This window comes from Phragmites australis, chromosome 20 (assembly GCF_958298935.1).
Source record: "Phragmites australis chromosome 20, lpPhrAust1.1, whole genome shotgun sequence".
NCBI classification, from domain to species: domain Eukaryota; kingdom Viridiplantae; phylum Streptophyta; class Magnoliopsida; order Poales; family Poaceae; genus Phragmites; species Phragmites australis.
Genome location: NC_084940.1, coordinates 7,890,949 through 7,963,037, shown reverse-complemented (window position 1 = coordinate 7,963,037; position 72,089 = coordinate 7,890,949). Strand labels below are relative to the sequence as shown.

General features: G+C 42.4%; 2 protein-coding genes across 2 annotated transcripts; both read right to left on the bottom strand.

The window, feature by feature from the left end:
• Nucleotides 1-13,641: 13,641 nt before the first annotated feature.
• LOC133901875 (zinc finger protein 2-like) lies at nt 13,642-14,649 on the bottom strand. The gene has a single exon (XM_062343411.1). It carries the CDS (start codon nt 14,479-14,481, stop codon nt 14,089-14,091), a length of 393 nt encoding a protein of 130 aa, XP_062199395.1. The 5' UTR covers nt 14,482-14,649; the 3' UTR covers nt 13,642-14,088.
• A 37,158-nt stretch (nt 14,650-51,807) lies between these two features.
• Nucleotides 51,808-53,942, bottom strand: LOC133902271 (AAA-ATPase At4g25835-like). Its single transcript, XM_062343882.1, has one exon. It carries the CDS (start codon nt 53,663-53,665, stop codon nt 52,097-52,099), a length of 1,569 nt encoding a protein of 522 aa, XP_062199866.1. The 5' UTR covers nt 53,666-53,942; the 3' UTR covers nt 51,808-52,096.
• Nucleotides 53,943-72,089: the final 18,147 nt, after the last annotated feature.

Here is a 72,089-nt window from a genome sequence, read left to right as displayed (position 1 = left end):
GTGGCTAAATGATAGCTCAAACGACTCAGCCAAGGGCACCTAAAGCACCAGTGTAGGCATACAGACTCGACAGTGTGCAAAAAGGTTGATGGGCCTGGCCGAAGCACGGCTAACAGTGTGCGAGATGGCACAACGAACAAGGGGAATCGCGTCGGCTTTAGGCCGAGGGGAAAAAGGCAAGCGTGAAAGGAAGAGGGCGACCCCACGAAGTTCACTGTGTGCTCAGTTGGCGCAAAGAAACGATGGTGAGGCAGCTCGACGGAGAGGGGTGGAAAAGGATGGTTGGCATCGAGGAAGCTTGGGGAAGAGGAAGGTGCCTTCTACAGACTCCAGACTTATTAGTGTTGACCTGTAATATGAACTGGCACTGATACTCATTGTTAGTACTGGCTCATGGTTACCAGCCGACATTGAAGTATTTCTGTCGGTTTGTTCCAAGAGCCGACACTAATGCTGAGTATTAGTGCCAATTCAACCTAGCTCAATCGTTGGTCGAGCGTGGAAAATTATGAATTGGCATTGATACTTCATCAGTGTTGGTTCTATCATAACCGGCACTGATGGGGCGGTACAGATGATTTTTTCTATTATAGTGTTAGATGGTTGCTAAGACAGACATGTCTATAACAAAACTATTGTCTGGGTGTGCTTGAACTCATGGTCAGCTTTTACAAATCCATCTATTTCTATCATACAGACACAAAAAACATTTAGAAAATATGTTTCTGATATTGTAATAGATGATTTGTTGTAAGATTCATCTATGTCTGTATGATAGACACAAACAGATTTTCTGAAAACCCATATGTATTTAAATATCCGAATACTATTTTAAATTTGACTACTCGTCTCCCCTCACTCTATGGCTTCCCACACACACAACCCACTTGTCTCCCTGCTCTTTGGCTTCTCACATACACAACTGCTCATCTCCCCTCGCTCACTGAATATAAAGCGATGAGGAGTTCATCTTCCTCGCTCTCCTCATTGACATCGGAGAGCCCATTCTGCAAGCTAGGATTTTTTTCCACATTCAAGGAGCGAGAGCTGGGCGTCGAATCCCATTCCCTGCACTAAAGTGAGTAACATAGGGTTTCTATCATGGTTTTGTTAGGGCTTGCTAGGATTTGTGTAAGCAAGGGTAATCGCAAATCTTCAATGTCTCTATTTACTGCTATCAATCGCTGGCAGGATGGGGTTATCCCTATGCTTGCTTTCACAGTGCAGATGCTTAGCATTGATTTCGGTCATGTGGACTTTGTGTTCTTCGCTGCTATGAAGGGTCCCTTCGTGGGCCGCATAGTGTATGTCGTCAGAAATCAAACCAAGCAAAGCCTCGAATCGAGAGGGGGCAGTGAAGTTTTGGAGCTTACGCAGTTCTAGTTGCCACTAACAAAGAACTTCCGAGAAGCCATGGTTCATCATGTTGCAAATTGAATCGAGACAACTAGACACAGGAGCGTGGTCCCCTAATCCCCCGAGGCCGGAAAAGCCGTTGGAGGCGAGGGGGCCGGCGGCCTTACCGGTCGAAGCACTTGGAACTCTCTCCGCCTCCTTTTCGCCTCCCTCTCAACTGTAGCAGAGAATAAGGTTCAAGCGGCTAGGGTTGCAGAAGGTTCTAGACACATTGCATGTAAAGTGCAGGGCGCGGGGGTGTGAACGCGTGGGGGCATGAACGCATGCAAAGCAAGACACTCACATTGAGATTGGAACCATCTGTAATGCATGTAAAGTGCAGTGCAAAGCGGGATGCTCCCATTGAGATTGGATTCCGTCTATACTATGTCATTTTTATAGACGATCATATTTGGGGACCATCTATATTAATATTACATATGGTTCCTAAATGGGAACCATCTATACTAAAGTGTTCTACTTCATAGGAACTACTCATCATTTTTTCATATGGTTCTATTTTGGAACCATCTGTGATATCCTTTGCACAGACGGCTTCAAATAGCCGTCTGTACAGAGGTGCCCCACTAAATCATTTCTGTTGTAGTGTAAGAGAATAACTCTGACTAGTATGTCAAGCCTTACTCATATCAGCCTCATGGATGGTACGTCATTTCTTTGGTTGTCGCTCCATGAACCAGTCCTTACTTAGGTTACTTAAGCAAATACTAACCCACAACATAACCATGATCGCTATCACCAGCATCACTATGCTCAAGACCTAAGGTTCCATGTTGCTAACCATTAACAAATTAACCATCATCGTTGCTTATGTTCATGAATTTGGTATAAGACACTTCCCAACATCCTTAAAGCATGGCTAAGCACTTCTACCCACAAAAGACACCTAACCATAAACAACCTAGGTTCCAAAGGATGATAAGGGAAAAACTAGGGTGAATACTAACATAGGTGACTACCCAGCAGATTAACAGACGTTACATGAAATTTGTAAAATAAAAGCATTAAAAAACATAGGTTCAAGATGATCAAGAAGTACACTTGCCTTTTATCCAACGCTGCTTAGTGTTGTCAAAATCCTAGTTTTGAAGTCTCTCGAACTGTACCAGAACGCTATCGACTAATCGCCAGAACTACCGACAAACAACACAAAGGAAACACTAAGAACAACATACCAAACATCATCAAAACACTTTAAAACACTATGGTTCGATATCTATGATTTTAGAAAAATTTAGATGCAAGAATCGCCTGAATTGGAGTTAAAGTGAAAGAGAACGTACGGGCTTTCGGAAGATGGATTAGGCTGAAAAGTAAAGACTGGTTTACTGGAGTTATCTTCCTACAGGAAAAGACTTTATTGTGCAATCATTGTGTCAAGCTTTAAAATATTATTATGCAAGGTTCAAGAAGTATAGGGCATACCGGACTTCGCTGACTAGGCTAAGGAGGATGATGTAGTGCTGACTTAGCTTAGCATGCAATGCAAGCATCGATTTGGATTAAATAAGAGGTACACTGAAGTCTAGTCTCGACCACCAATGATAAAATGGCTAGGAGTTGTGCTTCTAGGTTACGGATACTACTGGTAAGTCTGCATAGTGGCGGTGGCTCTGGTTTCATGGCAGATAGCGATCAGACGCATGGCCACTGACATCGATGTTGGGCTTTGGTGGCATTTTAGCGAAATGAGGGAAGCATGGTGTAGAACGTGGAAAGGCTAACTAAAAGGTACGGTCGATTTTGGAAGGGTTCATTCGAGGTAGCGGCAAAATAGCTACAATTGCTGCTAGGTTTGGTGGTGACCGCGATCAGATGCAGCAAAGGAGACGCTCGCATTCCCAGAGATTTGCTATGAAATTTGAGAAGTCATCTGAATATAAATGTTCATTATTCCCGGAAACGCAATGCTAGGGCACGGGTTTGGGTAGATCAACCCCTGAGAGGAAGATTGATCAGCAGAGAAGAGATGGGTGACAGCTGCGACATGCTGTGATTGGCAACTACGTTCTAGTTGTGTCACTGCACAAATAGTGAAGGAATCCTAGGTTCACGTAGAAGACTCCATGGGACACTCCGTGACATAGTTGGAACATCCATACAGCTTCTGAATTAACGAGAAACGCAAATGCAAATTCAGAGTGCGTGCAGAAAGCGTCCAGACTGGAGCAGCAGACACGATGATTGTGTTCTCGGGGTTGTACGTGCTCTAATAGCCTATCTGGTTGGTGAGGGCGTGTAAGCCATCCTAGGGCACATGTTGGACAAAGGCTACGGTGATTTGACATCTGGTCGGTTGGGACCATCGATGCCAATCAGTGATGGCGCGATTGTTTGCGACGACGATGACCGTGGCGGCGTAGATCAGGATTTGGCCGAGGCTAGGGACTTAGTATGATGGTAAAACAGGAGTAAGGGAAGATAAGAAGGGGTTCACACCTTGCTTCGATGGTCGAGGAAGGAGGATTCACGAAGACGTCGACGTAGCGCATCACGGGTGGCGGCGGCGGTGGCACTAGTGAGCAGCGGCGCATGGGTAGGGCATCAATGGTGGCTAGGGATTGGGAGTGGAAATAGGGAGAGGGGAGGGCATGCAACTCCTATTTATAGGGCTAGGGGCAGCTGATTTAGGTGGAATCCAAGCCGGACATGACTCGGGTTCGAGTTCGAGTCGGTTACGGTTTCCTTTTTCATAGCCCTCTTTCCCAATAACGATATCTACACTATTTGGACTTCAAATTGAATATTTCTATACTCTATCTTGTAGTTCTCGAAAAGATCTACAGGTTTAGCATTCATTGGAACTTCTAAAAACTTCATCTTGATTTTCAAAAATGTGTCACAAGATAAACTGTTTAAACTCATATTTATCTATGCAGCACTGATTTCAAGGGCTATAACTCCTAACTCTATTATCAAATAGGGGACTTCCAGAGGTTCAAATCTAAGCCCTCGATGAGACCTACAACTTTGGTATTGTCAAGATTTGTATTTGAGGCTGTCTCAAACTCTGAAAGTGCATGAGAAAAAGAGACCGACAAGGACTCTTCGAATATTTACAGGTTTTGTGAATCCTTTTTGTTGGGGCTTCTAGAACACTTCTATGCCAGCAAAGGGCTAGTCACATCTAGAGTTTTATTGAAGAAACTTTTGTAGAGAAATTTGAATAAATTTAAATTTGAATTGAGCTTGGAGTGAATTTGAGAGAAAAGAAAGATGAGGTTAAATAAGAATGTGAGTCAATAAGGAATTTGAATTTGGATTCAGATAGGATTTGAGGAAAAGAAAAGATTGACTTTGAACAAGGATTTGGATAAGATTTGAATTGAACTAGAGAAGGATCAGCTATGATCAAGAATTGAATATATGACGAATTCAAGCATTTGAATTCCAACCATTAAGATCCTTAACTTATTCACTATTGAGTTTTGTAAAAAACCTTTTCAAAACCTTTTTCACTGAAAACACAAAAGAGAGAAAAAAAAAGAAAATGAACTCTAATGCATTTACCTAGCTCCTAACAAAACTCAGCATGCAATAAATACAAAATAATAACTTATATTGATTGATTGTTCATGAAAATAGATTTTAAACCTATTCTACTGGTGAAGCTATTCAATAATCTTGAAATTTTTTAAAAAGTTGCAAATTCTGAAAACTAGGGTGTTACAAATCTACCCCGCTTAAATAAATCTCTCCCTCGAGATTTGGAAGGCTAGTAAAGAGGTGAGGGAAACTCCCTCCTTTGTCTTCCAAGTAGCTTCATCTTCTGAATGCTGACTTCAATGCACCTTGTACATAGGGATCACCTTGCTTCCATTAACTGTTTCAACTATCTTGGAAATCTTGACTATCAATTAGGCTCATTCAACATTTTCACTGAACTTTTGTCATTCAGTCCATCCCACGGATAACATCTTCATCCTTAGCTTTCAAAGCCATAAGTGTGGTTGAAAAGTCTACCCCCTTAAAAGTGTTGGTGCTAGAGCAGACACAGCATGATCTCATTTCTTCTAGAGAGGATCCTATTATCAGGAACTTTATCATTGACATCAAGCACTTCGTCTGGGTGTTGAAATTGAACTTATCCTAAGTGAGGTATTTCTTTGGTCATTAGCTGATCAAATATGTTAGTTCTCCACAGTAGAAACTTGTTCTCTCAGCATCAGCAACAAGAGACCTCTTCGAACACTTGCTGGTGCAATGACCTTCTTCTATGCAGTGAAACCACACCATTGTTGTAGAGGCACTTTGAGAGTTGCTCTTGATCTGAAGGATTTCCTGGTTGATAGGACGCAATGCTTGTTCTAGAGGGGAACATAGTTGTGATCTGCTATCTGCTTGCTGGTATTGGAGGGCTCTCTTCCTATTCTTGTTCCTACGCTGCTGGCTATGCTTATCTTCTGCACGTAGGGCTTTTGTAATCTATAGCTGACTTTCCATATTCTGAGCCATGCATTGAAGGATCTGAGTCTGTGCTACCAAAATTTGTTCCTTGTTGAATTGAAGCAGCATACGCTTGTTGTTGTTGTTGTTGTTGGCACCTTTGTCAAGTTGACTTTTTTGTGTTCACCATCTGATCGGGATTGAGGAGGAAGGTTGACTCAAGAAGAGAAATGACTAGAAGCAAAAATCCCAGCTATACTATTAGCTATAGAGATATATAAGGAATATCGCTGGTACCAGATGCTAAAGCATCCCACAACGCATTCTAGCACTCAAACAGAAAAACCAAATCACACAAGGCATACAACACAAAGACACACTACCAACAGTGCTCTAGAACAGGGGAAAAATCTCTTATGACTCGAAAAACTAAAACTAGGGGTAACATGGAGGTAGATTTTCTTGTCATCAATGTTGTGGTAGATAATCCTTCCTTGTAGCGAGGGATTTTATCTCCATCATCAGAATCTTCATTCAAGGTAGAAGCATCAAGCGAGATCTTCATATGCATCTTTCTCGATTAGAGAAACCGAGATTGTTCAACAACTAAAAGTTTGAAGGGAGAGTGTTGAAAATTAATTTTTCTCAATAGATTGAAGTAGATAAGTAAAGAGATAAACTAAGAGTTCAGAAAAGTATGGGGATGAGTTTTTCAAAATATGCTTTTAAAATATGACCTTATGGCATGGCCATTCTATCTAGTCTTGCATCTTATGGTCAGTATGGTTTTGATACCACCTCTGTCACATCCGGTTTTAACAGACAAAACCAGATGCGACTTATGTGTGCCCATGATGTTTAACACACATAAGTACATCACAAATGAAGTAACAAAAGCAATACTTTTATAGAATAAATGTTTAACTCTTACAAAAATTGACATATATTGTCTTTTATGTAGATATCTGCAGCAGAATAGAAGCACTGGTGCCCAACAACATTGCATGAAACCGACAGAGAGACACATGTCTAGAACATCATAACCTCGTCTTGATAGTCTTCAACATCTTCATTCAGTGAGCAGCACCACATATGTCGTATGACATAGAGAAAATAGCAAGTGTGACCACATGACGTGCTCAACAAGTGTAAATCAAGAATACGCTAAAACATGATATATTTGCGTACAAGTAAAGAAAACATTTGAATTTGAAAGCATTGAGCAATTATTAAGTGAAATGTAACTCAATTAATACACCCTTCATCCAAAACCCAAGGCTACCCACCTTGTTTTAGCTATACTAACTTATACCTCTAATACTACCAAACCATAACCAGAACTATAACCAAAACCAAACCATCTAATCATGTGAGGATCCAAGTCTCTCATGATCATGAGCATGGTTGATATATCAGATTTTACTCTCTTTAGAGGTTGTCCAGCTTTACACACGAGTTAGTGAATTCCATGTTTCCGTGTTCGCGAAACACTTAACACACGCTAGTGATGTACCACCAAGAAATCATTGTATGACATTTTTCACAAACCAGAGCCTAATCCAGTATGCATCTGCCCACTAGGTTTCACCGCCAGGGATTACAGAATTTCCTTCCAACCCAGAAGCCCCCTTTTGTGCTAACCCGACACACACTGGAAATAATTATTGACAAGTATGACAAGCCTTACCCATTTCAGTCTCATGATTGGTACGTCACTTCTTGGGTTGTCGCTCCACGAACCGGTCCTTACTTAGGTTACTTAAGCAAATACTAACCCACAACATAATCATTATCACTATAACCAACATCACTATGCTCAAGATCTAAGGTTCCATGTTGCTAACCATTAACAAATTAACCATCATCGTTGCTTATGTTCATGAATCTGGTATAAGACACTTCCCAACATCCTGAAAGCATGGCTAATCACTTCTACCCATAATAGACATATAACCATAAACCACCTAGGTTACAAAGGATGATGAGGGAAAAATTAGGACAAACCCTAACATATGTCTACCCAGCAGATTAGCAGACACTGCATGCAATTTGTAAAACAAAAACACTTAAAAACATAGGTTCAAGATGATCAAGCAGTACACTTGCCTTTCACCCGACACTGCTCAGTGTTGTTGAAATCCTGGTTTTGACGTCCCTTGAACTGTTCCAAAATGCTATCGAGTAATAGTGGGAGCTACCGACAAACAACACAAATGAAACACCTAGAACAACATACCAAACATCATCAAAACACTTTAAACTACTATGGTTGGATAGGTATGATTTTAGAAACATTTAGATGCAAGAATCACTTGAATTAGAGTTAAAGTGAAAGAGAACGGGCTTTTGTAAGATGGAATAGGCTGAAAAGGAAAGACTGGTTTACTGAAATTTTGTTCCTATAGTAAAAGACTTTATTGTGCAACCATTGTGTCAGGCTTGACAGCGTCATTGCGCAAAGTTCAAGAAGTATAGGGTAGACCAGATTTCGCTGACTAGGCTAAGGAGGAGGATGTGGTGCTAACTTGGCTTAGCATGCCATGCAAGCATCGACTTGGATTAAAGAAAAGCTACACTGTGTTCTAGTCTCGATTAGCCATGATCAAATGGCTAGGAGTTGCGTTTCTAGGTTTAGGATACTATTGGTAAGTCTGCATAGCGGTGGTAACTCAGGTTTCGTCGAAGACAGCGATCGAGCACGTGGCCCCTGACATCGACGTTGGGCTTTGGTGGCATTTCAGTGAAATGAGGGAAGCATGGTGTAGAATGTGGAAAGGCTACCTCAAAGGTATGATCAATTTTGGAAGGGGTCGTCCGAAGTAACGGTAAAACAGCTACGACTGCTTCTAGGTTTGGTGGTTACCGCGATCAGATGCAACAAAGAAGACACTCGCGTTTCCGGTGATTTGCTATGAAATTTAAAAACTGTCTGAACAAAAATGTTCATTATTCCCGCAAACACAATGCTAGAGCATAGGTTTGGGCAGATCATCCCCTGAGAGGAAGATCAATTAGCAGAGATGAAATGGGTCATGACTACGACATAATGTGATTGGCAAATACGTTCCGATCGTGTCGCTGCACAAACGTTGGAGGACTCCTAGGATCTCTTAGAGAACTCCATGGGACACGCTGTAACACAGATGGCACATCCATACGACTTCTGAATTGACGGGAAACACGAATGCAAATCCAGTGTGCATGCAGAAAGTGTCCAGACTGGGGCAGCAAACACGGTGATTGTGTTCCCGGGGGTGTAGGTGCTCGAATAACCAATCTAATTGGTGAGAGGATGGAAAACATCCAGGGGCACACGCTGGACAAAGGCTATGGTGATTCAACCTCTGGTCGGCCAGCGACGTCGATGCCAATAGGCGATGGCGACAATCGTGGTGTACATCGAGCTTTGGCTAGGGCTAGGGCTTGGCTAGGGACTTAGTATGATGGTAAAACAAAAATAAGGGTGGAGAAGGAGGGGTCCTCACATTGCTTCGACGGTCGAGGAAGGAGGATTCACGTAGATGACGGTGTAGCAGATCATAGGTGGTGGCGGCGGCGGCACCGGTGAACAGCGACACACGGGTAGGGTAGCAGCGGTGGCTATGGCTTGGGGTGTGGAATAGAGGAAGGGAAGGGCATGCAACTCCTATTTATAGGGTTAGGGGCGGCTGGTTAAGGTGGAGTCCAAAGCCGAACACAATTACGGTTTCCTTTTTCACAGCTATTTTTTTGATGATGATATCTACACCATCCTACTTCAAATTGGATGTTTCTAGACTCTCTCTTGTAGTACTAAAAAATATCTACAACTTTGTATTTATTGAAACTTCTGAAAATGCCATCTTGATTTTCAAAAAAGTGTCACAAGATAAACTATTTGAACTCAGACTTATCTGTGCAGCACTGATTTTGGGAGCTATAACTCCTAACTCCATTATCCAAAATGGGACTTCCATAGGTTCAAATCGAAGCTCTCGATGAGACCTAAAACTTTGGTATATTGGTATTGTCAATATTTGTATTTGAGGCCGTCTCGAACTCCAAAACAGCATGGGAAGAAGAGGTTGACCAGGACTCCGCGAATATTTATAGATTTCGTGAATCCTTTTTGTTGGGGCTTCTAGAACACTTCTGTGCCACCAAGGGCTTGGGCTTGTGCAAGATTGGGTTCAAGGACACTTTAGGCACATCTATAGTTTTATAAAAGAAACTTTTGCAGAGAAATTTGAATAGAGCTTAAATTTGAATTGAGCTTGGAGTGAATTTGAGAGAAAAGAAAGATGAGGTTAAGCATGAATATGAGTCAATAAGGAATTTGAATTTGGATTCGGATAGGATTTGAGGAAAAGAAAAGATTGAATTTAAACCAGAATTTGGATAAGATTTGAATTGAACTGGAGAAAGATCAGGTATTTCAAGCATTGAGTATATGATGGCTTCAAGAATTAGAATTCTAACCATTAAGATCCTTAACTTATTCACTATTGAGTTTTGTAAAATCCTTTTCAAATCCTTTTTCACACAAAACACCAAAGCCAAAGAAAAAAAGAACTCTAATGTATTTACCTTGCTCCTAACAAAACTCATCATGCAATTCACACAAAATAATATCCTATATTGATTGATTGTTTATGAAAATAGGTTTTGAACCTATTCTACTAGTGAAGCTATTCAATAATTTTGAAAATTTTTAAAAAGTTACAAATTCAGAAAACTAGGTTGTTACATAGGTGGTCAAGGTGAGCATCAGCGTTGTCGTGTAGATCCTTACGCCGTAGCATTGATTGGGATAAAAATGATTCTAGGTTAGCAGAGGATAGGGTGTTTGACATAGAGAGAGAGAGAGAGAGAGAGAGAGAGAGAGAGAGAGAGAGAGAGAGAGAGAGAGAGAGAGAGAGAGAGAGAGAGAGAGAGAGATGGGAAAGGGAGGAAACAATGGCAAGATTATGCTGGCAATGAGGCGGAGCGTTGGCTTAGTGGTGCTCTCGCACGGGCAAGGTAGAAGCACAGGTGAGTAGAGGTGACAAGATGAGACAGTAGTATCCGATGAGGTGAGTGGATGTGACGCGATTACAACTGGGGAGGGGTGGGATCAGTTCTGGATAAGTCAGTATCCGATTACACGGTAATCGATTATAGGCCAAGTCGAACCAAACAGTTGTAACTATACCTCTTAACCCTTTGTAATGCGTTTACGTTACAATCACTTAACCAAACACCACCTAAATCTTTCATGCAGGTTATCTTCAGGGGAACCCACTAGACTCGAAGATGGAGTGGGCATGCCTCATCTTGGAGATAATGGTCGTGGAGATCTCAGCTAGACTTGGGTGGATCTCTACCTAATAGACTTTGCGTTTAAGTTTTCTTTCATCACTTATACACGATTGCTATGTGTTTGCATTTTATTTCCTAGTCTATGGGTGAAATTAAACTTCTAATAATAAATGGTTGAGTGCATGCCTTGTGCAGAGGTCGGAATAAACATATACCTTTTTCTAAAAGAAAATCAATTAGAACAATGTTGGGATCAGGTATGAAAAGATCTTAAGGTTTCAAACTTCAGGATTGCCTATTCATAAAATTATGCAAATAAATGAAATTCATTGTGCTATGAACCTCTGCATTCTTTATTTATTTCTTTAAACGCACCCAATATTTTTGCAGATATGTACAATGCCATCATATAAGCTATGACACATTTCATTAGGAAAACTAAAATGAAGGAGCATGATTATGATTTTACTTTTAGTATAAGCCAGTAAATAACAAAGTGGAAACATCCTTTGATGACATTAATGAAGACAAATATTGAGCTGCGTTTATAATGGTGTAAATGATAGTAAATGATCAGAACTTCTACTTCATATGTATGTACTTCTCTGGTCTAAAATAAATATTGTCCGAGAATGCATCCAAATGAGTTTTTTTTTAAATATCCATTATTATATAAAAAATATTTTTTTTGGCCTATGTGGCAAAGCTCAAACTCTTGGACTCATGCAGGATTTGGAATTTTAAAAATAAAATAAAGTGGTTTAAACCTTTATTTTTAGTCTCAAATCGAGGGTCACCCAAACATCCCAAAACTATTCCAAAACACCATATTAGTGACGGTTGATAACCGTCATTAGTGACCGTTACAATACCCGTCACTCTTATTGAGTCACTAAAGTTAACCCTAGCTTGGAGTTGGAGCTCTCTTCCGCTAACAGGCCCTTTGTCGGATGAAAATAACATTAATATCTTCATTCATCATTAGAAGTACCTTAATGTTATTGTAATTTTATTATTTGCATATCACTTGTTTAGGAAAATGAATCGTGATAAAATGTGTGTATTGAATACCATGTCAATGTTCTAAATTGCAGGTAAATCAGGTCAAAGGTATTACTACCTAGTAGGCTATAGCAAAATACTAATAATGATTTGATTTTGGTAGTAAAGTATCAAGTCTAGGTTCAATTTGCTTATATGGTCATAAATTTACATGAGATCAATATTTTCAAATACTAAGATCACTTGTTCTCGAAAAGTACCTATTCACTTATTCTGCCAAAATAACATATCTGAAGAAGAACAAAAGACCTTGGGAGTGTAATATTTGATCTTGAAGCACTACTACTTTTTGCATCCCTCTGGCCAAACCCTCCCACGTTAGGACAGCTTGTATTAATATTGGTTGATCATGCTGGAATGATTCCTCCTCTAAAACAATATGTTCTGGCATAAGAGGTATAATATCAACCAGGATATATTTCATATCTCATTTGCTTTATGTAATAAATTTAATAATTACTAGTTCTAGACACAGAAAAAAAGATGTATTCCTCAAACAACGAAAAAATCCAATAGAAGCATACTCTGCAACCATAATTTAATAAACAGTAATCAAAACTTAAGTTCTGAATGATGATGTTTTATTCAAGGGCCAGACTCATATATGAAGAAAGTAATCCAATTTTGAATGTTGCATCCGTTATTAAAAAGAGAAAAATGGGGGAAAAGAATGATATAATCAATCCGGCCTATTCAACAAGCATATATGTCTAATAGATCTACACATAAATGAGTTACTTGCATGCATGTGCTATTTTTTTCCTTCACTCCAAACTTCATGAACCAAAATTTATCTTGTATAAAAACTTCAATTTTAGTTATCTGATTCTAAAAATCAATTAAGTAACTGCTCGCAGTCTCACTAAAAAATCTGGTGTGTGGAAGTTTGATTGTTTCCATTTATTTTGTATTTACTCTTCCATTTCTTGATTTATGTACTAGTGTTTCTGCTAGAAGCATGTCGTTAGCAAAATCGCCAATATAATCAATTACATTTATAGCAATCCCTTGACCATAAAATATATTCTTTTGCATCTGTGTGGCTCCTATACATATCGAACCAGCGAAGAAAAAGGAAGGGTGATGGAGCCATTTCAGAAAGTCTATGGCTGACAACAACGTGCAACTCCTTGGGAGAGCATTCTAGTCGTCCCAGAAGAGATATTTCATTTTTTGCCGGATACCACCGCCGTCAGCTGAAAGGGAATAGTAAATAAAAACACTAGTATTTATCTACGACCACACGAGGCAGTCTGAATTTTCGAGACAGGCGCAAGAAATCCAATTTGTACCCCCCCCCCCCCCCCCAGAAACGATAGCACAACCACCTGTTGCTTCAAATTATTGCAGTTATTTAGGTGGCAGCACTCTTCGGATAACGACAGAGGCAGGGAGGTAATAAGTCACGTGCGTTTATGCACAAAGTAATGGGCAGCGACAGGGATGAGCCTAGCTAGAGCTAAGGCCTACTGGACCACACACCTACCCAACCCATCCACAGATTTAATTTGCCTTGGATTATGTAAAGTAAGAGTTACTCAGTTACTGCGGCCATGTACTAATGTGTACGTACCTGCAGTAACAATTTCATGTACAGTCCCCAAGCAATCATCGACTCTTCACCTTGCTTATGTTTCCATTTCTAGGCTTTACGCATGACAAAGTAATAGTACTACAGGTAAAAATTTGGGGAAAAAACATCTCCAAAAAAATGGTTGAAAGAAAAGGAAGGAGGAGATGAGGTGAACGAGGAGATCCTATCGAAGGAGGGGATCAAGGGAAACCAAAAAGAAATTGCTTCCAGTTTGATCGATGCATGCCGAACCTAACCAACAGAAGCTTCATGAGCACAACCACATAATGACAAGAACTCAGGAAAGGGTTAATTGAATCCTCGTATGTTCCTGCGAAAGAATCTCCAGGACCGTGAACAGCAGGAGCAGCCAATCATAGCTTCAGGGAGAGGTCGATCTCGTCTGTGAGGTCCCGGCCGACCTCTGTTGGCGACGCCCTGATCTGATGCGAGGAGCTCGCCGCCGAGCCCCGCGCAGCAATGGCCGATTCTTCCTTCCCCCTCCCCACCTCCTCGTCGGCCCGCTCGCCGCCCTGGCCGGCGTGCCGGCGAGCGGCGGCCAGCTCGCGGGCGCGCTTGGCAACGCTCCGCTCGAACTTGTGGGCGTTCTGGTGACCGCCGAGCGCCTGCGAGGAGTAGAATTTCTTGTTACAGTAGGTGCAGGAGAAGTACCCCGGTGGGTCCGGCTCAGGCGCCAAGGACGGCTGAAGGGAGAGGTTGAGGTCGAGGTCTCCCTCGCCGCCGCCGCCCTCGGCGTTGGGATCCATGGCGCGGGGCCGAGGACAGCACAGCTGAACAAATTAAGGCACCTCCAACTTCAAAGGTGGTGAGCGAATTGAAGCTGAAGCTAACTAGCTGTTTGGAGGAATAATTAATGTACTGTGCTGCACCACAATCCCATATGCTCGAGTACGTGTATACTAGCAAGTGTAGGGTTATTTATTTATACGTACGGTGGTCCAGAGTAACACATATGCACACAGTTCAGGGCTTGAGGCTCCAAAAAGCCAAAGAAAATGACAAAAGATTTCATCCATCAACCAGTCGAATGGGATAGCTGGTTGCTGAGCAGGTTATACTACGCTCAGCTAGTTACTTGCCTACTTGGAACCTGGACCAAGCTAGCAATAGCAACATCCATTAATGGACCTGCGGGAATCGACCAAACTGTTCCTGAGACTGCACTCACCGTCAGGCACGTGATACCGTATGTTAATTGTCCAGCTAGGACTTTATGAGCCTGTCTGGTGGGGTTGGCTTCAGCTTTTCTTGAGAGAGAGAGAGAGGCGAAGCTCAGAAAACAAACGTCTGTTGGGGTATTCATGGAGACAGAGTTGCTCCAAAAGGAAAACCTGTGTCATATAGTTAGAAGCAAGAAGAATATTTTTGCTGGTTTTTGCAGGATGTGATTTACACTTTACCATGAAAGTCGGCACAAATTTTGAAGTTTTGAAATTAATATTCTCTTTTGCAAAACAACGAGGCAACCTTGTCTCAGGCAAGACGCTACAGGATTCACAAGGAAGTTAGATTTTTTAATCTTTGAGTTCTCCATATTTAAAATATAATAACAAGTTCTGAGTTTATTTCTTCAAAACTTTGAGATTTTGCAATGAAATTTGAATTTATAAAGTCTCCAAAAATTACTTATTTTTAATATTTTGACTACAAATCCATTATTTACATTTGGATTTTTGTAATAGAATAAAATTTTGGAGTCTAAATTTTAAACATAGCAAAAATATCATATTTAAGAATCAAAAAGTCCAAAAATAATAATCGTGAATAGATTTTTTAGACTCGAATTTTCGAATATTAAATTGTTAGGTCAATTAAAATATTAAAAAAATTTATTTTTAAAATATTAACTTTTCAGATCAATTAAGAATTCTAAGAATTAGAATTGAGAAAAAAAAGATTCTTAACAAGATTCCTAGAATCAACAATGGCCATAGTGGACTTTCCTTTGGCAGATTGTGTTATCGAACACCTTTCAAGTGTGGTACATACATATCAGAAGACATCAGGTTTTTTTTAATTATTTCTGGTGGACACTCCTAAAAAGTGGATATTTGCTCCTGGATGCCACACCTATTAAATTATTTATTTCCGGTTGGAGAGGAGACAAAAATTGTGAAATGCTTGTTTTGCCCCGCTTGATTTGCATGGTGAAAAGTATGCATGGGTCCCTGTCATGCGAAAAGCTGATGTCGTTTGTGCCTTCGCTTCCGAAGCACCCGTGTGCCCCTCTTGGGTGGCAACCACACCATGGACGCTAATTAATATTGCCTCGCAGCCAGCCAATCTCCACCCTGCACCTCTTCATGGCAGAGCCGCCACCCTCCTCCTACTCCTCCCACCCCACACTGTCACCCTGTACTTGATTCTCCATGCTACCGCCACCCCCTCCCCCGTTCCTTCTGTTGCTCATTGCCCATGGCACGAGGAGCGCATATACGGTACTCGGGTGGTGACAAGTAGGAGCTACGAAGGTCAAAGACTGTGAAAATAGTAGATGGATCTGTGGATGGAAGTGCACAGTATAATTTGGTCGGCGTGTTACTCTTTATATAGATGATGTGCAAAACTCTAGAAGATACAATCCGCTAAAATACCATTTAAACAATCGTTTAAACTTGGTAGCTAGAGATATTGTGAATTTAATTCCTAACTAACTGGGATACAGATAATCATACGTGTGCATGGAAAGTCATTTTACACCCCTCAATTACAACGGCGAAGCAAGGTTGAGATTGCAATGAAAACCTTCAAAGAGTTGTATTGTCAGCGGTTTTGTAAAGATATCTGCCATTTGATGTTTGGAGGATATAAACTTGATTTGAAGGAGCTTCTGAGCCACCCGTTCACAAACGAAATGAATGTCAACTTTTATGTGCTTGGTGCGAGCATGAAAAATAGGATTAGCCGACAAATACGTCGCACCTAAGTTGTCACACCACATAATTGGAGGAAGTTGCTAAATCACACCTAGCTCTCGAAGTAAACTCTGGATCCAAACAAGCTTAGCCGTAGCATTGGTGAGAGACTTGTATTCTGACTCCGTGCTTGAGCGCGAAATGGTGGCTTGTTTGCAAGAACTCCAAGCAACAAGATTGCCACCAAGGAAGATTGCATAACCACTCGTGGATCGTCAGTTATCAACATTGCTAGCCCAATCAGCATCGGAGAAAGTCGAGAGAAGAGTTTATGATGATGAGTTCAATTGCAATCCATGAGAGATAGTCGATTGAATGTACCAAAGAATACATTTGACAGCAGCCCAATGTGTGCAGCGAGGAGCATGAAGATACTGGCAGACTTTGTTGACGGCGAAGGAAATATCTGGCTGAGTGATGGTAAGATACTAAAGACCACCAACAATGCTACGGTAGCCGGTGGCATCATCAGCAGTGAGCAGCTCGCCATCCTCTTGAGAGAACTTGACATGGGTAGTCATCGGTGTATGCACCGGTTTACAGTGAGACATACTAGCTCTAGCAAGCAATTGTAATCCATACTTGCATTTGAGATAGGAGTAGTGATCCTAGCTGATGATGAACTTCAAGACCGAGGAAAAATGAAGAGAGCCAAGGTTCTTGACCGTAAATGCAATGCGAAGCTGCTGAAGAATAGTGTCCATAGCTTTAGACGAGGAACTGATCATGATAATATCATCAACATAGACAAGAAGAAACATGGTCAAGCCATTGGATCGACGAATGAACAACAAAGTGTTAGCCTTGGATGCAGTGAAACCCATAGTAGACAATGTAGAACTGAGATGAGAGTGCCACACTCTCAAAGCTTGCTTCAACCCGTACAAAGCTTTATCAAGGAGACAAAAGATGCGAGGGACATTGAGAATACTCAAATCTTGGAGATTGACGCATATACAGTTCTTCCTTAAGATAGCCATTTAAGAAGGCATTTTGAACATCAAGTTCCTTGAGATGTCAACCATTAGAGACTACCATGGAGAGAATGCTACGAATTGTAGAGGGTTTAACTACTTGCTAAAGGTGTCCTCACAGTCATAATCGTACCTTTGGCTACTAAATGTGCTTTGTAGCAAGCGATAGAGCCATCATCCTTCCTTTTAATCTTGAAAACCCACATGCAGTCGATGATGTTAACACCAAACCGAAGGGGAACCAAATGCATTAGTGCTGCATACTCGGCAACCGTAGCATCCTTCCAATGTGGAACAGTGAGAGCCTCCCGATGATCACACAGTTCAACAGAGTAACAGGTGACAACATACGTGATTGTCCCGTCTGTATGCATGATAGGTGTGCGGATGTTGTCCCAAAGATGAGTATGCATCGGATGTGAGGGTGCCACTGGCAGGGGCACATGAGCTGGGACTGGAGCAGCAGGTCCATCATTAGGTACGAGAGCATTAGTCAAAGCACTTGAACCAGGTGGACTATCACCGGCACTGTCATGTGAGTTGGCACTCGACGATGCATCAGCCAAAGAGGACACATGGCTTGTCTTGTGTATTGGAGAAACGGGCACATCACTCATAAGATTTTCCACTCGCACGCCACAAACAATACCTGCATCATCTTAGCTAACAATAGGGGTGTATGGACAATATCAACAAGTTGGTCATGTGAAACATGAGTAGGTGAGATGTCAAGAGAAGGAGTAGATGATGAAGAAGCCAAAACAACAAAATGAAAATAAGACTCATCAAAAATGACATCACGAGATATGTATACACGATGAGATGGCATATGCAAACACTTATAGCCTCGATGAAGAGAACTATACCCTAGGAAGACACATTTTTTTGAACGAAATCTTGTTTTTGTGAATTTTATGGACATAAGTGTGGCCTGCAAGAACATCCAAAAATCTTGAGAAAAGTGTAACCAGATTTTTCTCCAAGAAGACGTTCTAGGGGTGTTTGCTTGTTGAGTACTCGTGTAGGCATACGGTTCATGAGAAATCAAGCAGTGGTGAAAGCATCACTACAAAAAAGAAGAGGAATAGATGCATGAGCTAACAAGGTCAAGCCAGTTTTAACAATATACCAATGTTTGAGCTCTACGATCTCCATTTTGTTGATGTGTATAGGGACAAGCTACATGATGAGCAATGCCAAGTTTTTGAAAGAAAGGATGCAACTTTTCATATTCCCCACCCCAATCAATTTGAATGTGAAGTATTTTTCTATTTAGAAGGTGCTCAACATGGATTTTGGAATTGCACAATTACTTTGAAAATGTTAGACTTGTGCTTAAGAAGGTATAACCATGTAAAACGACTATAGGAATCAGCATAGCTTACATAAAATTTGTGACCACTGACAGAAGTTTGGGAGAGGCTCCATACATCTGAGAATACTAATTCTATAGGAGCTGAAGCTATATTGTTTGGTGAAGGAAAAGGCATCTGATGACTTTTGCCTTGTTGGCAAGCATCCCAAACACTTTTTTTTTTGTTATTGACTCAAAGGGGAGCTCATGGCAATGAAGAACATGCTGGACTATTTGGGATGACGGATGACCAAGGAGAGAGTGCCATCTCTCTTGTGACACCTTGACACCACTGAAGACTTCTTTGGATGAAGAAGGCTCGATGGAATAGAGACCACCACGACACTTGCCTCTAAGAAGAGTTACCCTCGTTCCCTGGCCCTTAACAAAGACATCGTCGGGATGAAATTCAACAAGAACATTTTTATCATGAGTGAGTTTACGAACAGAAAGCAAGTTGGGTGTAACTGAGGGAACATGAAGGACATCCTTAAGATGAATTGATCTAGATGATGGTGTATGAAGTAAAGATTGACCAACATGCGATATTGCCTTACCTGACCCATTTGCAGTGTGAACCTGTTCCTTTCCTTCATACTGCTCCTTCACAATGAGTTTGTCAAGTTTGTTGGTGAGATGGTCTGTCGCACCCGTGTCTGCATACTAGCTTGAGTCGATGGAATAGGAAGGCATGTGCCCTTGTGTAGCCGTTGCCGTGACACGACCTTCATTGCCAACCCCAGCGAAGTCTCGGTTGAAACGCTTGTAGCACCGAGAGGCAACGTGACCTATCTTGTCATAGAGTTGACAGACAAGACGATTGCCACTATTGGAACCTCCGCCAGTGTTGGTGTTCTTCTGTTTTGAGTAGCTGGACTTGTTGCTGTTGGGAAAACAGGTGTTGTTCTTCACAGCATGCTTGGATCAGAAGGCAATATTGGCTGAGTGATTTTCGCCATGGGTCTCGGCCTCTCGGTTCGCCAGTTAGTTCTCATGGCTCAGGAGATGAGCATAGAGATCACGTACAGACATCACCAAGTCACGAGTAGTCACTGAGGAGAAAAAGGATTCGTAGTCAACATCGAGACCCACGAGAAGATACAAGGTGAACTTGTTGGATTTAAGTTCTTGACTGATAGACATCAAGGTGTCGGCAAGTGTCTTAACTTTGGTTAAGTAGACGGTTGTCGACATGTCACGCTTGTTGATGGTGGATAGCTGAACTTGAACTTGCATCCACCTCGCCATCGATTGGGACAAGAACATGTCATCGAGAGCGACCCATGGCTCGTGGGAAGTGGCCGTGGAGAGCATTCGGCCGAGCAGTGCAAAGAGGATCGTTTGATCCTACTGTACCTAGGCGTCATAGACTGAGTTGGAGATATGAGCGGCCTCAGACTCCGAATACTGGGTGATGTGCTCGTCCGAGCATGGCTTGGTGTCGTCTACATAGCCGAAAAGGCTCATACTCCTCAGGAGAGGAATGACCTGTGCTTTCCATAGGAGGAAGTTCTCTTGCCCAATCTTCACGGTGATGAAGTGACCAAAGTTGAAGATCTAAGGGGCGGATGGAGAGAAGGAAGCAATGGCACTGAGACTCGCCGATACGCCAGCGGTAAGGCTAGCCACAATGCTCGATGCAAGGGAATCTAGGGTTTGGGATAAGCTAGCAGCGGAACTCATGGTGGCTTAGATTGATCAGGCTCTTGATACCATGTGAAAATAGTAGATGAATTTACGGATGGAAGCGCTCAACACAACTTGGCCGGCGTGTTACTCTTTATACAGATGATGTACAAAACCCTAGAAGATACAATCTGATATAACACCATCTAAACAATCGTATAAACATGGTAGCTAGAGATATTGTGGATATAATCCCTAACTAACCGGGATACAAATAATCGTGCACGTGCATGAAACTATACATGTCATTTTACAAAAACGAGTGGGGGTCGGATGCTTGGCCAGGAGCCGCTAGGGGACAGGCGGCCGTCAGTTATTAGTTAAAATCAAGAGGGAGGAAGTGGAAGAAGAAAGAATGGAATGAAAGAGGTCTAGTGAGTCGGAAGGGTATTGGTCATTTTGAATTGTTTCTCTCTCTAATCAATAAAATATTATATTTTAGTGGTTAGAATGTCTTCAGGAAAATATCCACTATTTTGTATTGTCCAGCAACAAAGAAAAAAAAAATCCAATGCATGCCTCCTAGCAAATACAGTGTGTGGCCCTAGACACAGCAGCTCATAATTAATTTTGGTGGAGCAACACACCGGTGGCCCTAGACACAGCAGCTCATAACTAATTTTGGTGGAGTAACACACCGGCCTATACCAGAATGGTTTAAAAAGATAAAGCCAGTGCCTGCCATGGTGTCAGATCTTACCTAGCTAAACGACAGAACTCTGACAGCATGTGCGCAAATTGGTGGCAAAAGCAAAACTACTGCCCTTTCCATCTTGCAAGGGCACGAAAGAATAAAATAGTACCCCTTTAGTCATAAAATATAGACCGTATTAATATTTAGAAAAGTTAAATTTAGTAAATTTTGATCAACAGTTAGTTAAATTATATGCATATTCTAATGTTCAAAAGTTGTATTAATAGATTCATATTTATGGATTTTTTAATAAGATATTAATTTTATAGCAATTGATAATATATTACAAAATAAATTAATGATGTAAAAATATTTTCAAAAACTTTTCTAAATCCTAACACGTCTGAGACGGAGTAGTAGTTTCGAGATGCAGACACCACATCAACCACTTTCTGATAAGCTTAGGTGGGGATTTAAACTTTTACCATCCTAAGAATGAGGCATGCCAAAATGCCACTCTACATGTTCCCTCGCTCAAATGCCACTACCCTCATGTTCCCCATTAATAGTACATGAGAGCTAAAAAAATACACAAAAAATGTGCCAATTTTTATACATGCTCTATAATTCGTAAGCAATCCATTTTAACTGAATTCATCTAAAAATCTTGTGTATAATTCAAAGTAAAATACCTCAAAATGCATTACTTTTGCAACTTCTAGCAATTTTTAAGACCTCACAAAAATTCCCAAAAAATCAGGAAAAAATTAATAATATTACTCTAACATAATGTACTAATTTCTAAAATTATCACACATTTTAGGTTATAAGTGAAAAAGTAAGTTTCATTGTAATGCCTATTTGTTAGTACTAATGTCCCTTTCTAATAAATGAGCATTACAAAACTGTATAAAACTGTAGCCCAATATAATATAGTATATGTTGTTTTGTTTAGACTGTAACACGATGCGATCAGCAGTTCAGGTAGCAATCATGAAACCTTTTGATCCGTTGCTGCTGCATGCTGCACGTTGCACCCATCCACTCATTGATCCACGGCAGATCAGCTGGGCCCGTGTGTTGATACTAGTATACGCATGGCATCGTATGCAGCCAACAGTTCGGTGCCCAGCCTGAGCCTGACTGGCAATTGGTCACGTACGTGAACGATATGATGGACTGAGATTAGAATCTGATCGGCACTTTCTGTTAACAAACAGAATGGTATGGTAGTACTAGATGACTAGATGTGACGTGACTAAGTGAGGGCTCGTTCCTCTGCTCCCTAGTTGAGCAGTTTCCTGTGAAACTCGTACGTGATCGGCTGTGACGAAACCGTCCAAACGTAAATTTCTCTTTCGCGACACCCTAATCCATCAGATGGCCTAAAGTTGCCACACCAAGCCCACTTAGAGCGCACTACTAAGCGGAAGAAGCGGCCCACACGATGTCCAGCACGCACGCTGAGACGACGCCCAAAGTCTGTGCACCGCCCGAAAACGTTCGATTTTTTCTTTTTCTCTCACTTTTTCTCTAATCATTGTGGTTTCTTAGATAATGGAAGCATAATTTCTGGTCTTTGCATTAATAAGACGTCCAATATATTCTTTTTTCTTTCACATTTTCTCTAATCATTGTGGTATTTTTATATAATATAAGTACAATTTTTAGCCTTTGTACCTACATTACACAGAAATGATTTATTGAGACGTCCATATATAGGTGGTACTGTGGAGCCATTTATGCAAAGATTATTATAGACAGCTCTAAACAAGAATCGTCTGTGATAATGACAAGACCTCTCCAGAAGTGGTGGGATGCTTTTAGTACAGATAGTTCTTATTGGAAACCATCTATATTAGTATTACAGATGACTCTAATTACGTGTCATTTGTAATAAAGTCTATATCACAGACGGCTCTAAATTGGAGCTGTTTGTAATATTAATACAGACGACTCGTATTTGAAGTCGTCTGTAATAAAAAGGATATCACAGCCGGCTTTATATAGGAATCATCCATATAATTAATACAGACGGGTCATTTTTGGAGCTATCTGAGAAAATGGCCGGGGGGTGGGACACTTTATTACATATGGCTTCAAACATGAAGCCGTTTGTACTGTTAGAACAGTACATCATCTCCTACCTCCAGATCGAAGTAGAGCAGTGGCGCCGAACAACAGCACGCAACTTTTGGAGGAGAGGGCAATTTTACCAAAAAAAAATGTTAGATTTCGGTGAAAGTTTGAAGATTTATTGGTATTTGTTTCTCTAAGGTAAGCATTATGTTCTATTTTGGTTTAGATGGTCTAGATTTTGGTTTAAAGAGCTAGCTAGATCTAGATCTAGATTTTTTTCCATAATGGCATAGTTTTGTTCTATTCATTAGATGATGTAGATTTGTGTTCTAATTTAGTCTTGAGAGATCAGATATATCTACATCTAGACATAGATTTTTTTTTATGATGATCTAGAATATATTAGTTGTTCTAGCTATATATGAAACTCAAAGTATAGATAAAAGTTTAATTATGTGATACTATAAATGACTAGCTTTAATTTAGTGTTGCAGATAAATTTTAGATTTTTGGTATTTAAATATAAAATTATCAATAACTATATAGTATTTAACGACAAGTTTTGAATTAATATTTGCTCATATTTTTAGTATTCATGTATATAATATAACAGTAATCATTAATTATTTTTGAATTAATTATCATTTGTATGATTCATTCATGCATGCATGCATGGTAGCTCCATTTTTTCTACAAAAAGCTTGGTTGCTCTTTTTTATTATGTTGATTTGACATTAATTTACTTCGTACATTGTAGATGGATCGTGGCTAGATGTACGGTTCTCGTACGAACCAAGGGTACCTTGATGGTGTGACGGCTTTTCTGGCAGCTATCAAGGAGGATCGATTGGAGAAGGGTTTTGAATTTATATATTGTCCTTGTTGCGATTGTAGAAACGAAAGATCCTTTCTTAGATAGAACGTAACCCTACAGATCCAAGCGCACTTGATTATCATAGGCTTCAAACTGGACTATATGTGTTGGACCAAACATGGTGAAGAGCAGAATGTGTTACATGAAGACGTTGGTATCGTTGAAGAACACGAAGTTGACGTAAGAAGAGAAGATGATGAGGAATCTGGTGCAGATGATGATGATTATGGTGCTGCAAGCAACGTTGATAGGTTGGATTAGATGCTGTGCGATGCAGACGTGGACTTGAGTACTCAGAGAGACTTTAACACATTCATGTGCTTGATCGAGGACTCGGAGAAGCCGTTGTTCCCTGGATGCAAACCGGAATACATAAAGTTGCCATCTGTGCTTGAACTACTTAAATTAAAAGCAAGAGATGGTTGGTCAGACAAGAGTTTCACGACGCTATTAGAACTCCTATCGGACATGCTTCCAGATAGAAACGAGCTGCCCAAAAACACATATGAAGCAAAGCAGGTTCTTTGTCCATTGGGGATGGATGTAGAAAGGATACATGCATGTCCGAACGACTGTATCATCTACCGTAAAGATCTATCAGACTTGCATTCATGTCCAGTATGCAAAGCATCTCGATACAAGTGTAAGAGTCAATCAAATGACGGCGAGGTGAAGAAAGGAATTCTTACTAAGGTGGTGTGGTATCTGCCTATAATTCAGCGTCTTGAGCATTTGTTTGCGAATCAAAAAGAGACCAAATTGTTGTGCTGGCGCTCAGAGGGCCACAAGCAAGATGGAAAGCTAAGGCACCCTACCGATTCACCCTAGTGGAGAAACATCGACACGATCTTCGATGACTTTGGTGCAGAACCGAGGAATATAAGGTTTGCTTTGAGCACGGATAGGATGAATCCTTTTAGGAACATGAATAGTAGGCATAACACATGGCCAGCTGTTCTCAGTATTTACAACTTAACTCCTTGGCTGTGTATGAAGCAGAAGTACTTGATGATGTCGCTGTTTATCCAAGGCCCTAAACAACCTTGGAACGATATTGATGTATACCTATGACCATTGGTGGAAGATCTAAAAAAATTGTGGAGCGAAGGGGTGCAAGTATGGGATGCATACAAAAGAGAGAATTTCACGCTACGCACCTTGTTGTTCTGCACGATCAATGATTTACCTACACTACGTAACCTTTTGGGCCAGAGTAAAAACGTAGATATAGCGTGCCCTCATTGCTTAAATGGTACCGCAAGTATGTGGCTGCCCCTCTCGCGTAAAACAGTGTTCGTGCTCCATCGTAGGTTCCTTAACAGGTATCACCCGTATCACAACATGAAGGAACCATTCGACGAAACGAGGGAGAGAGATTTATGTCCAAGGAACTACATTGGTCAAGAGGTTCACAATATGGTTAAAGACCTCGATGTTGTGTTTGGAAAGGGGAGTAAAAAATCTAATAATACTGGTGGCATGTGGAAGAAGAGATCGATATTGTGGGAGCTACCGTATTGTAAGCACCTTGAAGTTCGCCATTGCATCGACGTCATGCATGTAGAGAAGAATGTGTGTGAAAGCTTGGTTGGTATTTTACTTAATATTCTAGGCAAGATGAAGGACGACCTCAACACAAGGCTTGACTTGGTTGATTTGAAGATCATTCCCGAGTTGTCACTTGAGCCCTCCGAATAAGGTAGAAAGAGGCTTCCTCTTGCCTGATATAATCTGAAAAAAGGCTTAGAGAAACAAACTGTGCAGGTGCTTGCATGGTGTGAAAGTTCTGTCCGGTTACTTCGCCAACATCTCGAAATTTATTTCGATGCAAGATTTGAAATTAGTTGGCATGAAGACCCATGGTTGCCATGTGTTGATGACACCGATGCTTCCTGTTGCAATCCGAAATATCCAGCCGACCTATCTCCGAGACACAATCACCAACTTGTATTACTTATTCAACACAATTTATCAGAAGTTCATCGATCCCAAAGTACTTGATGTTTTATAGGCCGATGTGGTGAAGACATTGTGTCATCTTGAGATGTACTTTCCTCCGTCATTTTTTGATATCATGGTACATGTTATCATTCACCTCGTGAGAGAGACAAAGATATGCAGCCTGATATTCCTACGTCAGATGTACCCGTTTGAGAGGTACGTGGGAACTCTCAAGAAGTATGTACATAATAGATCTCGTCCAAAGGGCAGCATCGTCCCAGGATACACAACAGAAGAGGTAGTGGAGCTCTGCATCGATTAAATAGAGCAACTCAAACCAATTGGTGTGCCCATGTCTCTCCATGAGGGGAGACTGGATAGGAAGGGGACCACAGGTAGGAAATCAATCATTGCTGTCTTTGCCACGTTATCTAAAGCACATTTCACGATCTTGCAACACATGACTGAAGTATCTCCGCATATCAACATGCATAAGGATGTGCTACGCAGAGAGAATCCAGGTCGTACGGAGACTTGGATCACAAAACAGCACAACCACAGCTTCAACAACTGGTTGGCAGTGCGATTCAGTAATAATAGTTCAACAGAGGATAATATTGCCTGGTTGGTAAGATGGCCAAGTCACACACTCGTGACATTTGAAGCATACGACATAAATGGGTACACCTTTTATACTAGAGCACGGGATAGTAAGAGCATGGTACAGTACAGCGGTTTGCGCATAGATGCCTTCCAGGACAAACGTGGGGTCTGTGCGTATTATGGGTACATAGAGGAGATTTGGGAACTTGACTATGTAAGTTTCAAGATTCCCCTCTTTCGGTGCCATTGGATCGCACTCTCAAGTGTTAAGGTAGAAAAGTACAGAATGACTACTGTTGATCTCGAACGTGCCGCATATAAAGATGAACCATTTGTACTCGCCAAGCAAGTTGTCCAGGTCTTTTATGTGCAAGACGCGGTAAATCCAAAGCTTCACGTAATCCTTCAGGGAAAATGAAGGATTGTTGGAGTTGAGAATGTCAAGCGAAGAAGACTAATATATGTACATACGGCTTTTACTATAGAACCGTCAGTATTAATATATTAGCACAGATGGGTTAAAGTTATAATTCGTCTATAATATAAAAGTACAGATGACTTTTGCTATAGAACCGCATGTACTTAAGCCGCTATATATACCATTTCGTCCAACCTGCGCCGCATCAAGTTCTCCAAAAACCCTAGCCGCCTCTCGTGCTCCTCCTGGCCGGTGACAACAACCGTGCTCCTCCCCGACGACCCTCCTCCCTGGTGAGTACTCCCCGATGGCCCTCCTCCCCGGTAGCCCTCCTCCTCGGCGAGTCCTCCCCGACAGCCCTCCTCCCGGCCGGTGATAGCGACCGTGCTCCTCCCCGTCGGCCCTCCTTCCTGGAGAGTCCTCCCCGATGGCCCTCCTCCTCGCAGCCCTCCTCCCGACGAGTGCTCCCCAACGACCGTGCTACTCCCTGGTGAGTTATGCCGACCTTCATGCCATGTTGGCTTGTTGTGGTCTACTGGCCTTCGTGCCATGTTGGCTTGCTGTGGTCCGCTAGCCTTTGTGCCGTGTTGGCTTGCTGTGGTCCGCTGGCCTTCATGCCATGAGTTTCTTGCGGGTATTGCTCTGTGATGAGTAGTTGAATTAAGATTGGGCCTTTTATCTAAGTATGATAGCATTTAAGCCTGTGTTCGGTAGCACTGGACTTTTGTGTTGGTGATATAATCTGATATGTTCATGCTCACTGATACACATCTGTAGTTGGAGTACCGAAGTGCTACATGTTGTTTGATTTATGGTGCAGAGCTGCTGTGGTTTAGAGGAGGCTTATTAATTTCATTTCTGTATGATGTTGATACTGATTCTGTTCCTTTAGCTACTGTCAGTTTGAGTTATCTAAGTCTATTCATGTTTGTGCCCTTTGTTGATCACAATAGCATTGTCCATTAATCTTTTGATCTGTGTCCTGGCTCTATTTGCTAGTAGAGAACTTAGATAATAGCCCAGTCGATGATGAGTTCAATAGAACAATTAGGGGGCAGGACACCTAATGTCTTGGGGCCAATTGTTATACATAATCTGAGAGCAATTTCATACATGTTTAATGCTTACTGTCAGCTCCTTGAGGTACACATGATGTCTATCGTTGTCACTGTTGTTTTACAGTTCTATTATATCCATTATCATGTATATATAATTCCGGAGATATATGATCAAGTCAACTAGTGTTGCATGGTAGCCTGATAGGCTCAAAGTCTCAAACATCTTGGTGGCTAAGACTTTCGATGTATAAATGTTTGTTCTTGGTAAAGAGGAGCAATGTCATGCATCTGGCTTATCTTGCGAAACAATATTTACCAGTAAAATGAACATATAAATGTGAATTGGAATCATTATTGTAATGTTAAATTGTTAATCAGCACAAAGATTTAGAATGATAGATAAGAAACATACCTTAGCTTCCTTTTTTTTAAGATCTAAATGAATGAAGATTGAATGCATCTATAGAATATAGGTCATCTTAATTATAATGGGAAAATCCATAATCCCTCTTTTCATGACACAGCTGCTAGAATCCCTCTTTTCATGATATAGCTCCAGGAGACTAGAGAGAGAGAGAGAGATGTGCCTTAGCCTCAGTGAGACCTATCCATGATACAGCTGCTAGAAGTGACCTATTTAAGCCTGATAAGTTGGAAGTGGAACATTACAAAAGAGATTGACCTATTTAAAACACATACCTTGATTCCTTTTCTTACCTCTATTTCTATGAATAATCTTCTATTTTTGTGAAGATGGCGTCTGGAGATGAACTTGGACTGCCTCCGATCTCTTCTCCTCAACAACAAGAGGGGGTTACTGCTCAACAAGATGCGGAGGCCACTTCTCAGGAGCAAACAGAAGAAACTTAGGCGCAGAAGTGAAAGTGAGGTGGCCGAGGCAAAAAACAAATGCCCACGGGTCACTACACCATAACTCATGTCAATGAGGCAAGCGTGCCAACATAGCCTCAACAAACTCAGGCGACATTCCGTAGAGCATGCACCTCACTTGGACAAACAAGGGTCAGGATAAGCTACCCAAACTGGAAGGCCGTGCTGCAGAGCGAGAAAAACTTCTTGTGGGAAATAATTAAAGCCCAATTTGACTTCCCTAAAGGATGCTCTTTGGAGGACGTGGAAAGACAGGCAATAGCCAAGATGGGCAAGGAATGGAAGACCTTCAAGAGTGAGCTGTATAACGGATATGTGAAGCAGGATCCCGTACCCAATATTATTGCTTATGGGTACTTGGTGGATCAATGGGTAGAGTTTGTGGGGAGGTGCCAGTCTGAGGAATTTCAGCAGTAGAGTCAGGTTAACAAGGTGCATCAGTCACGCAACACACACCCCCACATACTCGGCACTGGTGGGTACGCGCGCAAGGAGTTATACTGGGACAAGGAGGATGAGCATGCAGCTCGGGAGAACTGCTCCACACCATTTTCACAAATCCCGGAGAGGCAGGCTCGGAACTGGTTCCGAGGAAGGGTTGTACGCTTGGCTAATGGTTCCGTCACCTTCAAGAAGTAAGAAACCGAACAAGTGGCTCAAAGGATCCTGCAACTTTCGGAAGAATCCACTCAAGGATCATTCCAACCATCTCGAGAAAAAGACATACTAACCTTGGCCCTGGGGAACAAAGAGCACCTGGGTCGCACGCGTGGCATAGGTGTTTCCGTTCCATGGAAGTTGGGCTTCATTGATAGCGTCGATTCATATAGGAGCCGAAGGAGAAACAAAGCTGTGCATGGAGATTGTCGCTAAGGTCGAAGCAAGGATGAAAGAACAGATAGATATGCTTGTAGAAAGGATGGAACAACAGGTCGAGGAGCGAGTACAGGCTATGAGGCAGCAGGATGCAGCCACGACACTTGAATCTCCATCGGCTCGGCACCAAAGCAGCTGCACATCTGCACCAGATAACACTCCAGATAATATGTTCAATCAACATGACTTCCCTATTGGCGGATTTGAAGGTGACCCCCCTGTTGACGACATTCAGAAAGAGGTCCCTAGCGAAAGAGACCCCATCGACGACATAGAGGTGGCCACCAAGTGCAAGCTCCTACAACCCACCACTATTTGCTCCGATAACATCATTGAGGTTGGCATGGGCTTGGCGTTCCCATGTGGCGAGGAACAGACGATTCACAGACTCCCGCTACAACCTGGTTACACTAGGGTGTTAGTGGACTTGGTGTACACGAATTGCACGTCCCTCCGACTTCATATTCCCCCAGAGGACAACGTCAGGACACTTGGGGAGGCCATCCACTCCTTCATCCAATGGCCGAATAAGTTCATAACACTAGTTGCCCCTCCACCGCCTCTGCAGCCTCTATCTTCAGTACACAACAATAGCGACTTCTCTTTTCGTCGTGCTCCACTGAAGGTCAAATCTCCTTTTGCACCACATGAGCAACAACTATTGTCCAACAAAACTGGTCAACAGTCCGCTAAAATGGCACCTCCCAGAAAGCGCAGAGCCATCAAACAGAAGGACAAGAGTAAGGAGGTAGAAGAAGAACCTCTGTCAAACACCTACGTGGCAAGCTAGCCGTTACTGAGAAATAAAGCGTTAGAGAAATTGGGCTAGGCAAGTATGATTCTGCATGACCTATACATGAAGAGGATCCATGAGGAGAAACATCTTTCTCCTTGTTTCAGCACCAAGTACCAGCGGCAACATTTCCTGAAACCAGCTGGAACCTTTCTCGTGACCTTCGAGGATTTATTCCTCCTCTACCTCATGACAAGCTGGACATTAGTCTAATGAGATGATGGACACTGTAAGTGTTATTAATCGCAGTATATGCTTAATGAACCACCTAACTCATTGATAGGCTCATTCATCAATATTACTCTCCTGTGTAGATTTATGATTCAAGAAGCCAGGAGATAGAATCCGAGAATTGGATTCCTCAACCCACATGTCGTATGTGGGTCAATGATCACTTGGTCTCCAGGGGAGGTCGAAAAATACATATAACTCTATGTGGATCGAAGGACCTTATTCTTCTACGTATAACTACCGAGACCATTGGATGCTAGTTTGTATCTATACACACAATCAACATTGCATATACCTCGACTCAATATACTATGACCCAGAGAGGTATTCAGATCTCACAGACTTGTTGACAGGATTGTATGGAGAGATAAACCCTCGGGAACCCACCAACATCAATTCCTGGTAATAATTCCTCCATCGCACATCAATTTATTGTTATAATATACATTCCATAGAACTAAATGCATCGTACACAAATTTCTACAATGTCACAAGCAGGCACCGGGTACCAACCTCTATGGGTTCTATGTTTCCCAGTATATACTGCAAATCGTTGATTCTAGTCCACCAGTATATCCGTCGATTAGTGTAATTATATTATATTAAAATGTATTTTTTATCGTTGTACCTAACTATTTTAATTTTCTTCTACAAATACATAAAATTTCTACAAATAATCTCGCGAATGATAGTCTTATGTATGTTCAAAAATGGCTCATCTTTTTCATACATGCGGTGATCATAAAGGAGAGAGACGAATTTTATGGTCGCGATAATTTTAGGAGCCAAGGTTTATAATCTCAATAGAAGCTAATTATTTCAATATATTGAAAATGCTTGCATCTTGCAGTTTATTGATGAATTATACCTTTATGGCTAAAGACATAAAAAAATGAAGCAAATAAATTCATTAGTTACTTTTAATTCAGTGTGCTAAAGCTAATTTGTTGGTTTATATATTGTCAGGCACGGGCTTGACTCAAGAATAAAGAATGAAGAATGCTTTGCATATGTTGTGAGGCTTTGTAATATTAACATTTTAATTCTGTTTTTGTGTATGACTTTGCATGATATGCGTGACTTTGTAACATTGAATGAAGATGTTCGATCTACTGTGTGTTTGATCTACTATGTGCATGGAGTTTGAATGCAAATGTTCTGCTATGTGTATGATATTTTACTATTGTGTGTATGATCTGTTGTTGATTTGTCATTTACATTCAGTAATATATGAATTCAGTATTGTATATATGAATATACAGACGGTTATAGACCTACAACCGTCTATACAAATGAACAACAGACGGCTCATGTTCCTAGTTCACAGACGGCTCACAACTACAGCCATTTGTATGCTATTGCGGTTAGTTTTTCCTGACCAATCAAAAGGTGACACGGGGCTAGGCCTATGCCATCAACATCTTAGCAGAGAAGTTCACTAGCTCCTGGGCATCCTGGCAGTGAGGACCACAGAGGACGTGGCAAAGTCGACAAAAACCACGATGGTGTAAGATCTCCAGTGCTACCACTGTCGCGACCCTGACTTCAACCTCAAGCTTGATCGGGAGAGGGTTGTGACCACCGGTCCCGAAGCCGAGGCGGGGCTGCAGGTGAAGTGCCAAGGGCTGGTAGAGTATGTAGGCTCTCTCTTCCAGGTGGTAACCAACGAAGAGTAAACAGCGCACTGTACCTTAGGCTCATAGTATATTTGAAGGAAGTTTTTCATTTCTTTGATCAGCTTGTGTTGCTGATGTTGTCGTAGAGCCTATGTGTCGACTATCCCTCCTGTTCTCTTAGTGTCCCTGACAACCTACATTGACGACTCCATCAACCAGCGCAGTCGGGAAGCGGTGGCCGAGTGTGAACTTAGGTTCGTGCTAGAGACTCTGCAGAGCAATCTTCGAGGTGCTCCGATCTTATTACAAACTAAGCCATGTGTAGTTTTGGGCTAGCCAAGTAAGACTCAACCATCTGACTCATGTGTGTTTTGTGACCTATTTCTTCGACCAGCTTGTCAAGAGGAGATGCCTGTGGTGCGAAGGGACCAAGAACATATGATGATGGAAGATGATCAGTGGCTGGCATTCTTTTATGATTTTCATAGATGGACGCTTTCTCCCTTCAGCTTGTTGCTTCGGTCCGCCAGCGTTCAAGTTCGTCTAAATCCCAAGAGCACCGTGACTTGTCACACCAACTGGCTCTTGGCGGCCTCTGAGGAGGTGGGTGTACTCAAGTAGATGCTACACGAGACTGTTAGCGACCATCTATTTGAGGTTAGAGTTTACGACACCTACCTTGTCCTTGCCTTTGTCGGTGAGCTCTTCCTAGATCTCAACCTTGCTCCGGTAGTCTCTGAATGCTTTGTAGGTGCCCAGAAGACCATGAAGGAGCTTCACGACCTTGTATCCTCATTTCTTCCTGCAGCTCGCTCCCTTCTTTGGACTGTCCAGTTCAAACCACAGGGAAGCATTTTCAGATCCTAAGGACATCGAACAGATTTTTAGAACTATCCCCCGGGCGTTGCCCGAGTGGTCATTTTGTAATCTAAGGACTTTCTCCTAAATAGATTTTCCCTACGCTCATGTAATGAATAGGCTTTGATTGCCTGTTATACCAAGAGGGGGCCAAGGTTTTCCATACCGCTCGCTAGTTAGGTTTGTGGTGCTTAGGATAGCTTTTAACATGGCAAGCCCTTCAGTGGCAACCAGCGCTCAACCTGGAATGGGAATTGTGGCATCTTGGTTATTTTCCTTTAGCCGCCCACATCCCTGACATTGCACGAGTGGCAATTTTCTTTCCGACATACCACTCAAAATAAGCCCTAATAGGCAAAATAATCTAAGAGCATAAAAAGGTAATCTAGGAGCATTAAAAAGAACACAAATTAAAATTAATATTACTCTAGCCCTTAACCGCCTGGTCAGTAGAAGGGCTTTCGACTAGGTGGTCTAACTTTTGAATCACCGAGGGCACTACGCTCTTATCCAAGAGATCCTGCAAAAAACAGAAAAAAGGGGCTCACACTCGAGCAACTTTATACATAGACCTTATACAACAGGTCTATGTTCCACGAGTTGTGTAATACATGGCCATCATCCATGGCTAGTGTGACCGCATCTGGTCAGGTAAACCTTGACCACTATGTAGGGTCCTTTCCACCTGGGGGAGAGCCTTTTTAGGCCTACCTTATTCTATATTTTTCTTAGACGAGGTCGCCTACAACCAGGGTTCGCTGCCGCACCCGGCGGTCATGGTATCTCCTGAGGCTTTACTTGTATCAGGCTGCTGGAATTAGAGCCTGATCGCGGAACTCTTCGATCAGGTTTATGTCATCCGCCTATTGAGCCACCTGGTTGTCGTTCGAGTAGCTGGCTACTTTAGGAGACTGGAGGGTGATCTCAGAGGAGAGCATTGCTTCAACACCAATGGAGTTTTGGTTGTGGCTTTATTGGGTGTCGTGCTCCATGACCAGAGTACAGTGGGGAGTTCATCCATCAAACGTCTCGAATAGCTCTGAAGCCGATAGAAGACTCGGGTTTTGACCCCTTGTAGTATCATCTCATTTGCCCTTTCAACCTGACCATTGCTATAGGTGTGTGTCATCGACACGTAGCATACTTTGGTTCCAATCTCTTTGTAGTAGTCTTTAAAAGCGCTATTGTCGAACTGAGTCCCGTTATCCATGAAATGTTGTGGCGTGCAAATTTCACCTTTACGCTGGAGTATGCGGTTTATGCTCGAGGAGTTGGGCCTAACCTGGTAGACTACTTGGTGACCATGGGTATTTGGGCGTGAATCATCAAAAGCAGAGATAACCCCTACTACTTTGAAGGAATTGGAACTTTGAAAGAAATGGCAGTTCAAGCGGTAGCGTACAAGGCAATGGCTGCCCTTCGTGGTGAGTTACCAGTTCTACGTGGATGGCCATTCATCTATTTTCCCTCTCAGGGCAACAACGTCAACAACTTTGAAGATGTTCCGAATGCGGCCCCACTGAATAGCACCGTATGGTAGAGTTGGTTCACTCCTTGCACCAATCCTACCGTTGTGTAGCGGCTGAGCTATGGGAGACGTGAAGGCATTACAACCGGCTACAATGCTAGATGGAGTTACAAGTGCGCCACGGACTGGTGAACTGTGAGGTGTTGTATGGAGAGGGTCATATGACATCGTATAGCATGGCACCTCAGTATCACCATTTTCCAGTGGTGCTAGGCACACGGGTACCTTGTCCCTATGGACGAGGCGCGAGGGCATCCAATGGGTTGCAAGTGCCTTAGTTCCATCATTCAGAGGTAACAAGGGAAATGCTATTAGGCACATCGCGGCATCTCACACACCCTAACACCATTGATAATATAGGCTATCCTTTATATCATCTCTTGGGTGAATTTCCGAAAGACTTCATTTGGGATCCGTATCACGGGTGGTTTTGAGTCGGTGGAGATAAGAATATGTGATAGGGCGTAGTTTCCTTTCATGAACTTTTGGATAATTAAATTTAGCTATATTATGCCCTATGTCTGAGGCTTGTTTGATGCACCTTTATATTTGTATGAGTATCATGACTGCTTTATATTTGTGTGCAGGAAGTGAATATGTTGGCAACAACATATGAAACATCGCTTGTGCGGCGAGATACACAAGCACCATTCACACGAACACTTCTTTCTTCTCACACGAAGGGTGATGATTGTGGTATTAATGCTTGTGGGGAGTGATGAACTCTGAAAGAAACGTGTAGACAGGGATCGAGCATACTTTCATTCCTACCTATCATGATGCACATATTTACTTATTGTGGGCTTTAAGGGGTCCGACCGCATTCATGTTGCTTTATTCATTCCTTGTCCTCCTAATTCCTATTCATTGGCTTCCTTGTCAAGATCTTGTCATCACTAACTTTGGGATTGATGACGGTATAAGGACATGTCAAAACCTCAAAAATGATCTCCCTGAGGGTTCCCATAAGAACAATCGATGCAAATTGAGCAGAACTGCCAATCTCAAACTATTATTCTAGAAGCTCTCATGCGCAACACGGCACCTCACGAAGGAGGCGAGCCGCACTCCATGATAACTACTCAGACTTCCTACGCACTAGTCCTCCCACATTCACGTGCACTGAGGATCCTCTAAACACGGACCATTGGCTTTGCACCATCGAGCAAAAGCTCTCTCTCCTTCGGTTCAAGGACCATGATAAGGCCCTCTTTGCCGCCCATCAACTCCAGGGCATGGTTGGCGCATGGTGGACCAACCTTTTGGCCATGCACGCAGCCGATCATCATGTCTCTTGGGCAGAGTTTGGTGAAGCTTTCCGCACCTATCATGTCGAGGGGATAAAGGATATCAAGAGACAAGAATTTCTAGACCTCAAGCAGAGAGGCAAATCTGTCATGGAGTATATTCAAGTGTTCAACCTTCTGGGCCAATATGCGCCGGAAGAGATCAACACCGATGCAAAGAAACAAGACCATTTTGTGAACGTCCTCACCTCCAAGAGGCAAGACTATCTATCGGCACATGAATTTGCCAACTTTAACAAGTTGGTGAGCATCTCCCTCATGGTCGATTCCAAGATGAAGAACCACCAGGAGGAGAAGAAGCACAAGAGGGTTATGTTACCTTCTATGGGCGGGAACTCCCAACGTCCCCGTGCGGAGAATCACCCTCCCCCATCTCATATTTCGACTTCAACTACTCCACGACCGATGTGGACAGTGCAGTGTCTGCTTCGCTCATCACAAGGACAGATTCCAAGCCTATAGGATCGCAAGGGAGTGTGACAGGTGGCCTCAGAGACCCATGCTACAATTGTGGGCATGTCGTTCACTTCACGCGGGATTACCGTTTCCTGAAGCCAGGGGCTATGGTGACTGCTCCAAGGCTGCCACAACCAGTGCAACCCCTTCAGCAAGCCTCCCAGGCTACGCATGTTCTCAAGCGTGGCTGAGTGAACTACATCACCAATGAAGAAGCTCGAGATGACAACAATGTGCTCATCGATACGCTACTTGTGAATTCTAACCCTGCAATTGTACTTTTCGTTTTGGGAGCATCTCATTCTTTCATCAAGAAGGGTAATGTCTTGCATAACCATATGGTCACCAAGACCCTACCCTCGTCATATCATATTGATGAACCCAGTACCTAATTACAAACCAATCGAGTCGTCCCTTTTGCCACGATCCTCATTGAAGAAGTTTCATTCTCTACGAATTTGATAGTGATTGATAATAGAGGAGTTGATGTCATCTCTGCGAACTTGATTGTGATTGATACTATAGTTCCCTTATTGATTGCATGAAAAGGGTAATTTCTCTCAAAAATTTGAGTGGCATGCAGTTTCCCCTTCACCTAGGAGGGTGTGGTCCCCACCTATACTCCTTGACAGTTGTCGCGACAAAAAATCTCCTAGATATTCTTGTGGTGTGCGAGTTTCCTAATGTTTCTTCGAAAGAATTTCCGGGAGTGCCGCCCAACGTTGTCAGACACTCACATATATTCTTTCATTTCCCTTCATTTGGACAAATATACCAATCAAACTATCACAGATATTCTTCTTTATATGCATGTTGTTAATAGAGTGGCGAACATATAATTTTTTCGAATACTCTAGCTCAAATAGTATTGATTTTTTGTTCCACATTTATTTTTGTTCCACATTTATTTTTGTTCCTCATCCTTGGAGGATTGTTTTTGCTTGCCAAGGACAACATTGATATTCTTAACCTGATTATGGACATCTTCCGCGCTAAAATGCCTTGGCGGTAATGTTTTCTCCCTAGTGCCATCGAATTGTCTATCCACGTTTTGGTACAGGTGCTTCTTGGATAGGAAACGTCGATACCACATGTACACTATTTTCTTTGAGTTGTTCAACCTCAAATTGCATGTGTCATCTAAGCAATGGGGGGAAGCTTCACCTTTTCTTTTGCTCTGACCTGACAAGTTACAAAGTGCTAGCAGATCATTGATGTTGACGAACAACATGGTGTGCAAGGTAAAATACTCTTGCTTGTACTGATCCCAAACTTCGATGCCTTCTGACCAGGGTTTCTTAATATCATCTACTAAAGGCTTGAGTTACACATCGATATCGTTGATAGGTTGTTTTGGTCCTGATATCAAAATTGACAACATAATATATTTCCGCTTGTTACAAAGCCAAGGTGTAAGGTTGTAGATCGACAATACAACAAGCAAGGTGCTATATGAGGTACTCATGTTACTGAATGGATTCATGCCATCTGTGCTCTTAGAAAACCTAATATTTCTCAATTCTTCAGTGAACCAACCAAATATAGAATCAATGTTTCGTCACTAAGCAGAATCCAACGGGTGTCGTATTATTGCATCGTTCTTACGATCCTTCTTATGCTAACACACCAATTGGACCTCCTTTATGTTGGCAAACGAACACTTCAAGCGGGGAATTACAGAAAAATACCACACCATATTCCTAGGAGGCCCTTTACTTTTCTTTCCTTCATCCCTATCAATATCGTCATTTCTACACTTATATCGATGGGTTCCACAAACGCGGCATTGATCCATCTCTGCATACTCTCCACGAAATAAGATATAATTATACTTACATGCATGTATTTTTTCTATTTTCAGTCCTAAAGGACAAATTATCTTCTTCGTATCATAGACACCCATGGGCACCAAGTTCCCCTCTAGTAGCATGTCACTTAGCAAATACAACAATGCTTCGAAACTCTTGTCAGTCCATCCATAGATTGCCTTCAGCTGTAGAAGCTTTAGGTCCTCAAATAGCTGCTTGTACTTTTTCTTACAGTTAGAATAAAGAGGCATCTTGGAATCTCTCAGAAATTTCTAAAATTTAGCAAACTCACCATTATTATACTCATTATGTCACTCGACATCCCGCGTCATCTAGTCCACGTTCTTCACAAAATCCATGAGATCATTTTAATTGAAACCTATTTTGTCTTCTTCCCTAAGATCATGATCCATATCACCGGGTGTAAGTCCTTGATCCACACTGTTGGCATGGAGACCCTGATCCATCTCTCCTTTGTTAAGGCCTTCCTCGCCATGTTTGTTCCAACATGTATAATTCTCTTTAAATCCACACATAACCAAGTGTGCATGGACATTATCTACCTTCGGGAACTTCTTATCATTCATGCAATCGTGACATGGACAATACATTGACATGTTACCATGATCTTTCATATCTGCCAGATCAGCACTCATGAAATACTTCACCCCACTCAGGTACTCTAGACAAGTCTTGGTCTTAAGGTATATCCAACATATGTTTGCCATCTGCAATGTAAAAATATTCATTCTTCATTAACAATTACCTTAATTGTGTGATTAAGCATGCGATTAAAAAATTCATACAATTACACTAGATCTATGGCATCTCACGGTAGATTGGCAAACCTAGTATCAAATATAACATAAATACAACTCACTTGTACTAAAATTTTGGATAAAGATGCAAAATAGTTTATTACAACTCAAAGCACAAAAAATCTACCAAATAGGGGTTAGATGAGGAGGAAAGGGGGAGATGCAAACCTTCAAATACCTAGCAACAATTCAAACTTTGAATCAACAAGATATTAGAGAGTCTCTAGCAAAACCGAAGAAAATCGACAAAAGTTGGCACCAAGGTCACACACTGTAACTGATGGGCACGTAGTAGCTAGCCAGCTCTTATAACAGAGTTGAGTCATCAATGATGGGTCATAATAGTACTCGTCACTTATGACTAGCTCAGGGAGACTCGTTACTAATGTCAAGTCATATAATGGGTCGTAACATAATCTGTCACTTATACTTGGCCCAGGGAGACCCGTCACTAATATGTTATACATTAGTGATGGGTGTAGGTACGACTGGTCACTTATGTCATCAGTGACGGGTAATATTATGACCCGTCACTTATAACCTGTCATCAGTGATGGGTCATGGTCCGCTTCCGACCCGAGGCTACATAAGTGACAGATCGTATAAGGACCCATCAATAAATCGTGTCTCCTTTGTTTGTTTTTCACATAGTGTAGTAGCGACTCCCCTTTCGCTAGCAGGTGTTTTATACCAAGTGCGGAGACTGCTCTCATTCTGAACAAGAGGCCCTCATATTCTGCAACATTGTTAGTGGCAGAAAAACATAATTGAACTACATACCTGAGAGTGTCACCAATCGGTAAGGTAAATACCACTCCAACCCCTGCTCCCTTTAGCGTGAATGACCCATCGAAGTGCATGGTCCAGTGTCCTTCTGCCTCTGGTTGTTGTTCTTGCTCGAGCTCTAAGGACAACCACTCGACCACAAATCAACTAGTGCCTAGGACTTGATAGTTGTCTGGGGGATGAACTGAATATCGAAGTCCCCGAGCTCCACTGCCCACTTCACTATTCTCCTTGCTGCATCCCTGTTGTAGAGGATCTCCCTAATTGAAATGAGGAGACTACATTGATTTAGTGCTCCTGGAAGTAGTGTCTAAGCTTATGAGAGGTCATCAGCGCGGCGTACAACAACTTCCAGGCCTGTGCATACCGAGCCTTTGCATCATGCAGGACTTCACTAAAGTAGTAGATCGGTCGCTGAAGACCTTTCACGCTCGACGACAAGAACCATGCTCGCAACCTACTTGGTAGCTGCAACATAGAACAGGAGCTCCTCATCTGGTCGAGGAGCGGTTAGTATAGGAGGGGAAGAGATCAACCTTTTGAGATCTCAAAAAGCCACCTCCGCTTTCGGCGTCCACAAGAAGCAGTCAATTTTCTTCAGCAGCTTGAAGAACGGCAACCCCTTCTCTCCCATCCTCGAGATGAACATGCCCAGCGCTGCCATGCACCTAATCAACTTCTAGACTTCCTTCAACCTGGTCAGGGAGCTCATCTGGTCGATGGCTTTGATCTTTTCAGGGTTTGCTTCTATCCCTCGGCTGGACATGAGGAAACCGAACAACTTCCCTAACAAGACTCTGAATGTGCACTTCTCTGGGTTCAGCTTCATGTGGTACTTTCGGAGGCTGTCAAACGTCTCTTGGAGGTCCACGATTAGGGCGCCCTTGGTCCTGCTGTTATGACTATATCATCAACATAGGCCTTGAAATTTCTACTAAGTTGTAGTCGTAGGAGGAGCTAAATGCATCGTTGGTAAGTAGCACTAGTGTTTTCTAAGACAAAAGGCATCTTTACATAGCAAAAGACCCCGAAGGCATCTTTAAATACTACGGGATGGCTCACTCCATCTCCACGCCTGCCCACGACCGTGCTCGCCGAAAGGAGATGCCTAAGGAAGGAAAAAACTTGAGTGGATGGTATTAAATGTGATTTAACTGGTTAGGTAAGTACCTGTCCTACGACCACCAGGGATTGATCATAAGGTTTTATCCTTGACCAAGGGATTGATCGACAGAGCCATGTCCTGCTCACAAGGTGAGGCCATAGTCCTGATGATATCCGTCTGCTGATTGATATTTGGCAGCGGGGCTCCTGCCTAGTGGAGTACCCCCTTACCTATTACACCGACAGATAGGTTACCAAGAGTAGGCCAATCTTATATTGTTACAAATAACATTATGTGTAGGGTAAAGTTCTCATGTTTGTACTCATCCTATACTCGTACACCATCGTCCCACATTATAACAACATCTTCAATCAATGGTTTTAGGTACACATCGATATTATTTCTACGTTGATTCGGTCCTTCGATCAGCAACGGCATCATAAGGTACTTCCACTTCATATGCATATAAGATGGAATGTTGTAGATACATAGAGTCACATGCCAAGCGTTATAAATACTGTTCATGTTGCCGAAAGAATTCATCTCATATGTACTCAACTCGAACCTTATATTCCTCACATCGTGTGTGAATGACTTCTTGTATTTGCTATCAATGTTCCTCCATTGCACGCCATTAGTGAGGTGTCTGAGCATTCCGTCTTTCTTGCGCTCTTCGGTGTACCATCACATCAACTGGCCATGTCTTTTGTTCGCAAACAATTGCTTCAAATGGAGGATTATAGGAAAATATCACACCACCTTAGCAAGAGGTCTTTTCTTCTTACGGTTCAACCCCCCCCCCCCATCATCATCATTGTTGTGCTGCTTGTGTCGTGATACTTCACACACCGAACATGGGTCCAATTCTGCAAAATAATTGTGATATAGTATGCAGTCATTTAGACATGTATGTATTTATATATTTCCAACCCCAACGGGCATACAACATGCTATCCTGGTATGTGGTTTCAAGCAATATGTTTCCCTTTGATCGCAAGTCACTCAAGAAACATAACAACTCGTTGAAGCTCTTATCCGTCCAACCGTTGCTAGCCTTCAATTGTAGCAGTGTCAGCACCGCATGCAGCTTTGTGTGCTCATCCTTATAGTTTGAGAACAAGGGTATTTTAGAATCCTCTATCATACGGTAGAACTTTTGATGTTGTCTCTCACCGATGAAGTCTCTCTCCCCATCGTACAACATCTGATCTATATCATTTTCATCATCGTGGATCAAAGTATCTTCGAACGTCAGCATATCATTTTCTTCATCGGCCATCATATCGTTGCCTCTGTCTTCTTTGATAGTGGGTTGTCCTTCATGTTCAAACTCCTCATCTTCACCATGTTTGGTCCAACGTGTATAGCTAGGTTTGAAACCCCTTCAAAGCAAGTGTGCACAGATCTGCTCTATGCTTAAAAATTGCTTCTTATTTTTACAATCTTTGCATGGATAACATATATAGTCATCACAATTAATTGACTTCTACACCACGGTAATGCCAAAAAAGCTTTCATACCATTAAAAAACTCTAGGATGCTACGGTCAGTATCGTACATCCATATTTGGTCCATCTTCAATTTTATCAATTATTATAAATCCATTATGTCAATATGAAACATAAATCAATTTAACTAATTACTATCAACAATAGAATATAATGATAAATAAATTCATATCTACAATATGAAAACCTAAAATCAATTATCTTAAATTTACTAAGTCAATTAGAACTTTAGCTTCTTCAAAATTTAGCATCATAGAACAATCAACTAATTTTACAATCTAGAGCTATCTAACAAATAAATCTAAATACAAATAAAATGTAGATGAACCTACTTAACTAAATAATGTATACCTAAAATTGATTAGCTTAAATTCACTAAATCACTTAGAGCTCTAACTCCTTCAAAGCAATCATGCAAGCGCGACGCAAAGAGCCGCCGCGCGCCAAGCAGAGCCATCGAGCAGAATAGAGCTCCTGTGTTATGCTCAGGCTCGGGGACAAAACCATTATATAGTGTGATATATCATTGCCGGCCCATGACACCAACCGACAACACTGCCGGTTCTTATAACCAACCGTTAGTGATAACACAATATTGTATGTTAATTATATGAATCGGCAGTGATATTTTATTGTTGTCGGTTAGATCTTGTGAACCGACAGTGATATTTTATCGTTGTTGGTTATTTTGAAATCGGTATTAAAGAAAGAGCGTGGATGATCCTTTATGTAATAATATCCTTCACTATTAGTTGTCTATGACAAAAGATTACCTAATTCGTCCCGATAAATCTGCAAATACAACAAAAAAAAGTTAAAAAAAAAATCCGAATTACCCTTCAAAACCAGTTTGCTTGAGTAGCACAAAGCTCCATCCCGTCAGCCGCACCATGCATCCATGCTTTTCACGCAAAAAAGCCCCATTCCCCATCACCCACGGCATGCATCCTGGTACCCAAGCAAAAGCCCCCTTCCCCATTCCGAAGATCCCAACCCGATCTCATGTGCGCCAGGAATGGAGATGGTTTCGTCGGAGAGGACGATGAGGCTTTCACGAGCGTGCGCAAGGAACATGGAAACGGAAGGGGAAAATGAAAAGACAAACGGGAACAGAGAGAGGAAAATCATAATATTTATGATTTTGTGCATTCCGCATTTTACTATGTTATATTCAACATTTTTTAAAATTGACTTTAACATTTTGGAAAAATAGTTGAAAATTTAATATGAAAATATTAAAATAGTATATTCAAAATGTTAAACTAGTAAATTTAAAATATTGAATTTTTAAGAAATAATCATATAGGATCTCATTTTGTTGAATTAATTCTAAATAACATAATGGTTTAAAAAATTGAGAATAGATATTTTCTTTGGTTATAAATACTCGTTGTTTTACCAAGATCCGTTCAAATTTTTAAAACTTTAACTGTCACTAGCTTTCAAAGTACTTAACCTCCGTTTTAAAATAATTGACAACTTTGACTTTACTATTTAAACTTTGACCGTTTGTCTAATATTTATGCAAATAGCTTGACGTACATAACATGCTTAAAATACATTGATAACATATCTACTGATACATTTTTTGTTTTACTTACTAAGTATTTAAACAAATATTGTTAGTCAATGTTTCAATAGTAAAAGTCAAAGTTGTCAATTATTCTAAAACGGAGGTTAGTGTTTTGTTTAGAAACATAAAAATCACATGTGTAGATATGTCTTAAAATAATTTTATAATATTATATTTTTATTAAATATTATAACTATATTCTAATAAAAATCATGATAAAAATTGTACATCGAAGACTGTAAAACATTAAAAGTGACAAGTATTTACACCCAATGGAAAGGGATTCTGTGTTATTTCTCAGGGCTAACTGCTCCCCGATTTTGCCCAAAGTCAGCAGATTTTGCTTCGGATCGGCCTCAGACCATTTCCACGTCTTTTACGGGTAGCTTTTTTTTAGAACGGGGTGATATCCATTAGATCAAAAAGTAATGCATATATATCAAAAAATAGAACTCTGAGAATGATAACACAAAGAAAAATATAAGTCCTGCTTCCAACACCCTGAGCTTCTTCTCCAATCCACCGCCACCGAATATGGTCGAGGGAACAGAAGTCGAAATCCGAACCGACGAGGAGGGGCCATTGCAGGCTATTAAATTTTTGACAGCCACCACAGAGAATATCCCACAGCTAGGATGTGTAAAGCATGACAAACGCATTGGGCAACCTCACCGGCCAAAAAGAGATTCGATGCCATCGAGCACGTCGATGACACGGAAGGGAGAACCGGCGCCTTCAACGAGCATGTTATTAGCTCGGATAAGAAGCACGCACCCCTTCACGACGATGCAGCACATAACAAAACTCTCAAAGCCAACTCCACCAAGCATCAGCCTGACAGTAGAATTGACTCGGAGTAAACTAAACCACATCCGAAGACAGGCAAAGAAGACAGAGATGCCGCTGCCTCCTCTTCAGACCTCCTGAAGGGACAAAAATTTCTTCACGATGCCATTCGCCAGACACCAAAGCAGCAGAGCCATACCGGACTCCCCAGCAAAGACACCGAAGCAAACCTAACCAACCTAACTAGATAAACTTAAACCTACTAGAAGCTATAAACCTACTACAAGCCTACTATGAGGTATACATAGCACACCCACACGTGCAGATCCGGCCATCACCGGAGCTCTGGTACGCACTACGCACAGGGCTCGTCAACCTCCCAATCGAGGAGGTGACGAACACGAAGAGCAGCTGCAAGCACCCGAAAACTCCGTCGCCACCCACCACGCGCACCGGCCCGACAAGGATCCGGGTTCGCCTTCCCCTCCGCCGCCGGAAGGCAACCGAAGAGGAGGAGGAACCCGGCTAGAACGGCCCTGAATCGAGCTTCGCCTGCTGGTCCCCCTCCCTCTGTACCGTAGAAGAAGGGGAACTCCTGACCCGAGAAGAAGGGAACCAATTTCTTTTACGGGTAGCTAGGTCCGCGAAGAAAATCTTCCCTCTGGCGAACGAACGACGACGGAACGAGCCAGTGAAACTCTCACACGCTTCCGTTGTGGGCAAAATCCAGCACTCAAACGCGCCATCGGCGTCGCGCTTTCGACACATCCCGGCCCAACCCAACTCCTTGCGTGCACTGCTCTCTCCTCCCAGCTAGTGCGAGCGGGAGCCCACGTGCACTCCGCGACCTCCAACACCGCACCACGCGAACTCCCATGGCCTGCGCAGAGGCCCGTTGGTATCCAACTCCCCCGCCAACATTGCTCCGCGCCGTTCGGCCTGTTTCCTCGCCCAACCCAGGTTCTCCTAGGCCCGAGAGCAGGGGGCACTGCCTGGGCAGCCGCTGATTCCAATCTCCGGCGTTCAAGGCCTCAGAGAGACGTGACGCATGCTTCGAACCGTCACATCTCATCGCAGGGTGGGTCCGATTAGACCGCCGGATGCACTCGACTCCTGCTGCACAGTGCACGGTGCTACACTGCGCCGGGTTGCCGCAGGTGTACCACTGCTGCTGCCTCAGCCCGCAGCGTTGACGGAATTCATGGTGATGGCACGGGGTAGTACTTGTTTGTTTCGATTTCACACCGATTTGTACTGGCGGTGGCTGGCTGGCTTTGGAGCAGTCCTTGTCCATTTAAGTTTCGACGCAAACCAACCGTTCGGTCTACGTGACGTCCAAACTTCAGGCAGCTGGGAATTCTGCTCTGGTAGAACAGAGTAAGGTCTTGTGTAGCAGGAGACGTTGATGTGCCATCGCCAGCTGATACTTTGCCGCTTCCAGGCATACGCTGAAGTGAACTGACAGGGACGGGGAGGAGCCCACGAAGAAGTGAGTTCTTTAGGTGGAACATGGGATCGTGGGCAGTGTAAGGTAACGTTTGTTTTAATTAAAGATTGTAAAAAGCAATTTGTAAATTATGGATTTTAAAAAGTTGAATTATTAAAATCTAATAGTAAAAGTTAACCGTCGTTTGACAATCTGGATTTCAAGATGGATGGATTGTTGTTTTTGTATGTCAATAGTCTATAATGCCTTCAGCCTTACAGAAATTGACATAGATGGGGGGCGATACTATGGCAGATGCTCCAGCTGCCATGTCGACTATTGCGTTGCCTGCCACGGTGGTGGAGGGCAAGGCGCCTTGTATACCTAGGCGCCCGAGCCTCGATGGCTTGCCGTGCCAGGGCGGAGAGTAGCATCGAGATGGATTATTGGATTGTAGTAATCTAGAGACCAGATTACTATAATCTAATTCTATTTTTTGTCTGTTTGTTTCAACTTTGGATTATAAAAGCCTGAATCCACAATCCGAAGTTAAAACAACCGGACATAAGGACTTCTTTGGATTGTAGACAAATCAATAGAAACATAGGATTGGTGATCCTAAGGATTCACGCACTGTTCATGCCTTTGGATAGTAGGTATTCATAACAGGAAAAATAAGGGAAAACCTCCAATGCAACCAATTTTGTAGGTAAAAGGTACGGAAAAATCCATCCACTTTGACCTCTTTGTTTCTTTCCTTTGCGAGGGATCAAGCAACAGCAAGGATTATCACTCTCATGATATGCTCCGGACAACATCATCGCATTCAAACACAAAGATAATAGATAAAAGCAAAAGAGATTACTATTCATTCCAAAATTCTTGTGTTCATCCTTTTCCTATGATCCAAGCACTTATTCCTCTAGGATTGCTATGTTTTTAATCCTTTGTTTTATACATGCATTCCTATTATATTTCTATATATTGTTTCTATTCCCACGTTTTGCAATCATGCATTTTAAAGGAAGCCTAAATGTTAAGAGATAGGTCTTATCTCTGTACGCTAGTCTAACAATTGTCAATCTCGTAGATAGAGTTAGCTACCAAATCTTCTTGTAAAACAAGCTGGTATCTTTTCTGTTGGAGAAAGCGGCAAGTCCGACTCTGTTCACGCATGAGGCTGTTGCCATTCTTCTATATACGCAGATATCAGCTCAGGCCGTATTGGTCACCAAGGGCCAAGGCTTACATCCAATCCCCTCTCTCTCCGTGGCCCGTGTAAAAAACCATTTCGTAACCGGATTTCTCGGACAACTGGCATTCAAATGCCCGGTTAAAGGAAAAATAACTGGGATTTGAATTTAGATCTTACACGCAAAGAGTTACCAACCGTGTTTTGCGCTGACATTCAAAGAGTTGCTAAACAATTTACAACCGCGATGCTAGCTAGCACCAGCCGTGTTTTGCGCTGGTGATAAGGAGCCTCGAGCTATGCACGTCACGGACGCACGCAGATAAGTTGCCTGTCCACAATTGGTGTAATCCGTAGAACAGTGCCGCAAAAATCCACGTGGAAAAACAACCCCATGCAACCGGGTCAGGGACAGGACAAGGAAACCGCACCTGCTTCCAACAGTGCGCGAGTCCTGTCAGCTGCAGCACGCAGCGCGAGCTCGCTGTCGCTGCCCGGTGCCCGCGGCCGCCGTGCCAAGCCGCCTCGGCCCCTGGACCGCATGGAACACCGGCAGGACAGCCATGACGGAGTGGTCCCAAGCAAAGATCGCGGCTGGGGTAGTCTACTCTTACCCAAAGCCCATTCTGGGAAGGCATCCTAGGAAGAGAAGGAAGGCATGCACTGCACTGCACAGCACGGGCGCGCTCCATAGGCACTTCGGGCAAGCGGAAACGCGCGCCGCCGCCGGCAGGCGACAAAGGCGGGCATGTGCGCGCTATCCCGAAAGCGCTGAGGTGACATGTGCGAGCGATCTCATGGCACATGGAAGTGGCCTCTCGAAACAAGAAAGGGTACACGAGACGGGGGCTCCATGTCTTCGTCGTGTGGTGGCGTCTGATCCTTGACACATCGCCCGATCATAATCTCGCTCGTACATTGCAAATACAGGATTGGTATCGCTCGTACCGGGGACCAAATCCACATTCTTCCACTTTTAACTGTCAGCTATTATAATGTGCAACGCCACTGCTCTAGGATCCTGATTTCGCAGGCTGAATTCCAAAGAACCGCATGGCAATATGAAAACCGAGCTAAAGAAAACAGAGAATGTCGCGGGAGAAACATGCCTGTATTCTCATTCCAAGACACCAGTCGCCCCTCAGATGAGTGGTTGATAAGATTATGTATTGGATTTGATGATTGTTAAATTGTATAAGTATGTATATGTACTATAATTATAATTGTGACTAATCAATGTTACAGAAAAAATAGAGTTAGTGTGTTTTTCTCTTAATCTAGAAAAATTGCAAACGCTAAATGGTCCAATGCCTGAGATTTTGAACTCGCCAGATGGTCTGGCATTCAGATAGTGTACACGCCATAGCATTTCAACTCAGAAAGCAAAAATTTAAGTATACGCTGGATGATCCGGTTATGAAGTTAAGAGAATGCCAGACTATTTCTTGCAAAGAGATTGTAAAATAGGTTCTGACAAGAATGTACACGTCGGATAGTCCGATAATAGGCAAATGTATATGCTGAAGTATTTCATCCCAGAGGCAAATATTGAAGTATACACCGGTTGATCCGGCAATGGAGTAAAGTGAACGCTGGAGCTTTTCTTACGGAGAGGTTACAAACTGAATCTGGTGGACTTGTACTCGCCAGATAGTCCGATGTTCAAAAGGATGAACGCATATGCTTTACTGAAGCATTTTTTACAAAGAGGTTGTAAGATGTCTAGTCCGGAGAAGGAATACATATCGGATGGTTCGACGCTCAAAAGCTGTGAACATCGGATCATCTGGCGTGTACTTGTCTCATGTGTGTGCAGGTGATGGATGCAACTTGACAGCCGACGGCGGGATGATGTAGACCAAGCGGTGTGCTTGGTGCTGGACGATTGAGAGGGGCTCGACAGAGTCAAGGATGATCCTAACTGTGCTTGGGGGTCAAGAAAAGTATGAAAGGAATAATGAAGACAACGTATTGACGAAGTCAAGCGAAAAGGATATCGGTGCAAGTGATAAGGTGACCTGAGGGATCGGAAGCAGTAGAGACTTGTTGATGATCAAGATCGCGAGACAGAGTATACGTATCAATATCAGGATGCTAGCTTGGTGTCAAAGCAAGCGGCATTGAGTCACGCTTTGAAAAGCACGACCTCAAAATTGTGGAAAGATGAAGGACACGTGGTATTATCGTGAAGCTTGCGTCGAGACAAAGCTAAGTCATGAAGACATCATGACCATTCGATGGATAGAGCCAAAAATAAATCAAAATACCCTGATGGCAAGTAGGAAGCTATTGGAAGAGAGTGGTATTTTGGGGACAAGAAAGCTAAGAGCTAACCTACCTTTCTAGGCCTATAAATAGAGGTGTAGGACTATAGGGATAGCTTGAGCCAGTCATTTAAACCTTAAGAGATAGGTTTTAGAGGAAAGAAAAGGAGAGCTTGACCTTTATAATAGGTGAGAGCTTTTTATGAGAAAAATATCTTGTAATCTGTCAAAAAGAGGACTACCCTCTGCAATAAATGAAGAGATTGTTTTTTATATGCTTGTATTGATCTCCTTCTAGTCTTTTTCTATTGCATCTCTTATTTTGTTGTGAGTTTTTCTTTTTTGGTTGTGATTTTTATTTTTAGTTGAAAGCTGAAATTTTCCTACCTTAAGAAGTTATGCTTTTTGTTGCTAGAGGCATAAATTCACATACGGATATATATAAGTGAGTCTTGAATTCATTTGCTTCTAAATCCTCAACTCGAAGAGTTTTTCTTCCAGTGCTATCTTATTTGGTTCTAAATTTTTCTTCCATTAAAATTACTATCTTTTATGATAATGATGCATAGTATGAGTGCAAATAGAACCTAGTATTCATCTATATCCATGAGCGTCATATTTTTTCTTGAAAACTTTTATAACAACTAAGTTTTTTCTGTTTTGTTTTTGCTTGGGTTTTGAGATGTGTTAGTAATTTAAATAGTAGAATGCTATTAATTTTAAAAGAAATTTATAAGATAATTATTCATCCTCCTCTAATCGCTATTATAGATCCTACATCATCATTGATTTTTTTTGACTGAACTGAAGACTTGTCCACCGTTGGTACAGGTACATCAACCTCCTACTAGTTTGCTATTTGCCTCGCGCTGCTAGGTGCTAGAACTGAAAATTATAGAAGAAAGAGTGATGCTATTCATGTCTTTTTTATCTCAGCTATCCGATTAAGATGGGATAGTTGTTCTTTTTTTATCCTCTTCTTAACTACTTTATCTTCCCCGTCGTCTATCACGTAATAGCTCTTGCCCTCGCAACACTCTCCCACCCTGCTTGCCTCTTACCGCCTTTGGCAGCTCTCCTCATTGGATCTATCGCCATCACCCCTTCCTCACAAATCAATCTATTTCCGAGCTCTCCGCCTGCCGCCTATGACTCCGGTGGCACCACTACCACCTTGCCGCGTGGCCACACTAACCAGTCATTTTCTACTCGTCTCATTATGCGAGGAAAGAGTTGTGTAATGGAGCTGACTCAAGTTCCAACCAAGAATTTGCCCGCCGGCGTTGAGCTGGCGAGAACAGTTTCTAGGCACCAGCACAGAGCCTTGGATACTACAGGGGAGCCAAAGAACAGAACAAGCGAGCAGTGTCCATTATCCAAATCCAAGCAAGGAAAAGGAGCCAAAAGGCGTTAAGTCGTGATCTCGATGACCCACACAACCCTCTGCCGGTCTGCCTACACAAGATCTCTTCAGGAAAAAAGAAAGTGCCGCCTTTCAGAGTTCATACTATAAATAAAACTGAAAAAAGAAGAAGCAAGCTTGTAATGCTGCTACCACAACAACCACAAAAGCAGAGCATCGAGGACAAGAATTTGTCGTGCAGAATAAACGGGTTTGATCTTCTAATACGTAGTGTCTATAGATGTTGATAGCATAAACAAGAACCAGAGGATGAAAGAAAGGTCGTTGAATGAACAAGCACAAGAGAACAAGGACTTTAATGCGGGTAGCTCATATGATCCCACTACTGAAATTTAAATTTTCTTTGTTATTACAATAGGGGGAAACTAACTAGGTAGTTAGAGAAAAGACACTACTACAAGCATCGAAAGGGAAAAGAAAGAAAGAAAAATCAAACGAAAAAGAGGCTTTTGAGAAGTTCGTTTCTTGCATAGATTTCTCCGTGGAAAATTGGCCAAGAAAGTGTCACAGAACAGGAAAATTTTGAAGCCTTCGCTTTCCCTCGTCGTCTCAGCCTTGGCTTGCTCTGTTCCTCACACGGTCACACCTGTTTCTTGGCCTCTGCCTCCTCGTCCTGTCCGTCCCTGCAGCTGTCGATGCCGGCCTGCTCCTTGCCCTCCTTGGGGCTCTCCAGCGCCCTCTTCTCCTCTTCCTCTTCGTTGTCGCCGCCTTCCTTCGCCGTCACCGCCACCGTGCAGCTATTGCGCCGCCGCTTCTCAGCGCGTGCCTTGAGGAGGTCGAGCAGCTCTCGCATTGCTTCCTTCTTCCCGTTCCTGCGGTTCTTGATCAGCACCTCGCTCACGTCCGCCGGCGTGATCTCCGCGGAGTCGATCCACTCCTCGAGCCCCTGCATGACCGCCGCGCCGTCGTCCGAGTCGCTGGGATGGTCCAGCTCGTCGCCCTGGAAGCCGATGTAGTTCTTGAGGAGGATCCTGAGCGCCGGAAATGAGCAGTAGCTCATGAAGATGTGCATGTCCATCCGGCCGGACCGGAGCAGCGCCGGGTCCAGCTTCTCGACGTGGTTGGTGGTGAAGACGAAGATGCGCTCCGCGCCGCAGCACGACCACAGGCCGTCGGTGAAGTTGAGCAGGCCGGAGAGCGTGATCGACCGCCCCGCCCCGGTGCCCCCGTCCTGATTGATCGTGCCGTCGATGTTCGGCCGCGGCTTCGGCGCCGGAGGCGCGGCGACCCGGTTGGTGAGGTCGACGGAGCAGTCGATGTCCTCGATCACGATGATGGACTTGGACGTGGTCTTCATCAGCAGCTTCCGGAGCTCAGCGTTGCTGCCGACCTCTGTGAGCTCGAGGTCGTACACGTCGTAGCCGAGGTAGTTCGCCATGGCGGCGATCATGCTAGACTTGCCCGTTCCCGGCGGGCCGTACAGAAGGTACCCGCGCTTCCAAGCGCGGCCAGTGCGCTCGTAGAACGCGCTCCCGTCAGCGAAGTCGCGGAGGTCGGCCATGATGGCGGCCTTGCTAGCCGGGTCCATGGCGAGCGTGTCGAACGTGCTCGGGTGCTTGAAGGGGACGGGGTCCCATGGCAGGCCGCGCGTGTCCATGGCCCCGCCGCGCGCGTTGGTGTAGAGCAGCCGGTCCTGGCTCCGGCGCCGGATGTCGACCGCCGCGGCGAGGATGTGGTCGAGGTACGCCGGGAGCAGCTTGTCCCTGTCCCCGCGGCGGATGCGGAGCGTGAACCGGCGCTTCTCCTCTGGGAGCGGGCGCCACGAGAAGCCCTGCCCCTGGCGCGGCGCCACCACGTGCTCCCACGTGACGGCCGCGCCGCGGAAGCTGTCCACGACGCGGTCGCTGGCGGCGAGACCGAAGGTGAAGGAGGAGGCGTTGAGCGGGCGCGACAGGCTGAGCCGCGCCCCAGCCGCCGGCGCGGCGGTGCTGCTGAGGTACAGCTGCACGGCGTCGTAGATCTCGTTGGTGCTCATCCCGTCCATCTCCGTGACGTCGAAGTAGCAGTAGGGAGAGAAGGCCCGCGTGACCCTCCCCAGCAGCCGCGCCACCGCCGCCCGCAGCTCCGTTGGGAACACCGCGTGCAGGACCCCCTGCAGGAACGCCAACGCGCCCATCAGCGACGCCAGCGCCGTCCAATACTCCTTCATCTTCCCCCCTCCCGGCTCTTGGTTTCTTGGAACGCTCGCCCGGTCTTGGAAGGAAGCAATGCGGCAAACAGGAAACGAGGCTGGACCTTGGAGGCTTTCTACAAGAGGAGGCGACGAATTTATAGGGGAAGCAGCATAAGGAGCGAGATTTGAGCGAGAGGTTAATGAATGAATGAAATGAGGTGTAGCTACTTGGTGACAGTAAGAGAGTAGGCCAGGCCTGCAGGCAAGGTCGCTATCAATGGAGAGTTGGTCGGATGAGATATTGGAGTGAGAATGTGAGATGGAGCAGCTAGTAGCAGGAGGAAATGGAATTATTGGCAAGGAGAAAGAATTCAATGCGGTGGGAATATAGGGATGCAGTGATGCACATACCAAGAGAGATCTTCCTCTCAGGAGGTCTCACTGGGAGGGAGATATGCAACTGTGTGAAGTGTCAGCATAGATAAGATGCGGCAATGCTGCAGCTAAATTGTGAAGGAAATTTTATATGACATTGTTATTTTAACTCTTCTGTGATAATATATGTATATTTTCTCTCTTCTCTTTAATTCAGCTATTAAATACTGGATGGACGATGTAAATAAAATCTTACTAAAATCTTTCTAGATAGGATCTAAAGAATTGACTTTGGCCAAACTACCATCGCTTCTGGCTCATGGAGGTACTGCAAGAACTTACATTGGGCCCTGGTAGGAGGCTGGCAGCATGGTTTGGACCTTGGACTTGGAGGCGGCTGGGTCAAGGTCAACAAAACGCCTGCTACTGATGGAGTTTGGGTGTGAATGACGGGATTGAAACCTCTCCAATGTACTCTCTCCATCGTGAAAGGGGCAGAAAATATTTATGGAAGGATGGAAAACAACAAATCTTTCAATGAGATAAGAGTTGATTAGCACTTGTATTGGAAGTTTCTATGGAAAATTAGCAGGTAGCTCTCGAGCAAAGACTTCCCTGCGTTTACAACACTAGTCTACGTGCCTAATTATTTTTTAGCAATGTTTTATGGAACAGCAGGTTGTTGAACAAATATTTTTATCGCGTTAGGGGACATTTATTTAAACAGTGGGTTATGTTTTCTTTATTATAAGCCTATTTTAGAACGGTTTAATTGAAATGTTGAGTTCAAGGAGCGGTGCACAGCCCTATGGAAATCCAAAGACGAAAATATGAGTTGTGCCAACAAAAAATTAGGGCAATTATTTTGAAACCATCTTAACTCTACCGAGGGATCCACTATGTAAGATAAACCCAAATCTTCAACATTGCCACAGTTTAGACGCTAAAAGGGAAGTTATAAATCGCTTTGTTCATGGATCAAGTAGACCAAAGCCCAAATGCGGGTGGTTTTGTAAATGGATTGCTATGAGATGTTCCATCCGGTTTAAATAGGCGTTGTTTATTTGTGAATTTCATTTACGGCTAGTATATTTGTTTATTTTTTTCTCTGAATCTATTTGTATTTTCGTTTCGTCGAAGGCTCGCATTAAACTTGTAGTGGTAGTAGTATACAGTGTAGAATTTGGATTTTAGAATATTGACTTGCACCTTTTCTTTTCGGCGGGACCCATGCTAAAAGGATTTCCTTGTGAGGCTAGAAATTAGTCTCCACATTAATTTCATACGAAATAAATAAAAAACGTACGGTTGTTTTTCCTAGTCAAAAGGAGGGAAGTCATCAATTAAATATACCAGTAAGGTGCTCGTCTGTTGCTACGATATTTATATTTCTAAGTATGCTTTATTACGATTGCATGAAAAAAGGAAGAATAATGCGATCTAAAATAGTATAACGTTCATAGATAACATACAGCATATAAACTAATAATTATTTTGTGTCGAACATAATATGGATACAAACAATAAAGTGACGTAGCACACTATTACATAATGTATTTATGAGGTGAGGACTTCTTTGTAGATAATATTATTGATTAGTGTGTAGGCTGAATCTACGCTAGCATTATTTCCTAGTGCAGCAAGTATTTTTATATTGCTCCTAGCAGTTCCTTGCAACAGGGCGACATAGAGCTAACAATGGGAGAAAATTGGGTTAGGTAGGTAGATTTCAACATGTGGGATCATTTGTCCTTATGCTTGGTTGATAGTCATTGTAAAACTCATTCTGATAGAAAATTGGTTCCTATAAAGAGAACACTTTGTCATCAGATGAGCAGAAAGGTATCCTTAGCAGAAATACTCTCTTCCCAGCATGTTGGTCTAGCACAATTTCTGCATTGATAGTGTTCCTTTGAAATGCTTGGACTATCAACCTTATCCCATTACACAACCCATTAGCTCGATCTAGATTTTTGAGCAAAATCACATGGCAATTGACCTTTAGCTTGAGGATGGGCAGTGGTAGTCCATTCGGGGTGAGAGAATTCAAGAATTTAGGGGGATAGTAGTTGTGAGGATCATCAATGGCAAGATCATAACTATGATAGACCATCTCATCACCAGGAAAACATTCGATAAGCCTCATGTTTATGTCATCGACATTCTCATTCCTTGTTGACAAAATAGCTATAAGATGTGATGTAGTCTAGATTGAACATGTGTGTTGCTAACATAGGAAAGACTCTTATCAATAAGATTATCAATGTTAGATTCTGCACCAGCATAAGGCAAACATATCTTGTCAGGTACCTTTACATAGTCATCTTCGACAGTTTCTTCAGTGCCATTCCCGATACGCAGTAGGTAGTAAGAAAAATCATGTATTTGATTGAGCCCTCATATTATGAACAAGCCTCAGCTTTTGCATGTTGTCCCATAGGTAAGATCTGTGTAATATTCCATTTATTATTTGTGCATGTGTCCCCTTTCACACAACTGGAAGGTCCTGCCTAAAGTCACCTGCAAAACTATCGTTTTCCCTCCAAATGGTAGATCGGGCTTTTCCATGATGTCTCTCAGCTCTTATCAAGTACCTCAATTTCCTGTCTTTTTGTCATAGAGACCTAATACCATAATATAAGTGAAGCCATTCTAAGAACTTTGGTTGTCCCACCCTGCTTTGTGAAGTTACCCACCCCTCCTTTTTGTATACTTAATGATATCTTAAATCTTGAGTGTGCAGTCCTGCCACTAGGCATGATGGAGGTAGCAACACCAGACGTTGCAGTAGCAACATCTATCTTCCCTTAACTATGGACTTTTTCTAGCAAAGCTTTGTATATGAATGTCTTTCCAATCCCTCTAGGACCAGCAACAAAGAATACAATTCCACTACCGCTGTCAACAGATGATAATATTTTGTCATAAGCATATTGTTGTTCACGATTAAGAGATGACATGGCCGAGATGAATTCATGCTCTACCTCTATAGATCTCTCTTCAAATATTTCCCTTACCTCTCCAGACATGGTGTCATGCTCCTCTTCGATCTCAGGAAGAAGGAATGATGCTATGTACTTACCCATTGACTATACCATATTTCTAATATCCAACAGTGCCATCTGTTCAACTACATGTGAGTTCATTTGGTCTCGTCGGAAGTCATCGGACATTACTTCTGGGTGCTTGTTCCATAGCCCATGGACATCACTAGGTTTGCAAAAAACCAATATTATGGCAAACCACCTTCAGGAGATAATGTCATATGGAATACTTTGACCTCTGTTAGGCAATTATTGATGTTATTGTCTGCCTCAATAAGACCTCTTTTCACGGCAACTTCTTGGAAGGTAGGGTAGATAACACCATCAAATGTCCTTAGATTTTCATATGAAGTAGCACCTGCCACGTGGTTTAGTAGCACCCTTAGGTAGTATATTTCTCCCTCCGCAAGATGTGCTGAGATGATCCTCCCAACCTGTGTGCTTTATTCTTTCCTTTTCTATTTCTTCAATCTAGGATTCCAAACTGCATATTCTGGGAATTCCCTATATAATATGCTTCATGGCCACAGGAACTCACGGTTCACCTTAAAATATGCAGTTAATATGGTCTCAAAGGGGCCTTGTTGGTCCAAAACCCGACGTACGTTCATGTTCTCCCTGTAGGACACGAGATGCATGCCCAGGAGATGAAGTTGCAGCTGCAGCACTGGTGGGGAGATCCTACTAAGATCAAAGATAAAGATTCTCCCCAATGGCTCCTATGGGGCTACCCATCTAGCTTTTGTGTAGTCCTCGATCTCATTAATCTCCTAATTGCCACCAGCATGATTGATAGAAATGGATGCCCTGCCATGCCCCTTGTAGATGTACTTGTAAAGGTACTTGACAGCCTTAATGCTTGAGCAAACCTCGACGTTAATGTGGAAGTCATACATCCTTAGTAGCTTAGGATTATACGGCACAACCCACCTATTGTCCAGGTCATACACTCTTACATGTACCTTTTGCCCATCATCCCGTCTTCTATAGATGGGTTAAGAGTCCTTGCCTTGGAGAGTTGTCTCAGTAAATTGTCATGGATAATAGCTTTTGTATGTACAATTTTGGTTCTTCATGCATACATTACCGGGGTTTAACGAACCACAAGGGCCTGCATCATGTGTTTGACTACCATTTCATTAAGCCCATGATACCTATCCTTGTTTGGAAGCTCTGCAAAAATGATGGTGTCGTTGTTCTGGACATATTAGCTTATATCCTAACTGCATGATAAGGAGGAAGTGTACATGCAGTAGACCCCTTTTCTGGAACTCGATGACATGGACTTGTGCTGCAATAACACCGAAGATGTGATTTTGGAAGAGTTTAAACTTGAAATCCTCTAGTTTGGCTCGAAATACTTGCACAACAAGCTCCCTAAGAATTTCTTCCCAGTTAGGGTTCCAAGTCATAGTAAGGAAGATGTCTAGTTTACTGTACTTCTGCACCAAGGCCATAGCATCCATATATTGTCGTCTCATATCCCTCAGGCCACCAATAAATGACACTAGAAGGACCCATCTTTTGCCCAATGCACTCGCTCGATTATCTCCTGCAGATACACTATCGACTAAGCCCTGGTAAAGATTTGCGCGTATTCTTAACTAGTTGTTCAGAATGTAGTTCAGGCATGATGTTGCAAGCTTTATATCGGTATCAACTGTAAATTGCTGGAATAGGCTCTTCCTATGCAAGATGGTGTTGAAGATTCCATGACTTATCTAGAACTTGTAACAATAATATTCACGCATCGTGATGCACAACTGGCTATTAGTGTCTATCAAGAAAAGAGTAAATATTGTCAGTTAATTAGTAGAAGGTTGATAAGTATCATGAGAAAATAGATGTGATGCAACTATATATCACATAACTAACCTGGTTTATTGAGATTTACAGTCCGAGACCTCTGTATATGTCTAATATCAACACCTTGTTTCGGTATATCTGGATGACAACTGAGCTCCCCGCTTAGGAAAATGAGAGGATATGACAAAGGGTCATAGCACCCATGATGATGCCTGACTGAATAATATGTGTCACTATTACCAAAGAGACTTATGTTGCGATCAAAATATTTGTGTACCTCGTTCTCCTCAACCCACACAGTAGCCACCTCTAATATTAATGGCATGTTATATACTCTCTGGTCCAGTTTGTATTCAATGTTTAACACAATATGATATTCATCCATGTCTTCAACTTGTCCCAAGCTCCTCAATGTTTTAGAGTAGGGGTTGTCTCTGAGGATACCCACCAAACTTCTAATAACACTCCTATCTCTTGCTCTATATGCCTCATCTTATGCGCGTCAAAAATGGTGTGATAAGAAAGGATTGTCATCATAGAAATATAGCTGCAAATGGCTTGAGTCGTCATCTCGTTGTCTGAACGAGTGTATATTATGGTACATTTGTCCATGGGCTTTAAATGTGTACACTCCATCTCTCGCACTTGAAAGTTCCTTTTCATAATCATAGTAGAGTGTGGTGAATGAGAAATAACCATTGAAAAACCTAATGTTGTCCCAAAAATGTTGTGATTTAGGATCCCCACTCGTGTATAGCAGTCGAAGCTCTTCAGGTGGTTTTGGCATCTCCAGTTTGACTTTCCCATCCTTGCAACAAAATCCCAATGACTCATATTCGAACCTCTTCACACCACAATGGTGACAGTCTAGCTGAGGTTTCAACATATGAGTGCTATCTGGTAGGTTCTGGTAGATAACTTCGGTTGTATCAATATTTTTGGATCAACCGTAGAGGCATTTGTTGCATCGGTAATATTTGTACCCATGACACAATTTGTATGGGAAGTGCTTTGTCTTTCCATGTTTCATTGGTTCTGTTTATCTCGCCTTGCTTACCTCTGCTCATGTGTCTTGTTTGCATAATGTTGCCTAGGACAAGCCCGCCTGCTTGCAACTTGCTCTGGCGTCATGCTTGCACAACATGCTCTATCATGTTGTCACCTTGCTTTTGAACAGTCAATTGTCCTCCCACGAGTGGTTGTTTATTCTAACTGTGTTTGTTGTTGCTGCTTCGGTGTAGCAATGGCTGGAGTTGCCACGAAATCAAGGTTATGATTCCCGCCTATTCAAAGGTATACAATGTTCATTAATCACGAGAGGTTATTTAAGCTTGTAGCATTACCACAATTCATACATGATCTTGTACCATTAGAGCCTTCACCTCGTAATAGCCCCACCGATGTGAGGGTACTTTGTGCAAGAATTACAAATGAGGATGGTAGTCGATGTGGCCCATCTTCATCATCTGATGGACCATGTGGCATATAGTTGTAGCGAGACCTCTTTCATGTGTGGTGTTCATCTATAACTATAAAAAGATTAAATCAAAAGTAGCACATATGTTTTTAGTATATTAGTTTAATGTTGTAGCATGGGCTATATAGCTAACATTACAATTAGGTGTGTTAAAATACATATCTTCTTTTCCTTTTGTTCTTGACTAGTTTTGATCTTTCAACATTATGGAAATTTATTGGTAATGTGCTATGCCTTAAAATAGGAATTATCATTTGACAATTCAATAGTTCAGAAAATAAGGCATATATCTTACAGTGCATAAGGAACATCCTCACTTCATCTATCTTATGCGCAGTACAAACATATTACTATTGAAGATAGAAGAGAAATGAGTCTAATTTGGTCTAGAGAAGAATCATGCTCTCGAGGATTGTCGTCTACATTGTGCACTACTGTATCAATCCTGCTCGCGCATATCTTAGAAATGTTTCAGATTCAACTTACTACTACATGCTTCTGATTTGGTTCTTGGTAGTACAAGTTGTTTCGGTTTAGTATAGTAACATGGTTACATTTTCCAGGAACGTCATTTGGCATGGTTCACTCATGTAACTATAATCAAGACGATAAGCAAAAGGTTCAAAAGGTAAGGAGAGCGCATTTTGATCCTTCAAGACATTACAAACATTCAGGATATATTTCATACACAAAAGCACCATAGTGAGAAAGGTACTGCCAGTATCCATTGGTGATTACTTAAACAACACAAACATCACAATGAAAACAAAAAACTTGATAACCGATAGACACATTAACATGTGTGAATACTCTCTAGCCATATAGTCTTCTAAGAACCGGTAGTACTTGTATCCATCTCACTCAAACCAAGGTTGCTAGGTATGCCTATCTATTTTCAAGAAATTTGTTAACGAAGCTGAGATCCATAGATCCTGTGATCATCGATCGTTGCACGCCTGCATGTTCAAATAGGATTGTTTCAATTAATATTTTACTAAACTACATATATTTCTTAATTTCTTAGTGAGAATATTTGTGCATGTAGTGACTTTTATTGATGGTGTTAGAACTACTCACTATGCAATACGTGTTACGTGATGAATTGGATTGAATTTAAAAGTTGTATGGTCTAAATTATCCAAGCACCCTGTTGTTAAGTTGATTTTTTTAAGTTAGAGCAATAACTCAACATGTATATGTTGAAAGTATGCCATGGTTAATAGTAAGGAACCAATTACCATGTCTCCTATTATTTCGAAGCATCGTTCCTATGACTGTCATTGTTAGCATTAGTTGATGACCAGCTGAGAGCGTGTCTGGTCAAATGTTCACACCAAACCCCAACAACAATCAACTTGTGCATACAAATTGAACATAGAAAACTCATAAATTTTTCTAGATATGAGTTATAGCATTTTTTTTTATCTAGATGTACCTTTTTGTACTAACAAAAATAAAAAGTGCCTCATGTTCATGAGCATGACCTCTCTGTTAGCGCTTCCCCCAATATGCTCAATACACAACTATTCCAGCTATGTCTTTACCATTTATTCTTGGTTAGTTTTTTGTGTGTGAAAATTCAAATTTTCTTTGATTTAAGTATAAGATGGGAGGCTTGAATGTTATGTACAAAAGTTTTATTAGGACATTTGTACACTTCACAAAAGGGCATAAGATTCTTCAGGTAGAATGAAAATTGAATAAGCATGGTATACAGCTTAACCCTAGTGCAGTCATTCAAGACACACTCGTACCGATGCCCAATATTTCAAAACAGCACCGCCTCCTCCCAGTTAGCATCGAATCTCACTTCACCCTTCTGCGAGTAAAGTGTTGAATCTCTCAACGTTGTTGTTCGATGCAATTATTTCTATTTTGAACCCCTTAAAATTTAATAACAAACAAAGTCAGGTTGTGATAAAATCTCTTATAACACAATCGTTATCTTTATCCATTATACAAGTGACTTACATTAATATCCGTGAGAATAAAGTGTTGGCTATCACAATGAGGAGATTGGATCGGGAACTTTACATCTATCCTAACAACGACACTCCATGATGTCTCATGATCCAAAGATTCATGTCGTCGAATAACTTGAATTTGTATACAAGACGTATTTTAGCTTTACTTCTTTACAATTTATTATATTTTTGTTTTGACAAGTGAATTGACTCACCTCTGACATGTGTCCAACACCATTGTTAATTTGGAGTAAACAGCGATCCAAAGGTGAGTAAGATGTTAGTTTTCACACAACACTGAAGGAAGTTGGTTAAGCTACCAAAGAGAGTGCAAATATCCCCTCTTTGTAAAATTCAAACCTTTTACTATTGTCTGGACTGCATTATGGGAGAAAATAAGGCATCATCAGGCAAATCGAACTTGACAGCACATTCTATATTTTAGAAAGGTGTATGTTAATCATGAACACTTTTATCAAAATCGAGAAATGCAATATTCTATGTCAAAGTTTAATATCTAATAATACAAACAAGATGAAGAAGGCCATCCTAGCACACACAAAATCTTTTAGGAAAGACCAATTCTTTAACTCATTTCATTCTTAATCTAAATATGTACAAACAAGATAAAACAACAATCTGATAACACGAACAAGATGAACCAGGCAAATGTCAGCTACTGTGAACCAACAAGATGGAAGAGCAGAAGGGTAGCTGTAGTGAATGAGAGGGAAGCAATTCACCTTGCCAGCCACCAGAGAGCTTGACCTGCTAGGCACAACACCATCTCCTTGCGGCCCGACTAATCTATAATGACAAGAAATAAATAAGTATGGCACTTGTTTGCATTTCAAATGCCAAAATCTGTACAATTATGAAAGACGAAAGTAGCACCAAAATGAAAGAAGTGAACTAAACTGGGAACCAACAAGTATCACATAAATCAATTATCAATCAACCAGGAACTTGGAAGGCAACTAAACTAAAGAACTCTGGAATTCAGAGTAGTGCATGGTAGAAAAAAAATGCTGAAAGCAAATGTCATACACCTCTTGAGCTCAGTGGTTGCTGAGATCTCCTGCTCTCCTTGCTACCTTATTTATTCTTCTCCTTTCCAAAATTCTGTAGTAAAATAATTAGACCAGATGAAGCAAGTTAAACTCAGTAGCCAATTTCTTACTTCGGCTGCTGCAAAATACAGGACAAAGACATTTAGCGCAGCTGAAAAGGTACATGACATTTCTCACTACCAAAATTAGCCTTGACGGTACACACATCATATGATCCTCAGCACATACAGAATCTTGATGGGACTCAGTTTTAATACGTAATTCACTGCTTCACACTCATACAATGAAAAACTACACACAATACACATCACTCCAACGCCTGATTTTCAATCAAAGTCCTAGAATCTCCATAGCAGATTTTGTAATACAACACCTGCATAAATTAGAAAAATGGGATTTGCATAACAATAGAAAATAGCTACTAATGTACAACGCTTAAGAACCCACATTCGCTCAAGCATCGCACTGCACCAAGCTTACCGTTTTGCAGAAGGATTGTGAGCTGAACAGGCAGCAAGGCAGCGAGGAACGAACTCCCCGATTTCGGCAGCGACACCTCTCTCCTCCTCCTCCTCCTCCTCCTCCTAAGCGACCTCCCCTCCCTAACTAGTAGAAGAGAAGGGAAACGGTCAAAAGAGAGAGGTCAGTAGCAGATAATGGAAGAAAGCCCGAACCTTTTTTCTAGTGTTATAAAGGGATAAACACCTCCAAGTCCTCCACGTTTGCTGATATGCTCGGCTATTGCCATGGAATGCATCAGTTGTCGCTGGAGCTGGACATGTCAGTCCGAATGACGCTTATTTACCGTGTCTGAGTAGCTCCTCACTCCAGGCCGGGCTGACTGGGTCACCATCATCGGCAGCTGAGGGATTAGTAAAGGACGTGAAGAAGGCGTGGGCAGACGATGGCATGTCGGCGGCGTGGAGTGCGGCTGCTGCGACGAGGCACTCAGCCATGGTGGGCTGTACGAGAGCACGATTGGATAAGGGGACCTCTGGACGGCGGCCTCGAGCAGAAGATGGGCGCGCGCAGGTGGAGAGAGACGGTAGAGGAGTGGTGGCAGTGGAGATGGTCGCTGAGATTGGGTTAGGGGCGGGGATGCACATGTGCAGTCGGGGTGGATGGTGGCATCACGGGTGGACCGACGAGTTTTCCACAGTTTTTTTCTTGGTTTTCTATTTTTTTTCTTCTGGTTTTTTATTGGATTAGGTGGGAAGTAGGATCAGAGGGGAGCAAGATATAGCTATTATTCTCAGACATAGTGTTACATTTTGTAATATTTAACCAAACTGGAAGTAATTTGTAGCTACCTTGGATACAACCATGCATCATCGTCTGAAGCATCCTCCATAACTCTTTTTTCATTTTTTTTTCTTGAAAAAAGATCTTTTTTCATTTCAGGTCACCTAAATCGGGCACTTCACAAATAGATAGATCTCGCATAAGCAGTTATACAAAGTACCTACCATTCAACTTATAATATTAACATGTTTGGTAGTTCAACACTAATCTTATTGTCCAAATACCCTTAACAAAACTTAGTAAGAGTAAATTTAGTAAAACTATAATTATTTGTATCTAATAGTAAAAAACTATAATTTTTGCGACCAGCTTGGCAGAACGGCCCTGACCCCCGAGTCACTCCCTCAAGGACATGCTACGTGGGCCCACTTGTTAGCCAAACAGCTGAAAGAAGACTTTTTCCCGTCCCAGCTATTTCATTTCAACTGTTCGTTGTTGTCTCTGAACGCAACATATAACAATTGAAATACAGGAAAACCGAAGCAAACATTTTGCCAACATATCCATATTTTTTATTACAATGTGACGTATACTACACACCACTATCTATACACACCATACTCATATAAATGCGAGTTTACCTTTATACACACTTACAGATAATACTGTTAAAAATACTCATATGTGTAAATCATAGACACCAAAATTTATCTTGATAGATAAAATTATAATCTTACGTTTTTACTACCATGCTTAAGATGCGGTTCCAAATGTATCCATATTAGATGAATTGGCAAGAAAATGGCAACGCCACAAAAGCATGTCACCATCCAAGCACTGCGTTGTGTTTGCAGAATTGCAGTCAAGTTGCCGAAAGACAAAAGACGATTTGGACAATGATGGCAACGAGTCACTGGTGCTGGGCACCAAAGATGCTCCTTGCCCTTTCTGATACGGTTTAGACTATTCCTTGACGTGTTCCAGCTGATACCATACTTCCCACTATAGAGTACCTGCCAGAGCTAGACAAAGGGGACTGAAGGATCGGCGGAAGATCCAAGATCGCATGTCTTGCACGTGCTGCAAAGATCGGTATGGTTCCTTCGCGTTGACGATAGCACATTTGCCATGGTAAACGACTGTTCACCTGCTTAGATATATGGACTTAGTCCAATATATTTAACAAAAATTCAAATAAACCTTAAAAACTCAACAAGTAAAAAGTGGAGTATCTTTTAGTCCTATCTTATTACTAGTCGAGGTAAATGAATACCAACTTAAAAGAAATTATCTCTACACACTTAGCATATGTCGATGAGAAGACTTAGAGAATATACGTGCGCGCTCACTTGCCTCACTGTGGTAGGGGTGGAGGGCGCAGGGTATGACAATGCGTGAAAGATCAGTCGAAATTGGATTCAGTTGCTTACGCATATGTTGCCTTCTTTTGTAGTTTTGTTCTTTTTACTGCACCAGTCCGATCATGGTGTGTCTCAACCACACGATTCTCCTTCTATATATATGCCAGTTGCTGCCACAAAGAATATACACGGTTAGGATTTTACCTATTTTCTCTCAGTTGCACCGTTGCATGAAGACTATTCTATCTTGCTGCTCAAGCATGCACTGACAAATGGGAAAGTAGGTATTCGGAACCCATCGCTCTTGGTATCCTGCACCGAGAGAGGGCAGATAAGGTCTTGAGTAGCTTTAGCTACATGGATTGCAAGATTGCTCCAACACCTTATGATTCTAGCTTAATACTAGAAAATAATAAAATAATTGCTAGTGATCAACTAAGATATTCCCAGATAATCGGATCACTCATATACCTAGTTAATGCTATAAGGCATGATCTCTCGTTAGTTGTGAGCAAATTGAGCTGGTTTACATCTAACTCGGGAGATGATCATTGGCATGTGAATGAACAAATCATGTGCTAACTGCTAATTACAGTGAATTTTGGACTTCATTATACTAGATACCTATTGGTACTGGAGGGTTATAGTGATTCAAACTATTTATCTGATATTGATGAGATCAAGACCTCAAGTGGATATATATTTACTCTTGGCGGTGTTGTTGTCTCATGGAGGTCTTGCAAATAGAGTATATTATTAATGTCAACTATGGAAGCAGAACTCACATCGTTAGACATAGCTACTATTAAGGCAGAATGACTAAGTGAGCTCTTGAAAGATTTGTTTGTGGTTGAAAATCAGATACCAGCTATCCTTATGAAATATGATAATAATAAAATAGATATTGTCAAAGTGAATAGTTCTATAGACAACATGAAATGCTCAAGATATGTAAAGCAACCATTGAAATATGTCAGAAAAATGAGAAACTCCGAAGTGATAATGTTAGATTATATCCAAAAGGCAAAAAAAAACCCGACAAATCAATTTACAAAGGGACTATTATGGAATGCGATAGATAATGCATCGAAGGAGATGGGTATAAGACCTATTTGAGTTATACTATAGTGGTAACCTAACCTATGTGATCAGAGATCATGTGAATTAGGACCTAGAAAGAACAAGATATTGGTTAATTGAAAGAGAGTACAACACAACCCACTCGAATAAAGATGCAATATTCTCAAAATGTGTAACACAGATTGACTGTTGCCTTAATGTGTTCTGTTGGCTTTAATTTTTAGGACCAAGAATAGCGACAGAGAGAGGTGAATAGGAGCCTCACAAATTTTTTTAATGGTCTTATCCTATTTTGGTCACTTAACGCACCTTAAAACTAAGTAGAAACAAAACCCGAGAGAAACTAGTTGCTACAAAAAACTCCAAGCATGACTCTCATGGGTGTAAATGAACTCTAGGTTCCATTGGCACATATCCCATGAGTCCTCGCCATAGAAAGATAGCAACTTAAAGAAAGAATCATTTGCTCCAAATGAAAGATTACCAGAAGAAGAAGTTCTCTAAGTTGATGATCCAGAGGCAAGGGAATTCAAGACCTACTTGTATACGTTTGTATACAAATTTTATGCCTTTAGCAACAAGAAGAACAACTTCCTAATGTCGGAAAATTTCAGCCTTCAATCAAAACGAAAATCACAACAAGAAAGGGAAAACATGCAACAAAGCACATGAGCAAATAAAAGAAAATTAGAAGGAGATGAATACAAGCATCGGAGCAAACAAGCACTTCATTCCTTGCAAAGATCAGTCCTCTTTTAGGTAGACTACAAAGTAGTTTTACTCACAAAAGCTCTCACCTACACATAGGCTAAGCACTCATCTCTTCTTTCCTCTAAAACCCTAGCATACAAACTCAATTGGCTGGCTCCAGCCTCCCACACAGCCCTACTGTCACATCCCAAAATGCTAATCACGTGATTAAGCATTTATAATCATCATGGCATTATATTCGTATGATCACTTGAGTTTAAACATATTTCAAAGTACTTGGAGGTAGTTTAGAGAACTTTAGAAAAACCCTAAATGCTCGAGATGAAGAAGAATAGAAAATTGAAATAAAATCAAGTTTTCAGGACAAGACTACTATCGCGATCTGACCAGGATTCCCCACGGTCTAACCGCTAGGGGGTAGCCATGTAGGGTTGCCACGTGGGCTTCCCGCGGACTGACTAACTCATCTCGCGGTCTGACCATCATAGCGCAGAGGTTAAACTTAAGGAAATCAGCCAACTCTCTCACATTCGCTCTCCCTCACACTCTCACTCTCACTCACTCCTTCCCCCACACCAAGAGAGAGGGAGAGATCACCTCGACATCCACAACGATCAGAGATTGACTGAGGAAACTTCCTCGAGCTCCCTGAAGGCTTCCTCGAGCTTATCCCCTTCATCCTCTTTGTCGGAGGAGACCCTATGCGCGTTCATCCACCTTAAGCCCTTACACCACCCCAGAGCTCGATCTCCAATAGAATGCTTCCCTACGCTAAGGTGAGGCGTCCCCTACCATTTTCCCATCGTTCCTGAGCTCTAATCGATCCCCATTCCATTTAGACCCGTCGGTGGATGAACACCACGAGCAGGGATCCTGAGGGATCCCTTTTGAGATTCGGCCGGGGGGCTGGTCCTGGAACTACCTCGTACGTGGGGTTAATACGTGTGGGACTTAGGCAGGATGGATCGTCCTCAGCTGGTAGGAATAAATGCACCAAGGATTTAGACAGGTTTAGGCCGTACGGAGGCGTAATACCCTACGCCTGTGTGTCTAGTATGTTATCAATGCTCTTCGGATGTCTGTCTTTCTCTGGATCTCTCCTCTGTTCTCCGGATCCTTTTTTTCTATATCTGTTACAAGGTGCTCCCCTTCTATCTACCGAGGGGGAGGCCTTTCAGGGAGTGCCCAGAACGAGGGCACAAGTTCCCGTAAATAATAAATAGAAAGTGACCATCATTAGTGTATAGTTGATGTTACAGAGGTTTGAAAAAAATATCCTTTGGACGGTTCCATTGGTCTTCGCGCTCTAGTTTTAGCAGGCGCAAGAGTGCCCACTGGCTAGCCTCTGAGTACCCTCTCATGCCCGTTTGGGCAGAGTAGGTCTGCCGCGGTCTGATATGACAGGGTGATAAGCCTCGTGCCCATCAAAGATATCTTCAAACCACCTTTCTTCATGGGCCCCGCGAGGGGACATGCGATGGGACCCGTCGCATTAATTGTGCCCACGTCTTCCTACCAGGCGGTGGCAGGGACTGGTGTATTCAGTACGGCAGGTGTAAGGGAAAAATGGCTGGATGTGACTGTCCACGCTCCCCATTAAATATGGCATCGGGCCTCCCACCGACCGACACCTCATCGTGGAGTCCCTGAGGGGTCCACCGGCATGGGGCTTGACGGGTGCTCAGGGCTCTTTGGGTGCTCGGGGACCAACTGTTCTTGGCCCCGAGCGCCCACTCCCGGACCTGGCTTCCCTCGGGTCCTCGAGGCTCTTTGGGTACTCGGGGACCAACTGTTCTTGTCCCCGAGCACCCACTCCCAGACCTTGCTTTCCTTGGGCCCTCGGGGAGATGGTCCCCGAGGGAAGGCACCATGTGGCACTGCGTTGTCCTGGTCTCGGGACTCGAGAACCCCCGGATCTCATATCACCGACAAGACCCAAGCTTAATCCTAGCATAGGGCTTATCCATGGGGTATTTTGAGTTTAGCTCGATGAATATTGTCCAAATCACTTTAGAAGCACTCCACTTGTCTCATAGAGCATTTTGGCACTCCACTAGGGCCGATCTGATCATCAACATACTATCGGTCTAACCACCAGGCACCAAAATCTTATGTAGGTCGACGGTCAAACTGCCACCTCCACATTGGTCTGATCGCCAGTCCTTCAAGGTTGTATGTACTTAGGTTACCTTGCCCGAGGTTCCAAACTTCGGAATCCTAATCATTTGGTGGTCTTTTGCAAAGGTTTTTTGAAACACAATGCTCTATTAATATTCAAGCATGCATAATATGCACACTTTTCCACCATTTGATTATTTATGCAATGCATACTTGATTCGTTTAGAGAGCATTACGCGATGATCCAAGTGAGTGAAGGCGACGCCAATCTACCGGAGTTCTACGAGTGCTGCGCCGGGAGTATCAGGCAACCGTCAGAGCAGCAAGGCAAGCATCTAAGCATATGGCACCCTTTAGTTTGAATTGAATGGAGTCCGAACTGATAAGTTGTCGCTTTCATATGTTTGCATGTTTAGCGATGTCGATGTTGAGTTTATATGGGTAGAACCTATATTGATTCGCATCACCTCTACCTTGAGTTGTTGATTATCTATATCCTTGTAGCCTTATTAACATTGTTGATGTCTAACTTACAAGTTTGTTTGATATGCTTAGCAATGTTTAGATCCTCGGTATAAGTCGAGCAATGGTTCAACCGTTGTTCACGAGCTTAGGGCTTACTTATTATTACAAACACAATGACAATGATATGGGTTGTGTGAGATGTGAGGATGAGGTGAGATGTGGGCGGTGCTAGGGGTAGGTCGATAGAGGAGTCTGGATGCAATGGACTGCTTGCATCATTTAAGCACCGTCCGTTGTTGCCGTTGACTTTAGCACTTTTCATACAACCACATATTCGGATAATGAACGAATGAGCTGAGTGTCATATGATGTGCTAACGCTTGCCTTGTGTCCCTGTTACGCATAAGAAAAATAAAGGAAAAGCAAGGTGGCGGAGAGCCGAAGGTGTCCGGGACACGCTCGCGATAACCCTAATGCCATAGGGGCATGTGCATGTGGGTAGTTTCAGGTATGAGAAAGGTTGTCTCGGGGACTAAGAGGATAGACCCGGGTCATGTGGGTAAAGTTATACCTTCTTGCAGGGTGTAAGAACAATTCAAATTATTATGCTCTCGGTTATGAGCGTGCTTCTGTCCATCCGCATCGGTCGTAGAGTTTCCGGATTTGGGTTGATTGGTATAGTATGTCGGGTTTGGTCATTGTGGTTTATTGATTACAAGAGATGGTTCCTTTTACATTTATGTGCAGGTTGATGTTGCATGGTAGTTGTGCATTGAGTTAAGTATAGATGCTCACAAATAGAAGTCTAGGTTGCTTACGCATAGAAATTTACTTAATCTTATGGGCTACTCCTTACTAATGACTCAATACATAATCATTAGAGTCGGGCTATTATATGTACCTATTTTTGGATTAAGTCTTGTGAGTACATTCATACTCACGCTACTCTTTTAAGTTCTACCAGTGAAGAGGAGCTCATATTTGGCTACTTCACGCTTGTCGATATAAGTGGAGAGAAAGAGTAGTGCAAACTACTCGTGTGGGGAGGCTTTTGGTTGGAGCCTAAGGGCATATGGCTTCACCTAGTTTTTGTTGGTTCATAGATGTTAATCTTCTGTTGCGTAGTCTCTAGTTTTGGTTAGGAGGTGATATGTTCTTTATCCTCCTAGCTTCCTTTTGATGTAAATTGTTGTAAATGGTTAAATGCTTAAGAACTTGTAATATAATTTAATTACTCGCTCTTTCTTAAGTTTTGTTGTGATGCTATATGTTGGAAAGGCATGTGTTCCGATCTTAGTCACAAAACACGTGTCGGAACTACCAGGATGGTATTCTGATTAATCATCATGGTTGTGATTAAGCAAATGATTATCCTGATAATTAATTAGAATACTATTTGGTCGGTTTCTCACAGCATGGTATCCGAGTTTGGTTTAATGAAGTAGCCTAAAAGCACTTATGTCTTGGGTTAGTAAGGTGTTAAATCCACTAAAACCACCAACTAAAGTTTCTTTCATACCTCCTCTTGCTAATATACCTATTTGTTATATTATGCCCCTAAGTGTATTGTATTCAAAGGCGTATCAAAGTGAAGGTCGTGGTTGACGAATCAAATCACGTTTTTAGTTGGAAGGGTTCGTCGTGTGTCAAAACGACGGTGCGGGCTGCTACTAACGCCAGACTCCCAGTAGTCTAACTGCCAGGTAAGCAGCGATCTGACTGCCACATTGCCTATAGTCTGACCACC

Coding starts and splice junctions, on each gene's coding strand:
- LOC133902271 (XM_062343882.1), bottom strand. CDS start 53,665: ATGAAGGAGTATTGGACGGCGCTGGCGTCGCTGATGGGCGCGTTGGCG.
- LOC133901875 (XM_062343411.1), bottom strand. CDS start 14,481: ATGGATCCCAACGCCGAGGGCGGCGGCGGCGAGGGAGACCTCGACCTC.